General features: G+C 36.1%; 2 protein-coding genes across 2 annotated transcripts in view; both read right to left on the bottom strand.

Moving 5' to 3' along the window:
- LOC129260393 (protein unc-45 homolog B-like) overlaps positions 1-16,219 on the bottom strand; it is a 21,154-nt gene extending 4,935 nt beyond the window's left edge. Inside the window, exons 1-2 of the mRNA XM_064104047.1 lie at positions 16,139-16,219; positions 1,999-2,145 (exon numbers count right to left, since the gene is read on the bottom strand). Coding sequence (XP_063960117.1) covers positions 1,999-2,145; positions 16,139-16,219 — 228 coding nt within the window. The remainder of the gene's footprint in view (positions 1-1,998; positions 2,146-16,138) is intronic.
- Positions 16,220-36,627: 20,408 nt separating this feature from the next.
- LOC129260381 (protein unc-45 homolog B-like) lies at positions 36,628-66,373 on the bottom strand. Its single transcript, XM_054898371.2, has 16 exons — positions 66,173-66,373; positions 59,511-59,715; positions 58,722-58,897; positions 57,457-57,546; positions 56,128-56,295; positions 52,618-52,786; positions 49,243-49,404; positions 48,586-48,754; positions 48,046-48,208; positions 46,181-46,410; positions 45,530-45,671; positions 44,278-44,418; positions 43,227-43,342; positions 41,231-41,411; positions 39,310-39,425; positions 36,628-38,070 (listed from the first exon to the last, which is right to left on the bottom strand). The coding sequence occupies exons 1-16, from the start codon at positions 66,185-66,187 to the stop codon at positions 37,860-37,862; spliced, it is 2,454 nt and encodes an 817-aa protein (XP_054754346.2). The 5' UTR covers positions 66,188-66,373; the 3' UTR covers positions 36,628-37,859.
- Positions 66,374-72,089: the final 5,716 nt, after the last annotated feature.

Raw genomic sequence — 72,089 nt, 5'->3', positions numbered from 1 at the left:
CAAACAGGTGAATGAAAAAAACTCTTATGATTATACTTGAATGTTTAAGTCTGAAACTAAAACATTCATTTTGATGTTATTCAAGTTATCAATCTTTCACCAAGGCCTCCTATCACAAGCATGTATGATTGACCACACATTTCACTTTACAATCAATTTGAGGACTTTTTGTAACTTCTGTACTCCAACATGTACAGTAAAACTCAAAACATCTTATATCTCAGTTTCATACAAACCTGACTTAAAACTAGATTCACAAAAAAGCTTCTTTTTTGCAATCTATGCTTTCAGAAAATGTATATTTCCTTCTTGGGATAGTGTTTTAACAGTATTTGGGTTAATTGGCAACTACTATGTATGATTGTTTCATATTCTCCAAAAAATATCACACAAAATGGGTTCTCTATATTCCTTACATTTAAGTCTTTGAAGCCTGTAAAAGTTGAGCATAGACAGAACTTCCATTATATTTCCCTTAATCCCTTCCTTACTTCTCTTGTCCCTTTTGTAGCCATACTTACTTTCTTGTATGGTATATATTGTATTCTGTCAATGGCATTTTCCTGGCACAACTAATTGCTTTTAGGGAATTACACTTTCTTCTGTAAGCAAACATGTCATATAATTATATTCTTCTATGACAAATGAGTCTGTATGATTTATGTTGAAAAAATGATATTTTGGAAAATAGAATGTTTATTTGAATGAATACAATGTATGTGCATTTCAAAACATTCATTTTCACTTATATTTTTTTCAAAGCATTAATACACCCTTAGAAGCCCCAGAAAGGCGACTTAACAGTGAAAAGCACTTACACGTGACACTGCATGTTAAAAGATATAAATATCTTCCTAATTTCCGTCAATTAAATCTTTCATTGTCTCGTTCCAAGTGAAATGCTAGACACCACAAGCTCGTTTTCTGTAATGAAAATGGGATCGGTTTTCCCCCATTCCCAGACTCATAGGGTTTCTTGAAGAGGATGACAAAGTTTTGAGGTGATTGATGGTCCGACTGGCGAAACAAAATCACAATTCCATCAGTAATATGAGCATAATTCAAGGTGACATCGATACACCAAGAGTAAACACATGGAAGCCCAATATGATGATGTTGAGTATGTTCCTCCACTATGAACTTTGACAGGCTTATTGATGGCAATGACACATCCACTTTGTGTGATTTTGTGCCAAGATTTCAATTAATGTGCACACACAGTGACATTCATGATATCGCATTTTCCTTTCACACATAAATATTTGGACATAAAGCTAACGATGTGCCATTGCTGATGCTTCCTTGATAATTCACAATGATCTGCCAAGCAAGCAACAGACGTTTAGACCTGTATTCTGAAGTCTGCTTAACTTACATTATATGCCATGATCTAACTCTGCTATAATTATGGAAAGCCAAAATTGTCAAAATTGTTTTAACATTGTAACATGGCAAACATGGTTAACATGGGGATTACACTTATTCAGTTATTTAGTCCAAGACAGTTCTGAATGTTCTGAATAACAGGTGAGCTGATAAATTTGACCTGAAATGGCTATCCATACTAAAGTCACAACTTTACACCAGGGGGTGTTTCACAAAAATTTAAGTATGACATAAAGTCGCACTTACATGCTGACGCATACGTGAAATGCAATGCACAATCTTATTGATCAATACGCGCTAGTGCGCGTCCTCTTGGCATGACCTGACCAATGCAGTCATGCCTTTAATAACACATGCAACTAGGCATTTAAGTGCGACTTTAAGTCATACTTAACCTTTGTGAAACACCCCCTAAATCTTTGAATTAAACCCAAGTTCTTAATACAGGTCTTAGAGAACTAAGTTGCTTGGAAACGGTTGGGAACATACCGGTACATCTTTCACTTTTGATATTGTATGATATCAAATAATTCCATGCTGATTTGGGGTTCAAAATGTATTTTCCTTCAAAAGCTGTTGAATTCAAAATACATAAAAATGTGGCTAATTTACCTTAAATATCTTGTCACAGACTTCATTATGAGAGGACAGGATAGCGAGGGTTCCTGAGGCGGCTTTCACTAAACCTGGATCTTCTTCACCAGTATACAGTAACAGCAACTTCACACGATCATTGTCACCTAAATGAAGATTGAATGCCTGCAAAGAGAACGAATAATAACAAATGAATATTGATCATTTAATAACGATATTATAATTGGACAGTGCTTTGCTTCACTTTGCAACAAAGAGGATGTACTGTTGCTTCACAAAGTTGTAGTAAACTTACAACCATAGACACATAGACATGGGCCAATTTGCAATAACAGTTTAAAGCTACTACAGTCCTTCAAGATTGGTTAATAGTACATTTGTTACAGAAATTGTGTATTAGTTATCAATTACATGTACATAACAAGTCTTTATGAAACAGTACCCTAGGCTTGTTGCAGGCTCTATGAATGGTTAGAAATCACACCATTACATCAAACTTTCAATCATTTTCATCACATCAGCCTAAGTTGAAATGCGACCTAAAGGATAAATATTTACACTTCATTCTTAAAATGCCTTTTACTGCAGGATATGTTATGCTACATTTTAACTGGGGTAGACTTAATACTGCCTACAAAGGAAACAAAATAAAAATGTGAGCATCCCATTGTCATTTGACAAATTTTCAACTGAAACTTCAAAATATAGCACAAACAACAACCAATGCCTGAGGATTCCCTAAAAGAAAATATGATATCTCCTCATTTGTTGGAGTACACATTTATACAAACAAATTTGGCAGCATGTACGTGTCGTGTGTATGACAGGAATAAAATTATATGGGTGATATGTTGATGACATTCCATAGAAATAATTAAAACTATGTAATATTGTGATAGTAAACAACTAAAAATAAAATTTCCAATATGCATTGATTATTGGAGGCATGTCTTACAAAAAACATTTAATAAAGGACAAATTAAGCGGATCAGAGAACAAAAATCAGAATTATAACATGCGAGTGTCATTCCTAAAATGAGGAAACATACATGCAAGTATCTGAACTTCAAATTAGGGGAATAATTTTTCTCATAGAGTTTGATTAGCAATAATGATCATTTTAAGAAAAGCTCTCAACTAAAAAAGCTGTACAATCCTATGTAAAAAAAAAAATGTTACTCAAAAGAATGCTTGTGCCGCAGTCTTAAAAGATGTGGAGAAATGCAGAGAGCGATGCGATATCAGGAAAACTATTCCCTGAAATTTGTGATCATAAAAAAAATGTCTCCTTCTACATTCTAAAAAAAAGGTTTTGTTTGAGGTTGCATAAGGAAGGGAATGTCCATCCCACATATTCACCTGGATAGACACAAACAAGTATCTATTTAGTATGAACTTCCCCCATTAAAAGGCGGTTTAAAGGAGAATGAAACTCTTGGAGCAAGTTAGCTTTTGTGAAAGCAGAAAAATCAAAGAATAAGATAAACAAAAGTTTGAGTAAAATAGGACTAGAAATAGAAGAGTTATGAGCATTTGAATGTCGAGATCACTAATGCTATGGAGATCTTCCCATTGGCAATGCGACCAAGATCTATGATGTCACAGATGAACAACTCTCCCCTTTTGGACACTGAAAATATACCCCAAAACATCTCTTTCTGCTCATTCTAATCATATGACAAACGATTCATCAATGATATAATGTTGTGAAACCTCTGTACTTGTCCTCTCATAAAGAGAACACCTCACCTTGTGATAGACTCTATAAATGTGAGAATATAAGTGAAATAAGTACTAAAGTAATGAGGGAGTTGTACGTGTATGACATCACAGATCTTGGTCGCATTGCCAATTGGAGGATCTACATGGCATTAGTGATCTCGACATTCAAATGCTCATAACTTTCTTATAATTCATTCAATCTTCCTCAAACTTTCAACAATTTGTTTCTTTGATTTTTCTCTTTGATATGGATTCAGCTGGTTTCAAGGGTTTCATTCTCCTTTAACTTTTAAACTTTGGTTTAATATACAAAATTTCAGTGAAATAGAGAGGATTAATCATGAAATTGATGATATTTGATGGGCACATTTGTACCTAAAAGTGTAAATATGATGGCATTAGTGTGTGCAAATTTGCGAAACTGCAAAATGCAGCACTTAACAACTAATTGCGAACCCCTTCTGCAGAGTATACAGTGGCTGAAATGTATAATTTTTCCACCAAAATGACATATATGTAACTCAATTCTGACAAAACCAATATCTTTTATATCATACTTTTGAAAGTGCTTTAAATAAAAACCTAGTATTGTTTAATGTCTAAAATTAACCCCCAACCCCTTACAAAAATGATGTTACAGATAAAGCAATCTAACGATACATGTACATCTGAAATAAAACACTTGAAGCAACTATCTTGCATTTCATCTTCATTCTGAGAGGCAAAGTCTACCCCAGAAAAAAAAAGTTTATTTAGAAAATTCGAACAAGATTAATGCTACACCTTGAAGTTGAAACAGGCAAGAGCAAGCACTTCATTCTAATGAAAGCCCACTCATTTTTCTCTCTATTATCTTTTATCGCTTCGCAATTCATTCTCGGTCCTTGGTCAAACTACCATGGGGGCTGGGAGATTTGTCTTTAGGAGAATTTTCACTGGGAGAAATGTGTCCTCCGGCCACACCTGGGACCTATTGCACAAAACTTTTTTTTGACTTAGGATTGCAATCTCGAGATTAATCGTATGAACTAGCGCGATAATTGCCTCTCCATTACAAATTATCTCGTGATTGTTCAGATCGGGATAATTTGCCGGATCAGAAATAGCGTGCTAATTTGTAATAACTGTAATAACTGACCTAGCCCGTTAACATATTCAAGTCGCCCGTAAAGTCACGCTGAACTTTACGAGCAGCCTTCATGTACCTGCTCTTATCTAGGATAGCAGTACAGGTGGGTGTTTCATAAAGCTGTTCGTAAGTTACAAGCGACTTAATGAACGAACTGGCGATCCTTTCTCCAGAACTAAATCAACACCAATGATAATCCAGAGCATATCATTTACCACAAGAAAGGATCACCAGTCGTTCCTAAAGTTGCTTGTACCTTACAAACAGCTTTATGAAACACCAACCAGGACAGTTTTTGGATAGATGGGACTGGCAAGTATTCAGGTGAAATTGTCCATTGAGACTATTTTCTCTAGGAGTCTCAGGAATGTAAAATAATGCAGAAAATTTATTCCAGCGAAATTCTTACCAAGCAACGTGAACTTTGTTGAACTATACCTTTCGGTTGCAACAAGCTTCATATTTGATAAATCAATTCTTCAATTTAGTGATAATTGTTCAAGGACCAAAACATTGGCAATATGATTTCCAATAATCTTGCCTCTTAGAGAAGCCTATTGCATACTCATTAGCTGATACAAGGACTTAACCTCAACACACATTTTTTTGTCAGAGATTGTCTGATACATGTACATTGTAGGCCCCTACTCTGATATCGGCCCGTATTCTCAAGTCAGGTTTAACTTAGACCATGGTCTAACTCTGTGCTAAAATTATGTAAAGCCAAACATGTCAAAATTTTCCTTACATTGCATGTTTCTTATGCTTAATAATAATAAACAGTTCTTGTATAGCGCATATCACGATTATGAATAATGTCTCTATGCGCTTCCAAAGGACTTGGATATTATTACCCCAGCTGTAGCTTGGCAGCCGTAATTACTAAGATTACAGCGCACACGCATTTCAAGGAATAAATTCCTGCCAGGTACCCATTCACCTCACCTGGGTTGAGTGCAGCACAATGTGGATAAATTTCTTGCCGAAGGAAATTACGCCATGGCTGGGGTTCGAACCCACAACCCTCTGTTTCAAAGTCCGGAGACTAATCCACTGGGCCACAACGCTCCACACTGTGCTCTTTCCTAACTCGTGAATGGTGAAGAAAGTTATCTTATTTATCTTTCCGAAACAGTTAAGAATGATTTGAGCGAAAAATGAGCTGATACATTTATACTATATTGTTAGAGATTTATGCAACTACTGGCTGTCCATAGTTAAACCACAACTTTAAACCAGAGTTCAAATTAAACCTGACTTCAGAATACGGGCCATCGGGTTTAATTTAAACTCTAGTCTAGAGTTGTAATTGAACAATGGAAAGCCAATCGTGACACACATTTCTAACAGTACAAGTTCGATCTAAAAGCTCATCTCTTACTCGGGTCATTCATAACTGTCTGAGAATAATAACCGTATCAGTTTTTCTTCCCCATTGTCATTTGTGGCATGATGAAAGAGCTTAAAAAACATACAGTGTTAACAAAATTTTGAATTTTTTGGCTGGCAATAATTTCAGCACAGATTTAGACCGCGGCCTAAAAGTTGAACTGGATGGTTCAACATATAATTTGAAAACATTGTCTTATAAATCTTTTAATACATTTTTATGGAAGCATTTTACAATTCATTAGCGGTGAAACTTAACTAATCTATAGATGTAATGCTCTGCCCCAACCAAGCAACAAATAGACGTCAGTCACCAATTTCTACTTGAAAGCTTTCTACTTGAAGGAGGAGAAGGAAATGATTAAATCTACAACGAAGTGTTTGTTCATAAAAGGAAATCACAAAGCCCCTCGCAATGCCCTTGAACCAATCCATATATTGGGGAAAAACATTATGGATTGTTAAACATTGATAAATATCTGTGCGTGTACTGAATCAGAAGAGATTCAATGTTCGTTATTCTATTATATATATACCCCTAAACTGTCCCTAGACCTTGGATTTTCTTTTTCAGAATTAAAACAAATATATAAAAGCTGCTTCCAATTCTTTTTTTTTATTCAGTTCAATTCAATTTGGAAATTGCATTCGAGACATTGTAAAACAGTCCGGAGACTGACACATACAAAGATTACAGAATATAGAGGAAAATACATGAAATCATGAAATGCTACAGGTACTATTATGTCATGAACAAGCAAAAAAAAAATTACGGGAAGTTATAGTGATTAAACAGAAAAATCAGCAAAAATCATTGATGGAAGTTTGGCAAAGACTCATAAGAGAATAACAGTTGTGACAGAGCTGCCAAGTTGTATTTTGCATTTTCAGTATTCCTATCCCCCAAAATCAGTATTTTGACAAAAAAAATCAGTATTTTTCCGTGTGAGATAAATATGCAGACCTGCCAACCTCTGGGAATGAAAAACTGTATTCTGTGATAAAAAAACTGTATTTTTCCCCAAAAAGTGTATTTCATAATAAAATGCTTGGCGCACTTGCTCATCGCGGCGCTCAAGCTGCATGCAAGCTAAAATGCGCACTGCTCTTGCAGATGAAAAAAACAAACATTAAAACATGTGTATATCTTCACCCTGGTTTTAACAAAATGATTGAAAAAAAAAAGTTACCTGAAATTACATTGATCTAATAACCATATTTGTGTACGTTTTATGAAATAGAGACATATAGAGATTATTTTTCTCAATAAATTACGATTTAGTATTAAAAAAAAAAAAAAAATTCAAAGAAAAACGTACTGCCGTATTTTGGTTGCAAAAACGTACTAAATACGGCTAAAACGTACTGGTTGGCAGGTCTGTTGTGACGTATTACGAGTTTCATTTTTTTTTTAATATCATATGTGAGCAGCCCAATATGCCATGTTAAATGTGTCTGATAAACTAAGCAAGAAGTGATTGAACACCGTTTAGTTTTGATGTGTGATGCTTTGAATTGTCCTCAAATTCCAACTCTGTTAAGAGATTGCCAATTCATATCATGATTGGTACATTTGCCTTTTCCTAGATGTAATTACTGAATAATATTCTTTGTACAGTCTCATATTTTTTTTAAACTGACCCCGAAGTTGGTTAAAATCCAAACTAACCAAATAGTAGTTCAACTTTCTATTCATCCTGCCTGCAATTTTATTTTAACCAACAGTTGGTCAGTTCATATTTTAATCAACTTATAAGTTGGTTAAACATTTTCTGAAAATGGTTTCAGCCTTCTTTCTTGAGATCACACTAAGAGCTGTCTTGATGATTCATTTCATCCTAACTATTAACAATGCTAAGAATCCAATTACTCTTAACCTGAAATGAAAACTTAGACCTAAACCTTCCAGTTTGATAAAATTCACTATTACAAGATTCTATAATCATCATAATGATTTTACCAATAATATAATAATTTTTCTTAAGCTATGAATCATCTCATATATTCGAAGTGAACACCAATATACAATGTAGTTGAAAATCAGCATAATACAAACTACGTTGGCCCTATTGCATGTCTTACATGTAACTCAAAGGGGATATTCTGATTTTCAACGCTTTTTTCTTGGGGGAGGGAGTAAATTTCAATAATGTCAACTTGGAATGAGTTTTGCACTATTAAAGAATATACAAAAATCAAATAATTCTTGTATTATGAACTGAAATACAAAGAAAATTACATTAAGAATTGTATAATCAACATGGGTCCCATTGCCAAAAATGATATAAAAATCAAGAAAAAAAAAAACAATACACACCCGAATTTGAAGAAATCTAAGTTGCATTTGATTTTTTTAGTTTCCTTTGATTGCAACTTTCTCTGCAAGAGGCTCGTAGACTGAGTTCTAAATATAATTAATAATTGAAAAGTAATATGTACTTGATCAAAGCTTGACAACTTGAGGCTTAAGACAGATCTTTATTGACATCACATATAAAATCCAATGAATATTGTGTTGAAAATATCAATAATAAAGTTGAAAGAATGCATTTTAATAATCTGACAAAAACACACATCTTTATTCTCACATCTAGTTACATTTTAACAAACAATTTTACATTAATATTTCCCTGATGATAAAAAATTGAGATGAAAGTCATTTTAGAAAATTCATGCCATTGTTAACCTTTAAGGTATATCCTCAGATAAACCAGATTCTCCACTGGAGAAAACAAACTTTAAAAAAAAGAAGAGGATTAACTTAAACTATTTCAAGTTGGTTCAGAAAAAAAATTTCCTCTATTTGACAGACATAAAGTGCAGTAATCCACCCAAGAGAAACAAATTGTTGATGAAAATTCTTGTTGTAAATTCATCTTGTTCTTTTTGCTCTCACTGAAAATATTACACAATAACTAAATTTTCAACATTTGAACAAAAAGAAAACATTATACCTTATGATATTGGACCCTACATGTACTGTCAAAATTTAATAAAGAGAAGGCTATTGACCGATACTAATTTTTGCCCAGACTTGTTTAAACTGTTCACTGCCTTAAAATTGAAGATGAGGGTTTCAAGGGTCCTTGGTGCTCTTATCATTCATTTCAGAAATTGAAATAATAAAAAGAACATTGAAATAATGCTTCAAACACATAACAAGGGACGATTTTTAATAATTCAAACGAAAGAAGGCTGAATGTAGACACTTGACCTCAATTCAATAAATCAAACAGCCTGAAAGGTAGGAGAAACTGAAGTGTGGGCTTGATAAGGCAAGCCCCCCAAAAAATCATAAAAGGCTCTTAAACTGAAGAAAAATATGGAAAGATGTTAATTTCTCAAAGACACTTTATAAATAACCTGGAGTTCTGTAATTGAAAACTGAAAATAAAAGAGATTTCTTTCCCTGATAAAAACATTGGATAAAAACATTGCAAAACATTAAGGTGTGTAGGTGGCAATGTAAAATATAACAAAAAAATTTAAAAAATGATTTACAATGACAGTAAAACTGAGAAGATATACCAGTGAGAGAGAGAGAGAATGAAATGGCGTGGGAAGGTGCGAAGGAGTCATGGAGTAGATTGATGAAGAGAGAGAGAGAGATAAAGATCTGAATCGAAGAGTCAAGATTATGTCATATTTCAACTAGAATGATTAAGTCCTGTTATGTGTAGACTAATCTCAAATCAACAAGGTTATCAAAATACAATGCTTGAAACCCTTAATTTTTTTTTTTTCAACTGAAATACTGTCTATAATAATGCATTAAAATATGCTTGCCTTTTCATCCTAGTACAAACTAGCATACAAGTAGTGGTAATTTAATTATATCTGAAATCACAAATTGCTTGATATTATTTTTTTCACTGCTCATAAAAAAGAGATCATTAAAAGACCATTTGGTATGTAATGATATCTATTCTTTTTGTGGAGAAGTAAATTGATAACTGTAAGAAAATACACATTAAAAATCCTATTACAGCACATATTATTTTTGGACAATCTTCCCAACCAAATAAAGCAAAGATTGTGACCAAAATCATAACATATGTGGCCTTGTTGTGTTTTCTTAACTGACACTGTCATGTTTGTGATGCTATGAGAAGGAAAAGCAATCAAACAAACACATAAAAACATTATATGCAAACAAAATAGATGAAGTATCCTTTATATGTATGATATAACTTATACCCTTATCACTGATTTACTGTAAGCGGCAGTTTGTTTGTAAACCACAAAAATTCTCTAGAAATATTTTTTATCAATTTATTCAATTTGATTATTCATTGTAAATCAAATCAATTCAATAGGTTTTTCCATTTTCAAGAAGGCTGGAATGATTGTTTGTTCAAGGATTGATTAAAAAAAAAGTCACTTGGAAAATCTTAATCACATTTCTTTTTTTATTAAAAGTTCTTAACGTTTTAATAGATATTGTCATTTTCAGTACCTTCAATTCCTTGATATAAAGGAATCTTGACGTGCGAAGATGGATCCCATGATAATTGATATCATCATTCTATTTTATCTTAAGGCTATATTATTTTCATTCAACAAAGTTCCAATAATTAATTGAAAACATGGCATTAAGTACTTGCATATTCATTGATACCTATATCCTACACATTAAAAAATTAAACCTAAAACGGTTCAATGACTGTTTAAAACCTTAAAAACAAAGTAAATTTTTATTATTCAATTCTCAATAAATTAAACATCGTTGTTTAAAGTATTTAACAACAACTGTAAGGTTCATATAGTAAACACCAATTGTTACAAAAATTTTGAACAGCGTTTGCTGTTTTTACTGTGCAGAACTTTGTAATCATATTCTGGCTAATTGCACATACATGTATATGTAATGCATGCACACTCTCCACTCTACAAGGACTCCTGTATTAAAGGAGTATTTCAGGATTGACTATGATTTAAATACCAATGCTCGCACCTTACAAAATTTGTTCATACAAAATTTGGAATAATGTTTTTTAACTATTGATGAGAAAATTAAAATATGTTACAGTCTACGGTCCAAAATTCTGAATCATAAATGAAAATTAATCGCTTTTATTTTCTTTAAATAGGAATAAAAGCAATTTAAATTCAGAATGTAGTGATGCAGAAAAATTGCATGATTCACTACGAATTTTTAGCCAGTTTTGCAATAACAGCAAAGACTCACAATTATTTAGAATTTCAATATTGCATTCTAATAGCTATCATGAAACCTCTAATCTTATTCTATATTGTCGTGTTAAAAAATTGCATCTCAAAATTATTTTTAAAGGTAGCTCAGAAAAAGCTGTATTTCAGAAATAGTAGTGGCAACCTAGTACTGTCTTAAACTTGTCTCCTTAAAGTCCAGTAGAAAACCTTTTCAAGTAAAAATAAGGTCTCTACTTTAATACTTCATTACTCTAAAATCAAAGCATTCTCAAAGTTTTAAACAATTGAGATACATAATTTCAACTAGCCAGCAACGATATGGTATAAAATATTCAAAACACTGATAATTATGTTGCAGACCAGTCGCCTTATTAAAGTTAGTACATCATGATATACTGAACTAAGCATACTACTGGGTCAGTATACTAAGAAATGGTGTTTAAAATTGGATAGAATTAAAATGAGAGAAGGAGATGATGCAAGTTAGCATGCATTTTGTGTGGCAAGATGGCCCTTGTCTTTGTGCCGAGAGCAAATTAACTTTGCATTCAAAACATCAATATAGTTCCCGCTTCATTTATTCATCAATGCCAAGCTGGAATTCCTGTGTTGTAAAGCATGCAATACACACATAAGGAAATCAAATACTTTCATATAATTATGTCACCCGTTTCATTGATAGAACCTTGTTAGTAAATTCAGATATTTCAGAAGCCTGACAATGCAGTTAAGTCAAATTTAACCAAATATCATTAAAGATTTAAAGAGAAATGAAATTACAAATAGTTCTTTACTACAATCACTTTTCGAAAAAAATAAAATTGAAACTGACATAGTTTGAAACCTTGAGGCAATGGGGGTATACCGTACTAGAATCAAATAAACAACCAAATCTGACCTTCACCTACAAACTTTGGAATTAAGAAAGTCACAAATCAACATGATTTGTTGCACATCTGACAGCCATCTTCATCTATTATTACGTGTGGTGAAGCACGCGAGAAAAATCAGACAAATCAGCTTGGATTCACTTAATAGGCTTAAATGGTCCTAGACGGACACTTAGCAGGATTCCTGATCAAACGGGGGAAAGATGGTGCTTGAGTGCCCCCTCTTGTCCCACTGAGATGCTTTGGCTCCCGGGTTAATGGCTGTTGGAGAGGCTCTTTTACCAAGTCAATGAGTGTTAGATTGAACCTCGGGGACCGAGCCAGTGAAAGTTGAGCTATGCCACTATGAGGTTCGAATAGAGGGGGAACGATCAATCACACCAAATCAGAGATAATCATTTGTCTTGCATTTCTCTCTTTTAAAACAAAATCAAAAAGTCATATATCTTTTGGTGCTGTTGCACCGATTCTTCCAAACATTGCCCCCCCCCCCCCCACCTGGAGATTTATTTGTTGGTTTGGAGTTTAGGATTGGTGTGATGTTGGCCTCTTACTCTTGGTCTCACTTAAAAGATTTGCTAAACATTTTATCACTTCATGTAAGGCCAAAGGACCACTGCATCAGCTAAAATCCTAACTCAATCAGTCCCTGGATCCTCACTGCACCCAAAGTCCCAGAATTTACAACATTTTTCATCATGAAATCTTGAAGCGCTCCAAGTGCCTCACATGGTGAATGGCTGGAATACTCCAGAGGAAGTGGATGATGTGCATACATCTTTGTACATTGTGTGCAGAAATGACCAATGTAATCCGATAATGGGTGTACAAATAACCTGTAAGTGCTTAAAAACTTAGTGTCATTTTAAATGGCCGGATTATCATTTTTTTGCCTTAACTAAAGAAAACAAAATCCACTACTCTTTAAAACTCCGGCAACGTTATTTCATATAGTATATAAAAGCCCCATTTCATTAAGAGTCATTCATTGCAATCAATTTGCAACCCGACATGAATAACACATGGATATATGAGATGTGAAAATGTCGAATGTAAATTGTTTGTAATCAACCAGCACTCATCCATTGAAGCAACATGTACATGATCAGATTTCCAAGTATAAAGGAAGAATAATTACATCTTCTTTGGCGTAACCATTTCTTGAAACCTGAACTATAGCCGACATAAGATGTGTACCTAGTCTGCAAGCATTATTCCCTAATTCGACTCTCAATCGTGAATAAATTATTTTCAGTCACGCCTCACTATCCTTAAGCACAACCAGTGCAACAACATCAACACCTGAAATAGAAAACATTTATATACTTTCCAAAAAACATACCTGTTTCGAGGGGAGCACCAAGCTTCGACGGCAAGACAAGCTAAACTTATAGCTCCCCCTCTCAGTCAATCAAAGAACGGGTAAACAAGAAAATGAGTTACACGACGCAATCATTTCAATTTAACCAACTTTAAATGTATAATGATAATAATACATGTCTCATTCAACAATCTCATCGAACGCCTACAATCCATCTTTAACAAAGTTATACGTATAATCATACTAGGCTGAGGCTAATTTACCCGGTATAAAAATAATTCTAAAGCCCCAAATTCATAGAAATTGAAAGACAATCCTTCATATTGTCTTTAATATATCCATCCTTAGCAGTCTCCGACCTCCACCTACCATGTTTCTTAAACAACCTGTCTGGAACACCAAAGTTCGCTGCTGCTGTGGCTCCGCCACTTCGGAGGCTATGCATGCCAAAACTCTTTGGATTCAACCCTACTTTCGCCAACGCCTCTCTCAATAATTCTAAACATCTAGTATAAGACAACTGTCCACGTCTTAACTTGTAACTATTACTGGATTTACAGTAATTTAGAGGCCTAAAAAGAAATACTTCATCAGAGGCATCGTTAAGCCCCGCTGCAATCAAATATTTCCTCAAAGCTAATACGGGGCAGGTGGGGAATTTGTAGCACCTATAAGAACCCGTGCTCCTTGCCTGTAAATATCGGTTTTACTTTTCATGATGAAAGTATTCACATGAGACAAATACAAGTCTAAATCACATTTACGAATATGTATCATTTCATCAAATCGTAGAATGCCTGCGTAGGAAATCAAAATCATAGCACATAATCGAATATCTAATAGACTCGTTGAAGATCCATACTTCTCAACAACTGCTTTCAAAATGTCTGGGGTTATAACTTCTTTCTTAACGATCGGTTTGTTTAGTAATTTCTTTAAACATTGTAAAACAATATGTATGAACTTGCGATCACAGGGATTAACATTCATCCTTGGCTTGCAGTCAAAATGCCACTTAATGGCGTAAAAAGCCGATTCTATCCTCGAATAAGGAGCTTCTCTTTGATACAAATGAATAAGATAGCGACTAATATCTTCTGGTTCTGCTGTGTCAGAATTTACTTTATTTTGCTTACACTAATCTCTCCAGGTATTCAACGCTCTGTTGTATTTACTAATAGTGTTATCAGCTCTCGAAGCTGTCAAGACCTTGTTCAAAGTTATATCATATCCTTCATGAAGAGAATTTCTGGATTTAAGAAAAATTAAACAAAACTTATAAGCTGGTATATATTTATCTCAACACAATATATTCAAATTGTGATAAATTCTCAAGTTCAGTCATTCTTATCAAATTCTCAAAATTTAATCACTTCTAATACGTTTTACAGCCATGACAGCAAAATTAAACATTAACTATGCAGCTATCCTCAAACCAGGTGGTTTTATATTTTCACTAAAATTTCAGTATGAAATTCATTAGATCACAATTCCATATCATAATTCGTTTCAATCGTCTTGAAGGCTTAGCAAAACAATAGCTTTGGGATTCATTTCCTTTGCGAAAATATTTATTTTTGCCTTAAAACACTTGCAAAAAACTTTCTGAAACATTTCATTCACAAGAATTCTGTAATTTTGAGACTTTGAATGTTTTCAATCATCACCAATTTCTTCATTCTGAGCTCCGCCGCCAGTAAATTATAACTAATTTGAGAATGAAATCTCATATCAATTCCTTATCAACCTTTACGATGGTTATCCTTTTACATAATCATAACATTCTCCAATTTCCATCACCACTTCTTTGCTCTGCAGCATAAGTGGATCCTAGCTATGCAGCTATCTGCCATGCGGCCGTGTAAAAATTACATGTTGCATTCCAACAGTATAATTTTGAATTAACCTCCATCAAATGGATTGATTACATACCAGCATTCATGTCAGCCATCTCTCACAAACCGTTTTTTTTTTTTTTTTTTTTTATTATTATTTCTGCCTTGAACGAAAATTCCTTGAGGATTATCAATTTTGAAGTATTCAGAGAATAAGGAACGAAAATCACTTTGTTCAGAGAAAAGAATCGGCCAGAAGGGTGCAGACGGCAAGAAGGGAACAACCAAAGTCCCCCTAGCAGAACAAAACCTTCAGATGCTTAAGTACTTGCCCTATACATGCTATACATTCGATAGGTGGAACCAACCAATTATTCTCGCCCGACCAATCACATGAGAAGGGATCAACATGATCTATTAGGGGACACCAATATTTAGAATTGAACTTCTTAATTTTGAAATTAAAATCGTCCGCAAGTCTGTCCACAGTGTGAGGGCCCCAGATTTTGTCCAAAAATCCGACAAATTCATCTGACACACCCCAATCATCAAAATCTATCATGCGACTTAATGCATCTGCAAAACGGTTCTCCTCTCTGGGAGCCCAATGAACGTGAAGACTAATGTTGTTTCTTTTACACAACTCAAAGATGTGTAAACTCATCTCATGCAATTCTGCAATCATACTTCCTTTATTTACAATCGATCCTACTCCTTTATTATCACAGAGGACCTTGACAGTTTTATGTCTCATGTGAGATACAACTGTTTGCAGTGTCATACTTACTGACTTGAGTTCTCTCCAAGTGGAGTTTTTAACCATTTCAAACTCAAACCAATCTCATCCCATTTCATGCCTGCGCACTCAGAAACCCAGGCCCCGCAGCCTGATGGACTTGCATCAGAATAGATGAAAGTCTGTGGAACTGAATAAGCAGAAATAATGTTTACGTTAAGAATATGCAAATTCTTCTCCAGAAGAAGAACACGAATATTAATTCATCACTATTGATCACATTATGTCCTATCCCAATGTACCCTCCGGATGATTTCGTGATGCATAAATCTGGTTTTTAATTTGAGTAACTGTGCCAAACACTGGATACAATGTATCTTTCCAACTATAACTACGATCTTTCGTTCTGAAACCTCAGGCAATTCTGCTTGAAATGAATCTGAACATAACTCAAGATCCTTCATCCTTCTTTCAGTAATCTTTATATAAGCTACTCTGCTTTCCCGTGGTATTCCTAACCAATCCAAACACTGGACAGGAGTCCATTGAGATATTTCTCAACATTTGGTATCAAACCTGCTTCAAGTAAGTCATTTTTCACCGTCTTGACCATAGTATCATACGAATCAAAGGAAGCAGCACGACCCAATCATCTATATACAAAAAAAAATGAAAATACCATTTCTATACGCCAATGATTAACGATAGGCTTAAATCGTGTAATGAAAACAAAGGTAGCTGTTGCCAACCCAATGACAACACCTAAAAGGAGAAAAACCTTGTACCACTACCAAAATCCCAACTAAAGCCTACAATTTTTCATGCACTTGAAAAATGTAATAATGATGATAACCTTGCTTAAGTTCAAAGGAAAGCATAAAATCTCCCTGTTTTAAATAAGACATGACTACATTCCAGTCTTCAAGTATAATAGTGTTCTTCCACAAGTGTTAGTTGACATAACGTTAACCAAGAATCAGTCTCTTTTTATATCTGAACTCTGAATTGAATCTGAAAGGGGGTAACATCATGGGGTGTAGTGGTGGATTCAACAACCAAACCCTTTTTAATAATAATTCGTTAATGGCTTCAGAAACGAAATCGGGATCGATGTCAATGCTGACTTATCATCTTATTGTAAGGTAATTTGTAACCATGTTCATTGACATCTACAACAAATTGAGATGCATCAGTTGATTTCCAAATTGTAAGGAAGCATTCAATCTACCTTTAACCAAAGGTTCTGAATTTCATTGATCATACTCATAATTTCTCAAATAAAATTCTTCCTCCTACCCTGCACATCTTGTCGAATCAACACTAACGTTACTCGATGTTTCCCAACCGAAACAAATTCAACAATGCTCTGTTTCTATATTTCTTAATTTAGAAGGGCCCGCTGACGGACCAGGAGTAGTCAATATATTCCAGATTGTTTGATCTGTGTCATATCTATGTCTAGGTTCATTAGTAAGAGGTGGAATTCAACCAAAATAACACATCTTTTCTTAACATATAATTATGGACTAGGTAGAATCAAGAATAGATTCCTTTGCTACGCCCTTCTGATCATTCTACTCTTCAGTTCTCAAATACCACACTTCGTCAAATACAGAACAAAACTGACATTTACCTTGCTCAGTTTGACCATGATCAATGGATCATTTAACTCTGTTGAGCATTGTTATCTCTGAAGGATGAATCTTGCTGGGATCTTGCTTCCTGATACCTGGGCAACTTCTCCAGTGCCCATGTCTACCACAGGCAAAACGTTCGTCGGTGGTCTGAGGCAACTTGCATACCCGCGCCAACTATTTTGTACATATAAGTTGGCGACACTGCCAAGCGAATATCGATTTCTTGACCCAAAGGGTATACGAAATAAGTTGTCGGAAGTAGTAGAAGAACCTTGAAAATTTCCAACATTCTTGCCCAATATAACCTTTGTTTGTTGAACGAAATAACTTACGCTTTCTATTTACACAAGCCTGAGCTTGCCTCATTCTTTTCTCCCTCATCAGTATTCATCCAATGCGGACCAACCTAAAATATAAAAATGATCTCTATATATTTATTTGATTAATCTCCCATAATTAAGTCATAAAGTAATTCCGCTGAAAAACGAACAGCTTCCATTAACAACATAAGGCCATATCTATTATGTACAACCGTTCATAAATTTCAAAAGCAATAGCCTAGTTTGGAATTTTCATTCATCTTTATCTCACTAACCTGCGTTAGATTCATCTGCTTTTCTGATTTGTTTCTTCCTTTTAATTATATCTGCAATACCTTACTTCAGCAAAGCAAGGGCTGCGCCCGCTGCTTACCTTACTCTAATAAGGCAAATTTCTTATCCAACTCCTCCTGGCCTCTAGAATTATATTCATATTGAACCTTATTACCTTTCGAAAGACATCTCCGACGCCCTTTTTTAGTTGTAGAAGCTCCGCTGACCCGGGCAATGTATCGAGAATCAACATAATCAAACAGCCAGCCCAATCTTTAAACGAGCCAATGCTTCCTTTGTAGCATTGCTTACAAGAAGGCGAAGAGACTCCAGATTATTGAGTAAAATTTTCTGAAACTGCCTTTAATTTGTGGCATAACCCGAGGTTAATTTCTTAATTCGCCATTATTTTATATTTAACATCGAATCCAAACGTAGATCTATTACGATAAGGCCTATAGAGTTTAACACGTGGAAGAAGCGTTGAAAATAAGACGTCCGTACTGTGCTGTGTCGAACTCGGTCAGTGAATTCCGAATCGTTTAGGAATTCAGACACTCCTCACGCAAGCATTGTTATGCTAATCGGATACTTCTGCTAAGAAAAGAAAATGTATCAGACTCATAGAGGCCGTTCTCATTACGCTTTCTAAAACTAGTTTACTGGAAACTGATTCAAGAAACCAATTTGGAAGATCGCTTTGCTAGCGTTCCCGCTTGATCACACGAAAGTGGTTTTTTAAATCACTTCGCGTAAAGCGATCTTGTTGCTATGGAAACGCTCTCAATGGGGTGACATGTTTCGTGCGAAATTCAAAACTGCAGCGTAGGCATTCTACACCTGTCGTGTGGCGTAGCATGCTCAAAAAGTGCAAAGATTGCTTCCTGAAGAACGGTTGTGTCCTCACTTACGTTGAAACCAGTTTAAAGAGGCAAAGCGATTTTGAAAACTACAACGCGAGGTGGTTTTCTGAACCGGTTTGGAAGATCGCTTCGACCGTTCTCACTACACGTTAAACTGGTTTCCACTAAACTAGTTTTAGGAAGGTAGTGAGAACGTTGTCATATTTGTCACTTCAACTTATAACAGGTCTAGAGTGAAGACTAGACTCCAAAGAATGTCAAATAATTTTGGTAGAGCCAGCCATACTACAGTGAATATAGTCTCACTTATTCAGACTCTGCATTATGCACTAAGCGAATTGCGAAAACCAAGGGTCTGTGCCGGCAGACTAATGTGTACCATTGTAATGTATTGAAAGTTATGGATGCTTCTTTCCAAGGTGTGAGCCTGGGGCACTGCCGCAAAGAGGGGGCAGGGGACAATCATCCACCCCCCTCCAATGATTTTTTTTTTCAAGTATTGAAAAATGAGAAAAATTATAGAAAAAAGGGAGAGGAGGAAAAAATATTCTTCAAAAAGAGAGGCCGACGCCTGTAACACTTTAATATTCCTCTAAATGAATTGAGAGAAAAATTTTGTCACCTTTTGGTCGTCTTGTCACCCCCCCCCCCGTAACATATTCTGGCACTGCCCATGATGTGAGCCGAAGAAACGCTTATTAAAGCCTATAACAGCCTGATATAGAATATACAACACAACTTTTACAATGATGGTTTTCTTGATGTAAACATATTTGTTGACTAATATTTAATGTTTATAACATGAAAATTTGCTCCTGTTCACTTTTCTACTCAAAAACACCAATGTTTTTTCCCAAAAAACATCAATTGATCGAATCATCCATCAGTGTTCCAGAACCATTCTTGCAAAAAAGCTCAATATCGACAAAAAAAATAAAACCCTGATTCACTGAATTGCACTGCTATCTTTCATGGAAATGAATGTTATCTCAGATTAATTTCAATTAACCAGAATTTCCAGAAAAAAAAAAAAAACATTTTGTATTTTTAGTGATACCCGAGCTGCTTACAATTCAATACATTCATGTCGTTTCCTTTTAGACAACTGTGCCTGGGGGCGTCGGGGGACCAGAGGCAGAAAGAAAATGTACATGTATAATCATGTAATCCAATTCAAAGGAAACTGTTTTTGCTGTGCTGGAGAGGGCATTGAAATTCAGCAGGGGTTTGCCAAGTATTCCTTGGATAACAAGCTAATGGATTAGGGGGATTCCATTTCAAATAACCTATTCTCTTCCCTCATACATGTTGATTGCAATGCAATGCATCCTGTATGCACATAAATAACAGTTCTTCTGACACAACAATCAAGTTTAGCGCAGAGGGGCAGGATGGGTTCGGTTTCCATTCCGAATGCTTCTCATGCCCCTAGAAGTCTGTCGTACCCTCCTCTAGTCTCGTTTTATTTTCAATATTTTTAGTACATCTTTTGGTATTAATCTTCTTGTGGTCCTCAATATATTTTTATCTGATGAACATGAAAACACAATGACAAGAGACAATAGCACCTTGAGGTTGCGAGTGGGATCATCTCAGCAGCATCAGGTGTTTAATGAAAGTCAAGGGACATCATTTTCTTTTCTCTCATTTCCTTTTCCTAAGTTATATATCCAAGGTTTACTTCATTTTGTCTATTTCCTACATGTTCATTTCCTTTATGCAGGCTTTTAGTTTTTTGTTCAAATGTTTTTAGCCCAAAGACATGGGATTTTTCTATCTTATAACATATATGGCAAGGGCACCAAAAGTATGTCAGGACAATGAGAGGGGCAGTCATCACAGCCCTGGGCCCAGTTGCATAAAAGTTGCCATTATGGTAACTTGCATGGAATCCTCGATTCTGATTGGCTGTTGATCATCATTCCCATGGTCGCTACCTGTACCATTGGATGACAAAGTTACCATGATATTAAACATTTTGGCAAAGAGGGCCCTAAATTGCCACTTAATTCTAAGATCCTCACCAAATCAGAGAATTGATTTGCTACTTGAAAATTATTCTAAAATATTTACCTAAAGTTCTAATTTAAATTCATGGAAGATTAAAGCAACTTAAAATATTCCTTGATTTGAACAAACAAACATAAAACACAAGAAACATTAAGTTTGTAGCTCAAAACAATTAAAGTTAATAAGACAAAGTATAGAAATAATTTTTATAAAATTTTGCAATGCATCATTTCATCTTTCACGAAATGGAAGTATTCTGTCCATTGCCCAATTAAAAAAAAAATCATTATTTGTTTTACATGACACCCCCCCCATAGATCGTTGTCATTTGAAATGTCTGAATTTGAATGCAATAAGTGAATGGTGCTATGCGTGTGGTTCTCACCCTACTTTTTCTTATGTTATTACATGAAATCATAAATACTTTGAATTGTCATAGATCAATAATATGTCTCCCCTGTAACAAAAGTTGCAGCAATGATTGCTTTGCAAATAAATTCAGTACACTTGGAGTCGATCAATTTTTTTTTCTATTCTTGGAGGACAAAATTTGCATTAATGAAATTTCAAATTGGGATATGACATCATTAACTTGCTCATTGCATATTCATGAAGACATGGATAGGATAGATCTGTTTCACCGAAATAACCAAATTTTAAAATGTCATAATATTGTTATTCCTTGTCCGAATTCAAAGATATTTTCATTGTTTGCTTGTGTTATTTTACTTTTATTTCAAATCATATCTATTCTCAGCATGAAGTACCCCTTTCCGTTAATAGTTAAATTCTACTTCAATTCATTCTACATGCAGACTCTTTGTCACGAGTAAAACATTTGAGATTTAAATGTTAATGAAATTCAAATAAATCTGAGGTTTTCTTTCTTGTGGGTATATATACTCAAGACAGGTATGTGTATAAAGACAAAGTTAAAGAACGCACAGCTATATGATCCATCATTGCTGGGCTACAAAGTACAAAGGTAAGAGTTTTGGGATCTGCAGAACGACACAGTATCCATCATTCTTTCACCTAAAACACCTGTTGAGAAACAGGCCAAGATATCACCAACACAATAATCAACCACATAAAATGTATCTTTTTGTAAAAAAAAACCAACAATTGTAATTCTGTAAATCACATGTTTTTTGTGTTGCATGAGCATTCTACTTTTTGCATGAAGAAAGTGTCCTCGCCATCATTTGATGGGGTTGTTCATCGGGACAGAGCCTACTTAAAGCTGAAACAAAAATAGTAAAATAAGGTTTACTTGAATATCTCCCCCCCCCTCTAAAAACTTATAGAATCGACATGTCCGATTTACTTTTAGGGTTCTTAAAAACTCAGAAATCAGGACTGTCTGGGAAAATCAGGACAGTTGGCAGGCCTGAGAAAGGTGTGAGTGGTTGGTCTAGTGAATTCTTCATGCAAAAGATCCCTATATCAAAAGCAATTAATTTATCTAATAATGGGTACTTTTAGAGGATTTTTTTTGTTACTTAAACAAACAATGAGGCTATTGAATTTTTTTCTTTTCTCTTTAAAATGAATTACATGCTCAATAATCCGCGTTAAACAAGAAATGCATTTTAGCATTGTTTCATTGCTTTTAGATCACAACTTCAAATAAACGGAGTCCAAAAATTATAGTCACAACCTACTATATTGAAAAATCGAATTTGTGAATTTTTTCAACAAATTTATTGAATGTGTAATATCAAATTTTCTTTTATGTTCGCAAGACTTACATTACATTTTCTAAATGATTGTGTGAACATTTAGCAATGGCAAGGCAAAAATGCAGTCAAATGTGCATGTTAAGATATCATTTGAAATTAAGAAACCATCACTCTTCTAACTCTTCAAGGAAAATTTGGTAGGTTTTTTTTTTAATTCGAATTTGTTTTGTGTAAAAAGGGCCTGGTAAATAATGTTAACCGGGTGGGTGCTTCATAAAGCTGTTTCTAAGTTATGAGTGACTTCATGAAAGACTGGTGATCCTTTCATGAGCTTAATCAACACCAATGACATTTTGGAACACATGATAAGCAATCCCAAGATCGGATCACCAGTCGTTCGTAAAGTCTCTCGTAACTTACAAACAGCTTTATGAAACACCCACCTGGAATGGGGGAAGGACTATGAGTCAAGACAAGGTCAAACATTTAGTCTCCCCTTCAAGCGCCCTCGTTGTTAGATATGAGCACACCTTAGAGACAAAGAGCTAATTCATCTCTGGGATTTCATTAAATATTTACTGCAGGGGGAAATCACTCCTCTTTGGAATGATTCTTCTCCCATGAATCCAATCACCCTGAGGCTGTGTTTTCTACCGAGGCATATACATCGTAAAGACAGTATGAAGATGAGAGGCAAGGGATCTGGGCGTCCAATACCAATTAAAAGACCTTCCGGTTTTTATCTATCGGGGTTAAGTGATGTTCCGCAAGAGGATAATGATTGCTTTGCTGAGGATATATGCTTTCATATTCCCTAGATAAACACTGTTTACAGCTTCAATTCAAGGACAGTGGAAAACAAGCTAAGTTTCTAAAATGAAATACAATGAAATGTATTTGACTTGTATCAATGAAAATACCCAAGGCATGGGTGACCATAACTTGTCTACCCTATGTCTCGGGGGGGGGGGGGGGGGGGCACTCACATATATTGGTGATACGGGACGTGCCGCTTTGATGACCCCCTTTTCAGACCTAATTTTCAGTTCTCTAGATACACTGAATGACAAAGGTTCAGTTCAGAAGCCCCCCAGGTCCGCTCGCAAGACCCCCGTTACGAGACATCTAAGACCCCTGTTACATCTGAGAGATTCCCTACCTCGGGCCGGCCCGGGGCCTACCTCGGGTCGGAAAGAAATCAGATGTAAACATCCTAAACCTACCTCGGGCCACCTTTTAGCGAACCTACCCGAGACCACATCCAGAGGTAGTCTCGGGTAGGTATCGGGCCGGCCCCGGTCCACCGATTTGTAGATGTAAACGCACACAAGCTTTCGAACCTATCTCGGTCCGTTCGCCAGCTGTCAAATTACGTCATAGCGCGCGCTATCCCCTCCCCAGCCCCGTCGTTCTTCGAATGTTTTGCGGCATGCGACATGTGAATTGTGATTGATAAAGTCTTTGATTTGAGTGGAAGGAAGGTAGCATTTTAAACGTATTCTTTTCAAGTCGATCATATCTTCAACGACTGCTGGGATCATCAGCATTCTTCCAGAATAATGAAATGTAAACAACTTCAATTAGCTCACGCAATTTTTTTTTTTTTTAAGATGTTTTATTGATTTTCTCTCAAATCAAATTTCATACAATGCAGTTTACAAAGTAACAATTGTAAATAATAATTCAAATAAATTTCTTAAACTCGTATACATTATGCATATCATGAAATAATGTTCTAAGACTGCATCGTACCACTACCAGATGAGTTTAACAAACAAATATCAGAGAAAAAGTAAGCACGCAAATTATTCAGAGCCTAGATCGAGAGCGCCCTTTGGTGTCAGCAATCGGATACCGCTCGAAACTGTACCGATAGGGGAGGGAATTAATGCTGTAATGTAAACAGACCACATTTCGGACTCGGTCCTTTCGGGAAGCTAATCCACCAATAATCCAGTCAAGGTTGCAAGTGGACTCGGTCGGGTCTCGGGTAGGAAACTTTCAGATGTAACAGGGGCCTAAGTTCCTCAGCCCTGCCAACATTGTCCAGCGCTAGCGCCACATGCGAGAGATGCACGCACGGCTTCGCAACTCCCTCCATATAACTACACTCACATATATTGGTGATACGGGACGTGCCGCTTTGATGACCCTCTTTTCAGACCTAATTTTCAGTTCTCTAGATACACTGAATGACAAAGGTTCAGTTCAGAAGCCCCCCAGGTCCGCACGCAAGACCCCCGTTACGAGACATCTAAGTTCCTCAGCCCTGCCAACATTGTCCAGCGCTAGCGCCACATGCGAGAGATGCACGCACGGCTTCGCAACTCCCTCCATATAACTACATGTATTACCCGCTCCTTGCATGGCTAGCGCATGCACAGCGCTAGCGTGCACCGTACATACAGTGCCACGATCCCGTTCTGAAGACCGTTTTTCACACCACGCGGTAGGGATTTAGTTCCCAAGACCCCGTATTTTACGCTTGTAGTCAGTTCCTTAGAACCCCATTTCGGAGTTTCGTGAGGCAAACCCCCATCAAAAAATAATTTGAGTGTCCCCCCCCCCCCCCACTGGGCTATGTCTGCACACGTTTAATTACCGGTACACTGTAGACCATGAGTAAAATTTCTATAAAATTGTATTACAGCTTTGTTTGGTGTATTGCTTTTTAGATTTTTGAAGAGTAAGTGAGCCCAAAATAAAGAGCTACCTGTTAAGGTATGAAATTTTCAACAACAAAAAAACACAGCCTGCTATTTTTAAGAATAAAATTCATTTCACATCCACTTTGTGGGTTTTGATGATAAAGGCTGCATATTGAGTGCTCTGCAAAGAGTTCCTGAAACTTAAAAATTTTCAAAATTTTCCGAAGATTTTTTAAATATCTGTCTCTGTCTTGTACATTGTAGGTGAAAATAAATGCAGAAATGGGGAACCAAGCAGATAGGGGCACCATGCCATATACACCAAAGTTATTGAAAATTAGAAAATTCCAAGAGAACCAGATCTTGATGTGATCATAGAGACTTCTGTATTGGGGGGGTTGATCAATGAATGCAATGAAAAAGGAACAACAAATTCTTTGAAATTATCCAATATTTGATAGGGAGCCATTACATCTTTTTTTTAATGTTTATATGACAGGGTTTGTTTGAAAGGATGACAACAAGCTGCATCATTTTGAACTTCAAAGAAACAAAGATAGAACTAGAATTTGGATGCTACTGTGTTCCACATCTTTACTTCTAAGTCTCATGAGCACTGGGCAAAAAATGAGGTAGTAGTTTGCTACAAATATTTTTTTTAGTACGTACGGGAGCCAGCGGCATTTGGTTAGCTGGGAAGGTTACCAATTTTTATCTTAATAGCAATATAGTATGTATACCCCTTAGTAGGGAAATGCACGTCTGGCTGGTTTTTAATGGCGGGTGTGGTCAGGAGGGCGTTAAAAAGGACCCCCAAAATTAGGCTAGCCTAGCTGAAAAAGAAACCTCATCAAATTGGTGGGACATTGTCTTACTTATTATCAGTATCATGGAAAAAATAATGCCAGACATTTTTGGTTGTGGATAGTAGCTGCCAGCCGCAACAAAAGACTTTATAAATCCCAAGGGGTCTGACCTGTACACTAGCCTAATGCAAAAGTAGAATAGCAATGTATTATCTCTTTGTGTTTATTCTCACACATCAGACCCTTGATATTTTGTCTGTGCTGAAACCCTGATGCAGCCAATCTTCTGCAAGCAGATGCAGATGCAGAAAGGGGCTAATGGTTGGTGGTTGGGTGGGACAAGGGTGGGGGTGTCGGAGAGGTGGTTGAGGGGGAAGGGTCAGGGGGGAAGAGCACAAAGGAAATGGTATATTTAGCTTGGGGGAAAAAGGGGGGTCCTAAAAATAACACAAGGCATAAGCGATTTTGTGTCTCGCCCACTTATAAAAATAACCAGAAATTTCATGATTTGCGAAGGCACGCAACAGAATTGTATTGAAACTTCATTGTGAAATGACTGAGATGGAATAACACTTGCCATAAGAGTCTTTAACGTAAACTTTAATGTTGACCCCAATATGAACTTTGACCATACCATGTGACCTCCGAACACAATAACATGCAGGTTTCTTAAGTACACCTACAACCCAAGTTTGGTATAAAAATGACTTACAGTTGCAGAGTTATGTGTCATATCATTGACCTCAAAATGGCCTTTGACCTTACCATGTGACCTCTCATTGCACCATGATATGCAGGTCTCCTCATTACATCTAAAACCCAAGTTTGGGACTTGGGGGACCTGCATGTTATGTTAGTCATAAGAGAGTCTTGCATGTAAACTTTAAGCCTTGACCTGAAAATGGCCTTTGACCTTACCATGTGACCTCCGACTGCAGCATAACATGCAGGTCCCCCAAGTGCATCTACCATCCAAGTTTGGTTGAAAAGTGACTTACGGTTGCGGAGTTATGTGTCATAAGGTTTGTGACGGACGGACGACATTTGGATCCCTAAGTCTCGCCTTCACCTCTGGTGGGCGAGACAAAAAGTAAAACCAAAAACAAGAGAGAAACAGCTGAAAGATTGTCACCATTAGGAAATTAACCCCCTAAAAACTGCAAAGCCCTAAGCGTGGTTCTAGACTACTAGTATAACTTTTATGTGGAAGGGGGGGGGGGGGGTTCTGCCAGGAGCTTGAGAATTTCCAATGTCATTTCAAAAAATTAACCTTTGGTTAAGATTTGATGTTGACGCCGCCGCCACCGTCAGTAAAGCAGCGCCTTTGGTCTCACTCTGCTATGCAGGTGAGACAAAAATGACCTCTGTGACCTTCGACCTCACGACCCCAAAATTTGTCTGGTTTAATATTGCCACTTCCATGTGCATACTTGGATAAAGTTTGATATTGATCCGTCATCAAATGATTCTTTAGTCACTGCAAGAAATAAAATGAAATAAAAATCTGTGTTGAACTCTGCTGGGAATGAAAAGGTTGATTGAGGGAATTTCCACTTCCAGTACCTGAATTATGAATTATTAATATTGAATTCTATCCATGTACCGGAAGTATCCAGTGTTATATGAGTATTTGACATTTCACTATTTTCAATCGGTGAAAATCATTTGAACATCCTTTTTATAAATTAGATTGATAAAGTTGTAAATAGCCATGAAATGAAGACAAAGGAATTATAACAAACCTTGCCTACAGGAAAAGGATGTTTAAAAACATCTTTTGAATGAATGCAATTAACTCAAAATATTTGCAGGAAATGAGAAAATAGATGAAAGAGTGTATAACACAGATTAGGTTCCGTGGGAGAGCAGCATTTCATGAGGATTGAAACCTAGTAAAACATCTACGGTACGTCAATCAAGTCACTGGTTGCTTTTGGATTTCATCTCTTCAAGATATTTTTGTCTTCATCAATAATCTATCAGCAGGACAAGTTACTTTAATCTGTCTAGAATTGACGCCAAAGTTTGAGATCTTTGAACATTTTAAACTTTCTTACTTTCCATGGAACAAAAACACAACTCCATGATAATGTTTTGCAATGCATACGCCCTCAACTTCCTCAATGGTCTTGTGCAATCGGAATATCGGATGATGTAAGATTGGTCAACCAAACTTTTTGGTAACCAAAGTGATAAAGTTCTGAGATCTCACATATAGTTCTCCTAATTAATCCTCATTTTCCCCTTTGCTTGGGATTCATCATTCTGAAGTTGATTTTAATTTCCTTTCTGGCAGCTCACGCTTCATGTATCTTGTATGTCTTTGGAAAAATCAGTCAATCCACATGCCTCTCATGATAATGAATGTTACAGTCATGTAGTTGCACCTGTATTATGAAACACATGGATTGGTCATTCATCAGTTTATTTATGCCCTTGACTGTAAAAGTGATTAGGCCTGGGACGAATACTGTTTTTGCTATTTGATTATTTGTCATGTGGTAAACAATTGAATGGTTCAAATTGAGATTCCTGGATTATCAGAGATCACCAAAAAAAGTTGACCTAATTACATGACCTACTGCTGGTCACACATAATGAGCAAGCTGACTTGCACATCCACGAAGCTGAATGATGCATGGTCATAGACGCAACTGTCATTGTCGTGTCTTGAAAAGAGTTTAAATGTTTGCAATTGATTAAATTTTAGCATAAATTTCATTTGCTACCTTGCACTTTGTCTTGATAATCGAATGTCTCAAATCAGTAATCAACATCTTTCTGGCGAACATTTGATTATACTGTACAAACTGAAAGTAGTATTCTGTTGCCAATTGTTGGTAAACTGATTGAAACCTTCGATGGTTCAGGTTTTACTCCAAGGCCTAAAAATAATCACAAGGTAATCCTTGGGAGATATCAGTCATACAATCAATTGCAAACAAAGCTTTGTGTCAAATTATGGAGACCTTGGGGGGAAGACATTCAAAGAAAGGAAACATCCAACTCAAAGTGTGGGAAGAACACACATTAAACACTGATAAAAAAACTGATACTTAATTTGTTCTGCTTGTTCAAAACAGGAAATAACTTAAGTTCAGGAAATCATTCATCCTCCCACTTTTTTTGAAAAGTGGATCAACAAAGACCCCGGAAATAAGTATACTGTCAATACATGAATGTTATTTAAGGTAGGTTTAAGGGCTACTTTTCTACATTAGGGTGATTGCTGAATTTTTAGGGCTATTTTTTTATTTTGAAAGGCCACATCTATAACAACCAGCAATTATGCAATGCAAAATATTATATATGTAAAATGTTGTTTTTCTGAATATTCTGGACTATTTTTTGCTGCAAATCTTGGGGCAACTCTAAAAAAGATGGTCACCACCAATTATTACATTTGAGGAAATTTAAGGGGCAATTTGGGCCCTCATGAGGACAAAATTGCCTGCTGCCCTCAGATTTGTAAGGCCTTTTTTAACAGATCACAGGTACAATAAAAGCATGCAAGAACTGTGTCGTACAGTTCTCCAACCTTGAAGAAAACAAGTACATCAGCGTAAAGATGATCCCTCATCAAATCTTTTATTGCAATGTTGTATAAAAGCAAAAAAAAAATTGCTACATTATTGTCATTGAGACAAATTTTTGCCATTATCAGAAAATCAATTATCCTCAGATTACATTTTGACACATTATAATTTTATCGTTATGAAGGCACCAATACTTAAATAGATAAAATGAAGTATTATAGATAGAATGGCCGATATCATTTTTTAAGGAAGCACATTTTGATACAATAAATTACCAAAATTTACCAAAATGTGTCAGTGGCCTATGCCTGATGGGATCTACATTACCAAAACTGTGCATTAAAAAAAGGGGACTTGAAATTCAAGGAATACTACATGTGGAGATAAGGTGATATGTTCTTGAATAAAGACAAACAGGGAATAATTATCATAGGAGAACAACATTGCCATGGTAACTGCATATTAATATCAATGAATAAGGGGAGTATTGAAGAATGAACTATACTTCCTGTTGTGGCCAACGCTCACAAATCTTGGCACACATCCTGGAATGAAGACAAACATGATACATTTTTCAAACATGTCAGGTACGGCGTTGTCATGGTATACAAAATAATTCAGGGAAATGTTTATCTCTTAGTCAGTAATTTACATAAAGTCACTGCTAAATAGCTAGTTGGTAAGTCTGAAGCCCCAATAAGTGTTGGGGGTGTAATTGATCATTTGGGGGCCAATAAGCCACTCCTGGGATAAATATTCTCCAGTTTCTTTTCAAGCTGTGGGTGTGTTGGAAATTGACCGTTCTAGTTGGTCTATGGACCATTTTAGTCTAAACTCTATTTAGTCAAAAGATATGTTGTACATGAATCTATAAACCCAACCATTTGGTATGATGACCAATTTATGTAATCTACATGTAATCTAATTTTCATGAATAAGCCTAATTTCGTGTGGTGCTTATCCATAAAATACATGTAGATAAATGCGCAATCAATGTTATATTGTAGATCAGGTGAAGAGCATTTTTTTGTTTATTAGACCAATTGAGGATAAGACGTCATGTCTCTTAAAAGCAACAGCATCATAGTAACAAAGTGTGCAGAGCTTTAAAGTTAAGGCACGAATAACAGCAGTAAAAGGGTTCGTTAATCCGAACATTTGTGGCGTTATTCCGAAGGTTCGTTATTCCGAAGGTTTGATAATCCGAAAAAAAGAAAAAAGGTTCGATGTTCCGAAGGTTCGTTAATCCGAAAACAAAATAAGGTTCGTTGTTCCGAAGGTTTGTTAATCCGAAAACGAAATAAGGTTCGTTGTTCCGAAGGTTCGTTAGTCCGAAAACGAAATAAGGTTCGTTAATCATTTCGTTTTCGGACTAACGAACCTTTGGAATTACGAACCTCGTTTCGTTTTCGGACTAACGAACCTTCGGAATTATGAACCTCACTTCGTTTTCGGACTAACGAACCTTCGGAATTACGAACCTCATTTCGTTTTCGGACTAACGAACCTTCGGAATTATGAACCTTCGGAAATACGAACCTTCGGAATAACGAAGCTTCGGAATTACGAATGTATGCGATTCATGAGTTTGAAGGATCGGGGAATTTCCCACATAGAAAACCACAATGATCATGCCTAGCGGAGCAATCTTCCCCATTATTATTATTTGTTTGGCGTCACCTGTGCCTGGGAGGCGAAAAGCGAACTGAATCACTATGACCCGCAGGTCTCTCCTCCCGATATAACTGATTGGGGGGAATGCAGGTGGACCACTACACCGGGGTTTTCCCCTACTCTTATACGAATAGTGCAATGGGTTCTTAACGTGCAAAGGTGGTGACTCTCCTCTACACGGGGCGTGTAGAGTGTTTTCCATTGTAACATAGCCTGCATCTATGAAACATGGGAGAGACGTTTACACACAACGCACTGACTTCAGTCATCCGCCGGGGTGGACTCGAACCCACGATCTTTGGTTCGACGGGCAGACGCGTTACCGACTGAGCCGACACCACTCTCATGTTGAAAAGAACTGAAGTAAGCAACAATTTCATGTCATTGCCTCATTCCAAGTGTCAAAATAAAATGCACTGAAGTTCCCCCCCCCCCTTAATAAATTATTTACTGCTTTACCCGGAGCTTTTTGATTTCTCCTTTAATAATTACCAGGCAAGTTTTCGAATGCATCAAATATCTGTTCTTTTATAAGAGCACCGCCGTTAATAGGCAATTGTTTTGTTACTGTATAAGCGCAAATTTCTTTTAATTCCACTCAATCAAATTTTTCCATTTCTTCGTTGCTATGTGAGGGTAATTGAGTGAGAACGAACGAGAAGTGGTCATGTGGTTTGATGACGGGAACGTGATTTGTTGAATTTGTTATTGGTGGCGCGCTTTTATGTGTGGTGGAAAGGAGAGAAAGCGATTGTGGGCAGAAGCAATTCTCGCCGCTTTTGGAGAAAGTCCTGTTTGGCCAACCCAAGGGAAAGGAGTCTGACTGCTTATGAGAGGGAAACTGGATGTGCGTTTTAGCGTATATTTTCCCCCATTATTTCTTGCCAACCTTCTAGCTGTTTTGGAGCTCGATTGGGCAGTTTCGGCGGTCGACGCGATCCTTTCAGGAGGCAGCAGGCAACGGGATCTCCGATAACCAGAAATAACTGTAAGTTTGTAGCCGAACGTTATTTGTATCTTTGATTTAAATCAACCCTGGAATATCATAACTTTGTATTATTTATCCACTTTTGGAATTAAAGAATTCACGTTTATATATCATTGTATTTTAAAAAGGACGTACACTGTATTTTCTTGCTTTACATTTAAAAAAGAGTGGTTTTAGGGAATTACGTTTAGATAGAAAACGCCCTCTCTTGACAAAGTTAGGGGGATGGTTATTTACTTTTTGTAAATAAAATTTTTTTGTAAGTAAAAAAAATAAATATGAAGAGCGATAAAAATGCAACAACAATTGCCATTATTAACTGTCGCAGTGTAAGGGGAAAAACTGCAATGCTTACCTCGCTTATTGAAACTGTAAATCCTGATGTAATTATTGGTACCGAATCCTGGCTAGATCCAACTGTTAAATCCGCTGAAATCTTCCCAGCTCATTTCCAGATTTTTAGAAAGGATAGGAATTCGCATGGTGGAGGTGTCTTCATTTGTGTTAACAGCTCCATCCCTTGCTTTCAACGAACTGATTTAGATACTGAATCCGAGCAAATATGGTGTCAGGCTACCCTACAAGGTCAGACTCTGCATATAGGAAGCTTTTACCGACCACCTGATGCTAAAACTTCCCCTCTTCTAGACTTAGATTTGGCCATCTCTAAAATAAATTCTTCCTCACACTCCCCCCATATTGTAGTGGGTGGCGATTTTAATGTACCAGGGATAGATTGGACAGATGGGACTCAGAGTGAACCTAAAGGTGCACTTCAGGAAGCTCTTGCAAATCTTATCTTCAATAATCATCTGTCCCAGAAAGTTACCTTTCCTACTAGACGCGATGAGTCTAGCGGTACCGAAAACACTTTGGACTTATTGTTAACTTCACATCCAGACTTAGTTTCAAAGGTCAACTCCCGTGTCGGAATAAGTGCTCATCTTGTTATTGTAGCAGAGCTTCTTACCAAGACCAAGGTTCCTTCGAAACCACCCCGTAAAATTCCTCTCTGGAATAAGGTAGATAAAGAAGAACTTAAGAACAAGATAAGGCAACTTGGAAAGGATTTCTTCGATTTAACACCAGAAAATAGATCTGTAGAAGAAAATTGGACTTGGTTTAAAGATTCACTTAATGATATTGTAAATGAGGATGTTCCCCATAAGACTGTTAAAGGTCATATGCGTCCCCCATGGTTCTCAGGGAAATTAAAACGACTCTGTAATAAAAAAGAGAAGTTTTATATTCGTGCAAAGCGGAGTGGCACACAACAGGACTGGGACAAATTCACTACAGTAAGGAAACACGTTGATCGCACCATCAGGAGCGCCCACAGACATCACGTTTCTTCAATCCTTGAAGATAAGAATCCTAAGGCCTTCTGGAGGTACATAAAATCTAGGCGGACAGATAACACTGGTGTACAGATGCTTAAAGTAGAAAACCAGCTCATTTCTGGGGACATTGAGAAAGCTAGAACTCTTGCCAACCAATTCCAAAGTATCTTTACTAGGGAAGAAACAACACCTTCATCGTTCCCTGTTCTACCACCAAGTCCGTATGCAGATATGCCACCTATCCAAGTTGATGTTGAAGGGGTCAAGAAATTACTACTTCATATAAACACGTCCAAAGCGATTGGTCCCGATCAAATAAAAAATCAAATTCTTAAGATAGCAGCAGAAGAACTGGCCCCGATGCTGAAGTTCATTTTTCAACAATCACTTAATTCTGGCGATCTTCCCCTTGACTGGAGAAAAGCAAATATTACTCCCCTGTTCAAGAAGGGTTCCACTACAGATCCAGCGAATTATCGTCCCATTTCACTCACAAGTACATGCTGCAAATTGTTAGAACATATAATTGATAGTAACCTTATGAGTCATATTAGCAAGAATAACATTCTTGCCGACAACCAACATGCCTTTAGGAGATATAGATCATGTGAATCTCAGCTCATTTTAACAATAAATGATTTGGCAAAGAATCTCGATCAGAACATTGCAACAGATTTGATAACACTTGATTTCTCGAAAGCTTTTGATGTCATTCCCCACCAAAAGCTGCTCTATAAATTGGACTTTTATGGAATCCGCTCAAATACTAAAAGATGGATAACAAACTTTCTTACACAACGACTCCAACGTGTATGTGTAAATGGAAAACACTCTGATTGGCAGCCGGTACTTAGTGGAACGCCGCAGGGTACTGTACTCGGCCCACATCTGTTTTTGCTCTATATAAACGATATTCACGATAAAGTTAGGAGTACTACTAAATTATTTGCTGATGACTGTTTGCTGTATCGCCCAATTAAATCAACAAGTGACCCAGATATCCTTCAGAAGGACATTGATGAAATGGTTAAATGGTCACAAACCTGGGGAATGAATTTCAACCCCCAGAAATGTGAATCAATGCGTGTTACAAGAAAGAAGAAACCAGGTAAAGCTTCATATGATATCCTCGGTGTCACCTTGGACGAATGCAAGCAGACCAAATACCTCGGAGTTGTAATTCAAAATGATCTCCGATGGAACAGCCAAACTCACCTTGCAACAACAAAAGCAATAGGAGTCCTGAGCTTCCTTAGACGAAATTTCCATCATTGCTCAACTTCTGTCAAAGAGAGACTCTATCTTACCCTTGTTCGACCACACCTGGATTATGCAGTTGCTGCCTGGGACCCTTACACATCCAAAAATATATCTTCCCTTGAACGAGTCCAGAGACAAGCAGCCCGATTTGTAACAAATACATATGAAAGAGAATCAAGTGTTACCCAACTTCTAAACTCACTCAAATGGAATTCTCTCCAAGAGAGACGCGAAGCACATCGTTTAAGCTGTTTCTTCAAAATGTTACATGGCAAACTTGATATAGACGCCCGAGCGAACACTAAACCTAAACCAAATAGGAACAGACGGGGACATTCCTTCCAATTTGAAGTACCATCTTCCAGGCTCAATGTGTACAAGAACTCCTTCTTTCCCCGCACAATTGCATCGTGGAATGATCTCCACCCTACTCTGGTATGTCAAACTGACTCAGATAAATTTAAAGCTGCGATTCTAAAAACTCCCTAAATCCACCCTCAACCACCACAACCTCCAGTTAAAATTCCATCAGGAGTATTTTGGAGGAACCACAACCAAGTACCAAGTACCAAGTACCAAGCCATTTTATATTACACTTTATAATGGCTGACATTTTGTATTTTGGAACCAAGTATGTCATTTCTTTTTCTTCACATTATTTTGTAAACAAATTTTCTTGCTATCGAAATTGTATAAGAAGGTTTAGGTCTGAAGATTAGTTATTTTCAAAACAGCTTTAATTATAAGTCTGGTATTAAAGCGATTTTTTGCCGACATTGGATTTATAGTTATTGTTGCTATTATATTTGACCTGTATAAGGAAGGAATTATTCAAACTCGTATTGCTGAATTTTATTATACCGTGCTTGTATAAATACTATACTTGACCAGGCTTTAGAAATGGAAATATTGTTTTTAATGACTGGCATTGGAAATTGTAATCATTGATACCCTTGCTTATTATTGCCCTGTAATTATTTTGCAGCCGTATATGCATAGGCTGGCTTTTAAGAAATATTGGTTGTGATCAAACGGCACTGGATACAAGGACTTCATCATCGGACACAAAGTCTACCATCTACGAGGACCAGCTACGTCTCAGATGACGAATTTTATTCGCGGTTTTCGAGAACATATGAACTGGTCTGTTATCTTTTACTTTAATTAAGTTAAGATCATCACTACAGATTTTTTTTAATACAAATTTAATACTCTGCTATGGAGTGAAGACCCTCAGAAGCACATAATCAATTAAGCTCTCTAATTATTTCATATTTTCAGACTCATTTGTTGTCAACCTATATATTATTATATTTGTTTTATATTGTGTGATTTATATTGGTTTGAATTAACAAGTTTAGACGATTTGTCTTCTTGAATTAAAACTCGATCTAACTTGTAACTTTTTTTTTATTTGTGTATAGCCATATAAAATACTCTCACCTACATACATGTATCTGTGACACCAAGGCGGTTATGAAGACAAATCTTGCATGTGTACATGTATGTGCAGTCAAAATGCTGCCCACTAGCCTCGTATAAATAGTGTCGTTCGCTGCTACTTTCACAAAAAAAAAATAAATGAATATGGAACACATAATTGGGAAGCAGCAGGTCTTGCGTTCTACTGCTACTTTTGTACCTACATCAGAAGCACATATTTGGGAAAGCAGCAAATCTTTCACTCTACTGCTGCTGACAAGCCTTATTTTGTTGCTACTTTCGTACCTGCATAGAACAAAGTAAACTAATATATAATACATATTTGGAAGCAGAAGGGCATTTGAGCACAGTCAGCCATCTCATGGCCCCCCAAAAAGTACTTAATGAAAATTCAAGTTTGATTTCTATTGCTATTTTTTTTTTATAATTCCTCTATCATTGCCATGATTTCAGTCTTGTTGACATGAATAAAAAATGAAATACAGAAGCTTGAATCACACTATGATTAAACTTACATGGTTCCAAGAATTGGTATTTCACTTTAAAAAGAATGAGTTTTTGAAAGAATATTTATAACAAAGCTTTGAAATTTGCTCCTGTAACACACTAGTTTGACTGTATGTGCGTAGTATCTCTGTCTTTGCATATACAATAACGGTAGGATTAGGACATGTGTACATGTAGTTGGGACCGTGTATCATTTTTTTCAGTTTGATTGCATACCCATTCATGCAAAACATGTGATCACGCGAAATCAAGAAATACATCAATTGAAACATCTTTTAATTTCATATCATCCACACTGTAACATTGTCAGAACATACTGTATACATTCATACAAGATAAAACTCAAAAGAGGCTCTCACACAAATTAATAATATACGATTTATCAATTTTTTAGTTGAAGCTCACATGCATGAATAACAACCCTCACTGGACCAATGCAAACATACTTAAAGGAATATTTTAAACACACAAGTAATCTACAGTATTGCAGCAGCCAAGCTATTTAAAGCTTTTTACAAGACTGCCATCATTATCAAGCTTAATCCCTCATGATGGCGGTCTTCTGCTTCCTTTAACTTGCCAACCTGTTTTGATGAAAAATACATTTTGTTGATATTTTTTACATTCATTTTGAATGCTTTATATTACAACTATATATTCCCTTGGTACATGTATGTTATCTTGTATATGTCTGTATGTTATGCATGTGAATGCAGAAATAAAAACACACAACCAAACAAAATAAAAGCAGATAGTTTGATAAGCAATGGGATAAAAAAAAAATGACTTACAGCTTCATTGAGGACGAGGTTGCACATGCACTCCGTAGCTGCCTTCTTGATCATATCATGTTCTTCTAACATGTAATTCTCAATCTGGGAGAAACCAGTTTCCTTGATTATTCTGGTCCTGTGTTAAGAAAACCATATAAGACGGTGATAAACATGCATGGGTCAACACTTGAAATATGAAAGAATTTGACCTGGCTTATTCAATCAATTATATATTAAGCCAGGGGAGTGTTAGGGTTAGGGTGAGGATCAACATTTGTCATGTAACAAGTTGACAATCTGTCAACTTTCTAACAGTCAAAATTTTCTTACTGTTACTGTGGTAATTGTCTGATAAAACAGACTTTGTTGGATGAAACATCTGACAAATCCTTTCATGATATGCTCCCCGGTATTAGAATGCCATACACTAGTTTGGGGGTCAATTTAACTCCCCCCCCCCCCCCACTTGATTATGGGTTACATATTCTTCATTTTTTAAAAGGGGAATTAGAGTCCTTGTGTAGCAAAATACTCTGAAAGAGCAATGTCAAGTAATATTTTGAAATACTGTTCCATGGACCTTACTTTGTCGGGGAGGGGGGGGGGGGGTTGTAGAGAGGCTATTTTTATCATGAATGCAAAGAAAAATTATATGCATTTTGATTGTGCTGTGTATATTTATCTCAGATATAATTTTTGTGACCCAAGCTACGTTCCCAGGGCCTTCACAATTACATTTCTCAAATGGCAGCATTTATTCTTTTAGCAAGTATGGAACAGGCCTTGTTACTACACAGCTGCATAGCACCTTTTGACCAAAGATGAACGCTTTTTTATGCATTTTAGCTAGCCGCTGTAAACACATGTATTTTACTTGACACGGCACACACCTTTTCTCAAACAAAAACAGGTAAAAGGTTTCATAATGGCTTTGCATTTGTCTCTCATGCGATAATGTTTTTTGGACTAAAAATCAACATATCTTGAGTTTATCATCTGCAAAGTCCCACAAGATGCTCTATGCAATCTTAACAGGTTGGCTCAGTTGGTAGAGTGTCTGTCTCACAACCAGGAGGTCGGGCATTGAGACCCCGGCCGCATCTGACCAAAAGACGTTAAAGATAGGAGTTGCTGCTACCCTGTTTGGCATTCAATATTTAAGGGATATTGCTTTCTTGATCTGGCGCTGCACAGTGGCTGCCGGGTCACGATCAATTGGGCAAAAATAATATTCTGAGTATTCTTATTTCAGATTTGTATTTCAAACAATAAAATATGGATTTTCATCTTTTTTTTATTCTACCTATTAAAAGCAAAGATGATCAATGGACCCTTAAATAAATGATAGCCAACCAAACCAAAGCTCTATATTTACCTGACTGAATCATTCATAGAAGATAGATTGGTGAGAGCCATGAGTGCTTCAAAGTTCTGTAAGCCTGTATTCTCTACATCAAGCAATTGGACAAGTGGACGAACTACCTCCAGATGCTGAAAGGCAGAAAATTATCAATACAAAAATTATTTTTAAGAATCTTAGGCGGATAAAGAAGGTAAAAAAAATGGCAATCAGATAACAATTACCACCGACACCTCCTCAGACTTATCCATTAACCTTATTCACTTGTTCAATTTACACATGAAACACATAAATCATACACAACACTGGAATTTGTGGCCTAGCCTAGCTGGGGTAATACAAGAGCATGTTGAGCACCCATCAAGTTAGATATGTACGCTATACAAATACCCTATATTATCATCAATATTTTCATTATCATTCTCATCATGATCATCATTGTTCGGATCAGCAAGCTTGTCAAAGGATGATCGTTATTTAATGAAAATACATTATTCGTATGGTGCAAAGCATACACATTTGAAGAAGACACAAAAATGCACATTATCATTGACTCCAACCTTAGCTTTGGCGAGGTTTGAAGCCTTACCATAACCTTAACTTAATTTTTATCTTCGTAAGTAAAAGACACCTTTACGCTTACCCTTATTCTTAAACTTACCATTTATATGATAATTCCCCTAATCCTCATCAGTATAAATAATCTCTTTTATCTTACCATCAACTTAAATCTTTGAACTTGACTTTAACTGTATCCACAAATCCTAATTATTAGCTTTACTTTTACCAGTTTATTCATATTCATACATATTAAATTATAATCAACGTATGAATAAACCATTAAACATGCATATAATGCATTTTAGGTACCCCATCACAGGTCCGTGCAACATCTTTTAGCATAAATCCTGCTACATATAAGGTCGATATGCATTTATTCATTGCAGCTTTCCTGCAATTTCCCATTGTTTTGCATATGAATAATATGAAAATCATAATGAAAGGCCGCTTGTAGGGACAGAGATTTTCCGTGATCGCGGAAAACGGACGGAATTCACGGAAAGGGCCTTTTGAAACGGAAAGTGGCATTTCAAACGGAAAACATATTCTTCCTCAAAATACACAGAACAGCAACAGAAATTACTCCAAATCTCAACAAAATATGAATATTAAATGGCCACAAAACCCCAGAAAACATGTTCTCACTTCGCTACAATCATGACAATTTACACATCGTGACTGCACTTGACTTCATCACACTCGATTGTACCGAACCCCTGCGCCCGTACGTACTCGTACCCGGCCGCGCCGGGATGGGCTAATCGAAAAACAAAATTCACATCCAAACATCGTTTGAACAACACGGTCGTGTGTTGCTGCCCTCTACATTCGAAGATAATTAGCACAATATCGAGGTTTTGAAATCCAAAATGGCGGATAGGCGAAAATCATTGACTGCTGAAAACGATGTCCAAAAACCCCCAAAATTATCAATGAAATTTCATTCAACCGTAAAATAATGCTAATAATGTGAAAGGTGAGGATGTATTCATGTTAAATGTGTTTGTCAAAATATTTTGTGTAACCGTATAGATCCGATTAGAATGGATTCTTTTGCGTTGTTGGTACAGTGGCAGATACAAATTTTGACCAGCGCAAGTGTTGTGATATTGCTATTCAATGGGCAACACAATTGTCACTTTTTCATGTACACAAAGTCTATGGGGAAGCGGAATTTCCGTTTTCTGCCATGCCAAGACAGAATTTAAGATTTTCTGAAACGGAAAAGGCTATTTTTTTAAACAGAAATTCACTGTCCCTACGCTTGCACAATTCATGCTCAAAAGATGCAGCTCTTTAAACCCCCCCCCCCCCTCCCTCCCTACCCGAATAAGTGCTTCTGGAACCTCTTGGGGTGAAGGCATACAGAACCTACCCTTTGTCCTGGGAAAGCAACTTCTGGGTTCATGGTGATGCCGATCTTTGCAAGGGCCTGAGCAGCCCTTGTTTTCCCTTCAAGTGTACCTTCAATGGCCAATGGGACCAGTGCCTTGGCACCACCCTGCTGAACGACAAGACCCCGGTGGTCCACATCCTCCACCAAGGCCAGGTACACTCTGTACAAAGACAATATACAAGGTATAAATGTTGAACAAATAATTGTTTGGTCGGCAAAACTGGAAATAGCATTAATAATGGACATACTGAAGCTTTCCAACGTGACATGAATGAACTGAACGCTCGAAGCAGCAATCATCTAACTGACCCCATTCTGTGCTGCCAGAAGGGGTTTGTAAGATTTATTGCGTTACTTTAGTTGCTAGTGCTTTAATAAATGGCTATTTAACAAGCCTATTAATATGTTTACCTTGGCAGCCAATCACAGCTCCTCATCCACATTCTTTTACAGACCCATTATATATTGTGTCGTTCTAGTGTTCTATTCATTCATGCAATTTTACTCTGATAACAGCATGTTGGAAAGCATCAGTATGTCCATTTTAATCCTCTTTTCCAAGAATATTACAAGGTTACAAAGGTAAATCCTATACAATGCAAATCTATATGTATGAAACTGTCAACCTTTTAGCATCTTGCTGTTTCATAGCTATTTCATAGCCATTTTCTCTCCCTTTATTATAGCCAGTTGGTAGGCCTTATGAAAAACAGCTAGAAACAGCAAATTTTGTCCATTTAGATTTCTCCATTGGGTTTAGTGCATGAAATGGATACACAACAACAAATTGTGTCCATTTTGCCCAGCTTTATCTCACTGTGCCTTGATATTCATCTATTCTAACCTCAGTTCATGGACCGTATAAAATCATCTTCCATAGATGCCTGTACATGTACATGGTCTGGTACACATTAGTGTTTGTTTCTCTAAAGTAACAAGTGCGAGTAAGAAAGTAGATTTAAGGACGTTCCGCAGTTAAAGTGAAATCCATGTCATTTTCACCAAACTTTGCACATAGATACTTTAGAACCTTAATATTCGAAATATGCAAAAATTAACATAGGTCCATGTGCTTGATTTTTTGCTATAGAGCTTCAAAGTTCACCCAAATTGATGTTCTTAAGAATTGCGCATTCAAAAGAATTTGGCATTTTTAGACCGCCCAAGATTACTACAATGAGTTTAAACCTCCATTACTCATTTAAAATACATGAAAAAGTCATCAAATTTCGCAAGAGAGTTACTAATTGTATCGTTAGAATGGAGAATCTATTAATAGTGCTATTTGTTTACAATTTTAAGTTTAACAGCACTGTCAGTTCTTAAAAATGGCGTAAAAGATAACAAAATCCCAATCTAAAAAATGTAAAATTTCAGTAACAAACTACAAACGTACAATAAATGCTGCACTTTATTCAAAATCCATGTCATTTTCACCAAAATTTGCAGAGTTGTAGAGGAAGGTAAACATAAGAGGTACAAACATTAAAAAATAGGGGTTCATGTGCTTGTTTTTAAACTATCAGCATTTTCATTAGAGCGAATGTGCTTTTTAAAACACCAAAAATGGGCCGAATGCTTAGTATCTATGTGAAGAAAAAATCAAAACCACTCTACCATTTATTCAAACTCGGGGTAATATTCATGACTCTTGGCAGCACTGCAGAGTAAAGTATTTTGAAATTGTAGAGAATATTTTTTTGAATGGTCCATGGAATAATTCAATTTTTTAGCTTCATGAAATAATGCATTTGATCTGCAGTTAAAGTGCAGAAGATGAGAAAAATCAGCCCTTACCCGCAGCTAATTATCACCTGTTCATCCATTGTGACGTCAGCGCGCAGAGTGTAAACTATGCGCAGATCATAATGCGCACAAATATAACTGTGGAACGTCCTTAATGCACTTACTAAATAAACAATTCATATATGTACATTGGCAATGAGTGATAAGTAAACATATCTGTATTCTTTACCTGCTAAGGAGCTCTCGGCTATTTTCGCTCTCTGTCTTGGACAGCGCAACCAGTGCTGGTACAATGCCAGCTTTAAGAAGCTTCTTCACTCTTTGAACTATGTAGTCAGTAGCATCCTGGAGAAGAGGTTGGGAATATATAAAAATATATTACTTGGATATTCGGATTTGTAGTTGCGAATATGAGCATGAAAGAAAGAATTGTTTTTAATACATTGGGAATAAAGGGCAGTTTGCCCCCCCCCCCAACCAGTCACAAACAGCTATTGCAAGTTGTCAAAGAGAAATATGAGCTCACTTTATACAGAATGTTGTAGACCAACAAAAATTTTGTTTGGGAACTCGAAAGAAGTAGAAAATACCCCATGAAGGGATTGCACTAAGGCTTGATAAAATAAAAAAATCTGAAAATCATCTAGAATGACCCCTTTCCTGTATGGAAAAGGTGTTTTCTATGGTGGAAATAAGCTGAAAAGATCTGAATTCAGACTTTAATCTGATAAGTGACTTCCTTCCCATGTACAAAAGGGATTTGTTCCCCCCTCCCCGCCCACTTGAATGATTAATAAACCTATCAATACTGAATTGATAAAGTGGTTGAGCATTGTAATGAAAATTGATTGATGAAAGAGCTTAATAGTTTACACAAATGGGTTTGTAAGAGCTGTTCTTCCAACAGTGTCAAGGATATAAGGGCCCGGTCACGCAAAGCGGAACTGATGAATGTAGGAGCGATCTTCACGATTGATTATAGTGTTCATCATGTGAAAGCAAATGCACACATCAACTACACAACCAATTTGGTGGATTCACAATACAGTGCACCACCTATTCTTTTTGCTCATTATATCCAATCGCAACCATAAATGGATAATGCGCATAGTGGTGTGCAAACATTTTAGACCATATACAGTACACTGATTTGACTACAGACTGACATGTGGATAATCTGTCTTTGAAAAATTAAATACATGTTTGAATATCTTAACAATGATATAACAAAAGGATTCAAATGCAGCTCTACAATGTGAATATAAACTTTGACCTCTGACCTTTGGATGTTCTTCAGGAATGTGCTGTTTAGCATAACGAGCCAACTCAACCAGCTGGGGCTCAGGCTTCTGGACATCGTAGGAATTTGTCAGATTCACAAATGTTGATACCACTCCATATAATACTGTCTTATCGGATGTCTGAAACAAGAGACAGGTGATTTATTATTGATAACGATGGTTTTATTAATTATAAATTATCTATAATGATGATGATGGTGGTGATGATGATGATGATGGTGATGATGGTGATGATGATGACAATGATGATGGTAGAGGTGATGGTGATGATGATAAATGATGATGGGGACAATGAAGATGATGATGCTGCTGCTGCTAATGATGGTGGTGATAATGATGATGATTATGATGATAATGATGACGATTGATGATGAGGGTGATAATAATTATAACGATGATGATGATGATGATGATGATGATGATGATGAGGGTGATAATAATTACATAATTACAACGATGATGATGATGATGATGATGATGAGGGTGATGATGATGATGGTGGTGATGATGATGATGGTGGAGGTGGTGTTGGTGGTGATGATGATGATGATGATGATGGTGATGACGATGATGATAATAATTACATTATTACAACGATGATGATGATGGTGATGATAAAGATGGTGGTGATGATGATGGTGATGATGGCAATGATTGTGATGATGATGGTGGTGATGACAGATGATGATGATGCTGATGATGTTTAACAAAAGTTTAGTATTGGGACATTATTATTTTTTATGTATATAGACCCCTAAAATAGATTTCTTTATTCATATTGAAAATGTCACAAGATGATCAATTCCAAAACTGAATAGAACTGTGGAAATGAGATTATCGTGCATAATTTCTCAATTCTCTTTGATTTATCAGCACATAACAACATTGCAATTACAAGTTCACACAGTGACAAGAATCTGGGCAAAAAAAAATTATAAACAGATAATTTACAATACTGATTATACAAACTAGAATGATAAATAAATTACTGCTATTCTTGATAGAATTCATACCACAACATTTGCTAAGGCATCAAATGACCATCTTATTTCTTTTGCTTTTGACATTAACCAAATGACTACTGAATTCTGCAAATCCCATTTTTGGTACAGGAACAACCGGTTCCAGTAGGCAATGGGTTAACCAATTAGACAGCACTATTTCAGTAGCTTTTAACAGTAGTTTATATTCATTGATAACAAGTTCCATGCAACGGCAAAGATTCTATTACCTTTGAGAGGTCCATCAAAGCTTGCAATGTTTCAGAATCTTCAACGATGGATTCTTTGACGTCGGCATCTAGTGACAGGTATGCCAGGGCCTCTGCTGCCCATTTCTTCAGGTCATGGTCTTTCTGGGAATTCACCAAAAATCTGAACAAAAAAAATTTATGTTACGATCAACTGGCGTTTTTTATTAAGAGCATCAACTATGATAACTTTGCTATAATTGTAACTTACATAGAATCCTTAGTTTTTTGTATTGGTTGCTGAGCCCTGTTACCGTTGTAGTTACCATATTTGCAAAGTTAAACTCTTTCTTAAATGGGCCAAAGAATATTCAACTACAATCCATATTACATGGAAATCATGATTTTCCTCTCACAAGCATATTTTACAACCATTGGTGAAGTCAATTTAAAGGGTTCACCACTTAATTGAAATAGGGACAAAATGGACAATTCAAAATAGGTTGAAATCATGACATGTTTTTGGTTTTTGTTTGGCAACATGACTATATTAGAACTCTAGGTACATAATTTCCTGCTATTTAAATAATGAAATAAAATCATTTCCATATCAATTGGGTACCCTTGGTAAGAGAATTCCACAGCCAACAACATTGACTCCTCTCAGAAAATGCATGACATGATAACACTCACTTTCTGACTTGCTGCGTGAGTTTGATGATGGATCCACCGGCGAGAGGCTTGAGGCTGAAGTCGGTCCCACCTGCGGATCCCAGCTTGCAGAGTCCCACCAGGGCCCTCACTTTGATGTGGTCATTAGGGGATTTAAAGAGGTCTTTCATGATGGTAACCCCGTTCTGGAGAACCCCTGTACAGTGTTCCTTCTTCCCTGCAGCATTGATGATGGCTTCCAGAGCAACTCTCTGTCAAGGAAACAGAGAAAAGGAATTTGGAAGGCTTGAACAGCGGTCTCTTAGGTCATTCCCTCCCTTATACAGATTCAATTTGTAATCATTATGGCAATACACCTATATCCGTTCATCGCAATTATCTCTTCTAACTCTGCATCATCATGCAAACAAGTATGCAGTATTCAAAACAGATTTTAAAAAAATATTGTATGGGGGTTCAACAAACTGATATATGACCAACAACTGACACTGATCTTCATAACTCCCTTTTCACTTGTTGGGAGTGTAACCCCACCATAATAGGTCCTCTTCAGCCTTAAGAAATTTTCCTCCTCTTTGCTAGGATTCAAATGTTACTGTTATAAGAAGCTTTTACTACTGAATTAAAATGTGTGATCTCATGTACATGTAATTGTATAGTGTTGTCAGCAAGTGTTACTCTTCATGTCCTTCATTTCTCCATCTCTCTCTCCTTCCTTCTCATGCCCTCTCCTCCCTCTCTCTTTCTCTCATCTTCATTTACTACATCTTCCCTCTGCCATCTTTTTCTACCCCTACCCATCTTCATTGTCTCTGTACTATATTCTTCCATCTCCTTTCTCATCTCCTCTTTTCTCATTCCTTTTCCTTCTTTTCTTCTTCATCTCTCTTGCAGTAAACACAACACTTGAGAAATTTGATTATGAAGTAGAGTTATGCATGGTAGAATTGATATTTGAATGCTTTATGTACATGTACATACACATCCAGTATTAAGTGCAGTCACATAGAAGTAAAACTGGTAAGAAGTACGAGTTGCAATTTTATCTCCCACATTTTTAAAGGTTTTTGACTCGTCCTACTTGTTATATGTAAAATTGAATATTGTTGGCATTGAATCTAGCTTTACTTTCTCTTTCCTATTGTCTTTTTCTTTCTTTCAATTTTCTGTCCTTCCATTCTCCCTATCTCTTTTTCTTCTATTAGGTCATGTCCGCTCCAGCTGCAAATTGATATGAATGGATAGAGGAGGAACGGCTAGAATGTTCAGTGTTATGCTTGTTTCGGTTCTCTTTCCGTTCGGGGTCAGCTTGTTGCTGGGGAGGACTTGTACTTTTGTTACAAAATCGTGATTACGTGTAGAATGTACAATTTAAATTTTCAATGGCCCAATACTCAATATTATGGTCCAGAGCTCCATTCGACTTTGTTTACTGCCTTTTTATTCTTATACATCGATTAATCGTTCTCTTTATAATTCAATAATCCACAATGCTACTCAATGATTATGCCCATTGTTACACATTTCTTTTCCCCTGTTGTTCTTACTATCTCTGTGCTACGTGTGTTAAATACTTATTGATGTCTTATGCTGATTGATCAACCTAATTCCATATTGCCACTCTCATTTTTTTTTTACCTCTTCAAGGTCGAAAGGAGAACACTCTTTCCTTTGTATTGACTAGCTATTTCATATGTATTTTTTAATCCATATATATCTTGTTTGTTTGCACTTTTGTCACTTTTATATGTCAATATTTTTACCTTGTACAAGCATTTGCACTTCAGCCTTTGGCTGCTACGAATGTTTTATGATGTATCAATAAAGACCATTATCATTAACAAAACAAAGTAATGATTAGGAATAGATGCAAACTCAATTTCTACCTGGTGAATGACATCGTTGCTGGCTGCCATGGCAATCATGACTTGTAAGACGCCCTCACGGCCCAAGAGTTTCTGGCCTACCTCTGTGGGTCCTTGCAACAGAGACGAGATTGCCGTCAGTACCTCCATGTTTGTCTCCATGCTATTTATATTGAATTTCTCACTGCAAGGAAAATAAAATGTCAATAAGATGGCTATCAATAGGGTGAAGGTCATAATCCATATGAATGCATGGTCAACATGTGCTGCAATTTCATGATGATTTTATTTCTGTCATTACAGGGTAGGATGGAGTGATCCTCTCCCAAAGGGTGCTGTAAAAATCTCAAATTTGTTTGGGGCAAAATGAAAACAACAAATTTACATTTGTTTCAATAAAAATTATCATTGATTTTCTGATACCAGTATTCCAAACCACTTAGCCAAATAATATATTGATATCCTCAGCAAATTTTCAGCCAATGTAATGGCAAAAATCCAGACAGGCATTTCTCAAAGAAAACACATGGTATATTCAAATGAGAAAAACAGTCTACAAACCTAACAAATTTATCAGCCAAGTCTTGGTAGTATGCCCTTTGTTTGTCACTACGCATCTCATCATAGAGCTTATTGAGGGCCACAGAGGCATGCATGCGTGTGTTAGGTGAGACTGGAAGGCGTTTCAACTCAGGAATCTGACCAGATACAGTCAACAGTTTGTGTAAGCCTGGATAAACAGAGAGACAGAAATATCGGCAGAGGTAAAGATTTATACCTAAAGATTTACATGAGGTTAATATTGATTCAATATTGATTCAAAATTTTATCTCACAAATTAATCATATGCTAATAAATTACTATGTAATCAGGCTAGTGAATGTTGTAAACCATATATAAAATGTCTCTTTGGCTAATGCAGCAAGCCTTTATGAAATTAAAAAAGAATATTGTACAAAGATGATGAATAAACACATAGTGCATAAACATAGCGCTTAATAAAGCAATTTTCTAAGAGACCATAAACCTTTAAAGTCATATTAATATACAAATTTTGCAAGTGTTAATTTTCATAGGCCTGGCTGGGCAAGTCCTAATTAATCATTTTGGAAGTTAGCATAGATTGTTTTCGGAATGCTTTGCTTCTTTCATCACCCATGTTAAAACAAAAAGGGAAAAAAATTGAAGATAGGACACTGTCTTCACTTTATTACTAACCTCCATTTGTAAGAAAAGCCATTGCTCGGCCTGCACCTTCTTTCCTTGGGATGAACTTGATGATCATGTCAATGACTGCATCCCTTCCATATCCAGATACAGACTGGTCAGTTAGAAGACCCAAGAAGAAGAGCAACAAGGCTTTGAACTCATTAGTGTAGTCTATGGAGAAGAAAAACAAAAACACTTAAAAGTAATTCATCCATTCATTTTTCAATTATTTATTGTACTGTGCTTTTCCCTGAACCCAAAGCCTTTACAGCAAAAAATAATTAAAAAATGTCAAAGCATAAAATGAAATTTAGCAGTCCTAAAATTCTGGGAAAGGAAAGAAATGTCTGAAATCCCTTTTTCAAATAGAATAATAATTAAGCCTGAGTCATATCGATTATTTTGAAAACCGGTGTTCGACAGCTTTAATTCGATCGAACATCGATGCATCGAATTTTGAAGGTGGGGAAAATCAAGTCAATTTTTGTGGCTCCGGTCGTCGGTGCTCGCACTGCGACGGTTTGCGCTGGGAGGGTAAGCGTTGCACTAAGCAGATGACAGAGCAAAAGTTTTTTTGTATTTTCTATGTTCACAAACACAAGAAAGGGACTAGATCTAATGCAGAATTCTTCCCAAAATATCATAAACAATAATATTTGCAGATGACAACATATAAGTTTAAAATGAAACAATATTAAAGACATGAATCACGCAGAGTCGATCCGAATGATTTTTGGTCAACTAGCATTCGCAGTTCGGACTCCCACGCAGTACAGCCCCGTACGCAGCCCCGTACACTCACTCTCCCGAAACGACAGGCGTGCTTGCCAGCAAAACAGTGTTCTACCAGTGGATAGCACTGTAACTCGCCTGAGATGTAGTTGGATCCAAAATTAGCTCCTAATTGATACTGTAAGAATAAAATATCATACTTATTTTCTCTGGATGGTCATTTGAATTGGTATTCAAAGCTGATATAACGATTGTGAGGAAAGATTGTGGAATATGAGTTATGACGATGTTCGAAAATTAATCCTGATAATCCATTTTTTATTTTTGACACAAGTGAAGAGCATGCGGGGATCAAAATAAATATGAATGTATCGGATCGAGCTCTAAATTTATATAAATTATTATTGGATGTTAAATACATGTAATTACGATTTTATAGGATCTTATGGCCATACTAAAAATATTGACAATGTTAGCAAAGTATGTTATGTTTATATGGAAGTATAAATACTGTCATTTTTACTTTTATTCCATCTCTGGACTTCTCCGAGAAAAGAAGCACAATGCGCATGCGCGTTCATTGACGTATGACATATTTTCCATTCATGGATTCAGAGCCCAAAGTTGGGCACAAAAGAACTTCAAAATGATGGGAAAAAATATCAAATGTAATTTTCTCTGTTTTGTCATGTAAAATGTTATTATATGGTGATATTACGATCGTGAGAAGAGTTTATGCATATTGACAAGGTTCGAGAATCAATCCTGACGTGATAATTTTTTTTTTAGACAAGTGCACTCACTCACGTCGATCATGATGTGATGTCCGTCATTAAAAATTTTAATTCATATTAATGATTATCACATGCAAGTTTTTGTTAAAATATTACGATTAAATAATGTTCTATGGTCATGATATTAATATTGTTCCTAAAAGCAAGGTTTATTTTACGTTGATCGCGTCATTTTTCTGGTTTGATTAAAGCACATTACAGCGCATGCGCGATTGATGCCGATGACTCAGATCAGCTCCATTCATAAATTCATCGTGCATAAATTATCTCAGCACGAGCAGACGAGTAAGACTTCAAATTAATGGTGAATAGGCATAATTACACAATCAGTTTCATTTAGGGGGGGAATATAAATCAAGTAAGTAGAAGTTGAGTTAGACATTACTGTTTATTTTGATGATTGTGTGAACCAAACGAAACAGCCGGCCGACGTTTGATCTATTTTTTTTTTTTTTTTTGATGCACCGATTTTGCTAAATCTGCACCGGCGCTCAATGACATCGATTGAACACCGATTTTAAAATCGATTTACCTCAGGCTCAATAATAATAATGTAATGTAGTGATTGTATAAATCACTACATACATATAGCCTAGACATCATAATGTAAAATACCCCTTCTCAGAACCATCCCTTTTTATGTCCATACCCCCTTCTCAGAACCCTTATTCATTTATTTAATCCACGCCAATAAAAACCATTATTGTTAATAGTTCAAACAACCCCTAATCATAGAACAAAGAACTGCCTTCCCCTTCCCAATAATCAAACCCCCCTTTTGTCCTATACCCAAACACTTGGATTATAATTTATGTAGAAGCTTGAATATATATTGAGTGTACACCCAAGGGTGGAGGTTAGATAAGTTGAGGTTATCACAGAGTGAAGATCTGACATATGCTTTTCAACTCTACCTGTAATATTCCTGGAGATGGATGATTAATAAAGTTTCTTGATTGAATTGTACATCGAACATTCCTGTGTGGTCATTGGTGCTCCCAACTAAGATATGAACGATCCCAACACAACAATAATAATATCCATGATCCATATTTTATTGTTCAGAATAGAAATCAGAATAACAATAATAAGCAGTTCTTGTATAGCACATATTATTACATTATGATTATGTTTCCATGCGGTTCCAAAGGACTTGGATATTATCACCCCGGCTTTAGCCTGGCAGTCGTAATAACTTACAGCACACATGCATCTCAAGGAATTGATTCCTACCAGGTACCCGTTTACCTCACCTGGGTCAAGTGCAGAACAAGGAGGATGAATTTCTTGCTGAAAGAAACTACGCCATGGCTGGTATTTGAACCCTCGACCCTGTTTCAAAGTCCGTAGACTAATCCACAGTGACTGGGCCACAACACTCCAAACATCAGTGATAGTTATCCTCCACAAACTAATTTTGCCTTATTGATCTAGGCCCCGGCAGCCACTGATCAGTGCCAAATCGACCATGCTCTATCCCATAAATTGTTTAATGCCAACCAGGTAAGCATCAATTTCAAACTTTACATGAGACAGATAGTAATCTTTGAAAAGGTAACCTATCAAAATATACCATACAGATTCAAAGAATTCTTCTATAAAAAAACATGTTTTCTATTCTTATTTTTATTTCTCATGACAATAAATAAACATACACCAAATCACCACTAGGTTTTGTGTCAAAAGGTTTCATTGATAACTTGTCTGACACCATCCCATCGCCTGGCTGCAGTGATGCTGTTACCATAGACACCCTATATTCATTTTTTTTTAAAGTAAATCCAGCAGTTACCTTACAACATTGATAATCACAGGACTATAGAGTATCATAAGTTGGGGAGCAGTAATGTGAACTCACCAGGTACTACGGCTTCATCACTGTTCTTCAGCTCTTGTTTATCTTTGCTGATCATCGCTTGGATGGCAGTGAGGAGGATGCCAGCAGCAGCATTAGCAATGACTTCAGTATTCATGGCAAAGTACTTGGCAAGAGTTTTCAAAGTGAGTTGTGTGATAACTGCAGTTGCCTGTAATTAGGGAGAGTGAAAGCTACATGTGTTAGCACAGGATTAGAGAGGAAAGCAGATCATATTGTGATAGCATCTGATTTTAAAGTGAGGGATCAGCTTATTTCAAACATTAGTAAGAGACTTATAGCAATAGAGATAGCTCTTATATAATATGATTGAATATTAACATAATTTCACTCAACCTCTACATTCTAGAGTGTTGATGTTTGCGATACCCATTCTGGCTTGCCATATACCCATCCTTGTAAAGTCGTGGTTATATCAACTTAAACATGTCAGTTGCCGTAATGATCTAAAATGAGTTTTTAAGGGGAATCCAACCCAAACAAGTGGAATGCCTCTGGCCGTCTCACCTGCATCACGCGATTCAATATAGCAGCAGTGCTGATTTTGAAAACTACTATAACTCGCACAAGATGTTCAGTGATACTTGGTTACTCTTATTTCCACGTTTTATGAACTAGACCAATACACTTATAGAGATATGATGGCAATTCAACAAATACCCCCAACGTGGCCAAAGTTCTTTGACCTTACATGACCTTTGACCTTGATCATGTGACCTGAAACTCGCACAGGATGTTCAGTGATACTTGATTACTATTATGTCCAAGTTTTATGAACTAGACCAACACACTTTCAAATTTATGGCTGTAATTCAACAAATACCCCAATTTGGCCAAAGTTCATTGACCCTAAATGACCTTTGACCTTGATCATGTGACCTGAAACTTGCACAGGATGTTCAGTAATACTTGATTACTATTATGTCCAAGTTTCATGAATCAGATCCATAAACTTTCAAAGTTATGATGGTAATTCAACAGATACCCCCAATTCGGCCAAAGTTCATTGACCCTAAATGACCTTTGACCTTGGTCATGTGACGTGAAACTCATGCAGGATGTTCAGTGACACTTGATTAACCTTATGTATAAGTTTCATGAACTAGGTCCATATATTTTCTAAGTTATGATGACATTTCAAAAACTTAACCTTAGGTTAAGATTTTGATGTTGATTCCCCCAACATGGTCTAAGTTCATTGACCCTAAATGACCTTTGACCTTGGTCATGTGACATGAAACTCAGGCAGGATGTTCAGTAATACTTGATTAACCTTATGGCCAAGTTTCATGAACTAGGTCCATATACTTTCTAAGTTATGCTGTCATTTCAAAAACTTAACCTCAGGTTAAGATTTGGTGTTGACGCCGCCGTCGCCGCCGCCGCCGTCGCCGCCGCCGTCGGAAAAGCGGCGCCTATAGTCTCACTCTGCTATGCAGGTGAGACAATAAAAACTTGTTTTTAGAGGAAAATGAAAAATCAGACAAGTTGATAGGTGAAAGTTTGAACAATATCGGACAAACAATACGAAAGTTGTGAATTTTCAAAAGTTGTAAACATTGGTAATCACTATACCCATGGAGACTACAAATTGGCCGCATATGGGATGTCATAGTGATGTAAGGCAAGGACTACTCTTCCATGTACTCCAGTACATAAAATGGCTAAAATGTCTTTTTTTTCAAAAGTTTTACTTCAAATCATATTTTTATTTCATGAGGACATGAAACAAAATACTACCAGGGTTATATTTAGATTACTGCCCCAGGGGAATGGGTACCTAGGAGAAAACAAATCCCTGATAATTAAGTACATGGCCTATGGGAAAGTTGTCCTTGCCCCTTGTCATAAGTTACTTACCCAGTTGCCAATGTGAAATCTTCATAGTCTTAGGGATCGCAATTTTAAAGGAGCCATAGCTTTCTTATTGCTTGTCCGATTTCTTTCAAACTTTCACAAATCTGTTTTATTTAATTTTCTGCTTTCCATCACAACATTTTACGACCGAGGCTGGATTCCCCTTTAACAGAATCCAACAAAATTACCACCAAAGGGTGTAAGAGTAGACAACATATATGCCAAATGATCCTTGTAGAAAATGTGCAATTTACAAAACACACCAAAAAAAAAAACAAGCATGGCATTCCAGCCAAACATCAGGATTTTTTCAAAGCAAAAATAATAATACACTGTCCCACGTGGGCTTATCTGTGTTGGTGACCTTCATTGTGGACAATTTCAGCTTCATAGCTTTCACAATTTCACAGAGTTACTTACATGTAAATAAAGCAGATATACCGTATATGTAGATCTACTATCATATGGTGACAACTGACCTTGATTTAAAATAATTTCTCATGAAATTATTGTTTGTTGCAACTACAGGTTTGACAACCATCTTGTATTAAATATTAATTAAAGTAGTCGCACTAAACACCGATTTTGTGTGAAAGTCTGTAAAACCATGACTTTTTGTTACTACATCATTGTAGATCTCGATCGAATACAGTAACCTTAACTGAACTTTGTGAATTCATGAAAGCTGATAAACAATCACTATGAAGATCATAAACACAGATAAATACATGTGGGACAGTGTATTGTTATTGTTTGGAAAAAGACCCAACAATTTCATGCTTACTTTGCTAATTTATCAGCAATTGCACAATGTCCTCCAGAATCCTTTGGCATTTATTTTTTTTATTTATAAAGACAGACACTGGGGTGGTCATTTGGTTGGATTCTGTATAAATTCATTTCAATATTTTTATCAAAAGTGATATTTATCTTTAAACACCCACCCTCTGTTTCCTTTAGTTGAAGGACAAGTCCACCCCAACAAAAACTTGATTTGAATAATAAGAGAAAAATTCAACAAGCATAACACTGAAAATTTCATCAAAATCGGATGTAAAATAAGAAAGTAATGACTTTTAAAGTTTCGCTTCATTTCACAAAACAGTTATATGCACATCTCGGATGGTATGCAAATGAGGGAACTGATGACATCACTCACTCACTATTTCTTTTGTATTTTATTATATGAAATATGAAATATTTTGGTTTTCTCGTCATTGTCATGTGAAATGAAGTTTCATTCCTCCCTGAAGACGTGGAATTCCAATATTTTAACATTTCGTGCTTCAGGCAAGGAGGTCCTAATCATCAAATTCGTAAAAATTGAAATATTGAGTAATACAAACAATAAAAAACAAAAGAAATAGTGAGTGAGTGACATCATCGACTCTCTCATTTGGATGTAACTGGCTCGTTCATATAACTATTTTGTTAAAAATAAGCGAAACTTTGAAATGTCATAACTTTCTTATTTTACATCCAATTTTGATGAAATTTTCAGCATTGTGCTTGTCTGATTTTTCTCTATTGATTCAAATCAACATTTTTCTGAGGTGGACTTGGCCTTTAAGGGATCAAGCAATATTCAATGGAACCAAATTTTTGTTGTTCTGTCTATTTCCTTCACGCACTCACCCTTGATCTGTGACCACGGCAAAGGCAAGAGATTACTCTAAGAGCTGCTACTACTAATTCAGTATCCTCCGACATCATGATCTTCTTCATCCGTTCGACACCGTTCTCACCGAATATCCTCTCTGCCCCCGCCGGCTCTCTGGCAAGGACAATTAGATTATTGGCTGCCTGAAATAAGACAATAACAATAGAAAGTTTTATTGCGATTCATTAAATATAATCTCAACTATAAAGGAAAGCCAGTGATACCGTATCATAATTGGAAAATACATGTAGCACTGAAAACGGACATATTTAAGCTTGTCAACATGCACTCATCAGAGTTACCGTAAAATAGCAATGAATGGAATGCTAGAACCAAACGATATACATATATATATATATATATATATATATATATATAAAAGAACAGAGAAAGACTGTAGATGCTGAATTGTAAGCTGCGATTCTTCATCTCATGTAGATGGCACACACATTTTTCCTTTGTAAGCAAAGATACATGAACAAACACACATCTACAGAACATTATCCATGGACTACCATTATTCTACACGATGAATAATGTGGTTAAAGGCTTTCAATTATCAAGAATCGATTTGAAATTACCAGATTCCTTAAAGAAACCCGGATGAACGAAAATGAGTGTCATAGCACATTCATTAAAAAAGGACAGGGTCATTATTATATCAAGGTCTGTTTCAGAGCAAGGGCCTGTTTTGTTAAATTTGTTACAATAACAAACTTACAAGAACAGTTTTAAAGCTGCTGAAAGCATTCCATTTGATTGTCTGATCATAAACTGGTTATACATGTAGATACTGTGCATGTGATATTATTACAGAAAATCTTGATGAAAAAAACCACAGTGCCCCCCCCCCCCCCCGCCCTAAAAAAATGAATAAAGTAAATAATTATGAACAAATACATGAATAAATCATGCAAAATAATCTTTTTTTTAAATGATCATGGTAAAATTTCAAGCAACTTGCGCAAAGACACTTCATAAAACAAATTTATTCCATTACATTGAACACATAGGGTGTCATAGATTTGGAAAAAAAAAACATGTGATCTAAACTGATTCACACATCTCTGGCCAAGTAAAACAAGTTGTTGAGTATTCCATATTGCCTTTATCTCTATCTCTGATTGGTTAATGGGACTTTTTCATTAAAATTTGTATTATTGATATTGTCCAACAGATGTTATAAGCTACTAGAAATCCTGGCATCTGATTGGCTAAGAGCAGATTGGTTAATAGTGAAATCACTGACAAAATTCTGCATGAAATTCTCCCCTTTGTCTGTGGTGACCTTGATAACAACTTACCTCTCTCCTCTTATCGAGGCTTGCCGATTCATCAGCGACAATTGTGAACATCTGGTCTACTTTGCTGTTGGTTGAAGTCATTGATTTCACCTGGTGATTGAAATGAAGATAATCAATCATTGTATCGTTAGGCCAGTGAGTAGGTCTAAAGGCCACTGCACACCTTACGATTGCTCTGCAGCCCGACTTTGAATTTAATGCTAATAATAAACCATGGAATATCTTATGTGTTATGTTCTAAATTATTGTACGAATACCTATATTCAAAACTGTGAAAATGCTAGAATAAAAGCTTATTTCATCTAGTCAAAATGACGTCATAGCAATCATACGATTGGCTATGATTTGAAAATAATTTGGTCTTTACTCCAAAATAAAGGCTTGCAATCATCCAAAATTGTAATATTAGTATTCTTTCAGTTATTTCGAACCTCAAATAAAAAGATACTTTTCATTCACATTTTCAGAAAATGAGCAAAATATGATTTGTTTTAAAATCGGATCATTGACCAGTTTGTATAAAGGTGTGCGGTGGCCTTACAAGATTTGTTAGGGAAAAGTGAGATGTCCAACATTCCATCTGTCCTAGGGCTGCACCTTTAGCAAGTGTAAGCAACCCTCTGCTAGCTCCCACCCCAAGTATGTCCTTGATATTCCCTCCCATCAATTAATTGGTGTACTGATGTTCCCAGGGCAAACTTGTCAAGCTCTGGTTTATAAATAATACATGTATAACTCAGGCTTTTTTGAAGAGTAATATATCTACAAATCAGAGGGAACAGAATATGAGCCTTGACTCAGATTAAAAGAACAACCCAGATGTTCATATAATCATCTGTCATGTCTACATCTCTTAGGGAAAAGGATAAGATCCAAGATCTTGCCATCTGATCACCTCTTCTAAAGGATGTAGACATGACCAGATCCAAGATCTTGCCATCTGATCAATTCTTCTAAAAGATGTAAACATGACGAGATCCAGTATCTTGTCATCTGATCATCTCTCTCACAGGATGTAGACATGAAGAGATCTAAGATCTTGTCATCTGATCATCTCTCCATGGGATGTAGACATGACGAGATCTGAGATCTCGTCATCTTATCCTTTTCCCTAAGAGATGTAGACATGACGAGATGATTATATGAACATCTGGTTGGCACTTTTAAGCTTCCATAGATTACAATGAAAACATGTTATCAATGTTGGCTCAGAAGACAGTGAAATGATTTTGATGCATTTTCAAAAATACAATAAATAAACTTACCTTTTCTTTGATGAGGACATTCATTCTTGCTAGCATGGCTTTGACAGATTTGTTGTTTGGATCCATATGATTGAGTTGCATGGCTGATTTGAAGGCCTCCTCTATCTGACCGAGAGCTTCCAAGGCTTGACACTTTCTGAACATGGCTTTGAAGTCTCCAGGAGTGAGGTCTAATGCTGAATCAATGAAATGTTCAAATCAATGTTGGAGTGCTGCCCCAAAGCCAGTACTGTATTGATATGTCCCTCCCATTTTCAGAACATGTACATTCTACTTCAAACCACTCTAGAGGGCATTGGGACCTCAATAGACAATGAGGTGGGAAAAAAGCTGCCAGAGTAGTCAGAATCAATCAATTCAATCAATATTTTTGTGATATCTAAACTGCAATAAACAATAACTAATTTCACTCAAACAAGTTCATACCGGTAATTAAAAGATAAAATCACTATAGACTATTCACCCCACCGACAAGCCTCGACATCACCATTGTGTGAATTGTGTATTGCCGCGGGTGCCGACACTCTACAAAAGCACCACCCTGTATATGCACTGACATTGTCGCCTACGAGGTCAATACTGATATGTCTTGACCTCACTGGTACTAGGAGTGCTTCACACTAGGGGGAGAGAGCAGCAAATATAGATTAATGTATTGCAAAAAGACATCGGTGCCATGGTGATAGTTTCCCTCACGAATGCCATTCACCATCAAGAAGCCTAATCATCCACATGTCCATAGTACTGGCTACCAAAATAGATGTGAAATATAGAATGAGAAATAGATACCTGCTTGTGCATCTTGGGCAGCTTGTTCAAAGTTCTCTAGCTTGAGATGGCATGCTGCTCTGTTCTTAAAGAAGACTGCTTGGTCTGTCTTTGGTAAATCAATGCCGACACTGAGGGCCTTGGTGTAGGAAACTATGGCTTCATCATACTTCTCATCCTTGTAGAACTTGTTCCCTTCTTCCTTGAACTGAACAGCTTCTGAATTCTGTACCATCAATTGAATAAAATGACAACAATCAATGTCAGTTTTGAACTGCTATAGCAACCGGAGTACATACAAGGGGGCAACAGCCATCCCCCACCCCCATACAATACAATTACCATGAACAAAAAAATAAACAATGAAAAAAAAAATTGAATTGAAGATCTGTCACAAAATGTTCATTTCAAAAGGGTATGTTTTGCTTACTATTAGAAATTTCCCCAACTATACCCCATTTGGACAACCAACCGTTTATACATGTTGACTTGTATAACCATCACGAAGCAGGAAATCATACATGTCCATTACAACCTTTGTAGCAAGGCCATACATAGGAATTTGTCAGCCCAACATATATGTTCACATGCTGGGGTAAATCCATAAAGAGATTCATCTCATTGGTAATGTTGTAATAAATTAGATTTTCTTATTTTTACCTGATTCACCTTCTGGTTTTTGCAGGGTTCTTCAGACTAGCGCTGACTCACTGTACATTGGGTGGATTGAGTAGATCGAGTACCGGTAGTGCAACAGCCCAAGAGAATGGGAATCTTCACAGGAGATGATTAGTTTTGTCCAGCTTCTCCGTTCATTCTCTCGGACTGTCGCACTGCCGATACTAAATCTACACCCATCTACGGCGTGTGAGCGCTAGTTTGAAGAAGCCGGCAGAAACCAGTATATGAAAGCTAACGAGGTAAAGTCCAAATCGATTGTGGAAAGATAAAATCTATTCAATATTTCCCCAGTTGAGATTGTATTGAGAATGAACCAGTGAAAAAGTGCTGGCGCCTTGGGGCCGTTCCATAAAGCTGTTCCTAAACTTTAACTTTTTAAAAGCGACTTTAAGAACGACTGGTGATCCTTTCTTGTGGTAAATGGTATAAACTTTGTTACACCAAAATGTTCATTGGCTGGTTTAGCGCATAAGAAAGGTTCACCAGTCGTTATTTAAATCGCTCTTCACTTTATACGAAAAGCTTTATGAAACATCCCCCCCCCCCCCCTCGGTGTGGAGAGAAAGCTCATTATTGAGAGAATATTAAAGGCAAATGACTTTGTAGGACATACATGTATAAAGCACGGTCTTTAAAATTTAATACTGATGGTGAAGATGACAAAAAGGAGGGGGGGGGGGGAAGGAAGGACAATGATGACTTGGATGACCAGTTTGAATGCATGGATCACAGAGAGAGATGTGGATCAGTAGGAGGTGGAACTGAGTCAAACAGTTAGGAACAAAAATTTGTGGTACAACATGATCTCCTACGTCTCCAGATAGGAGCGGAGTGATTTTAAACAGTATTTAAACTTGGATTCACATTCGAACAATAATACAGCTTATTTAGATGGCTAATAAAGTTATTTCTTCACTCAAAAGTTTGGTCAAGGAAGGGGGGGTTGAATTTTAACTGACCATCTCCCTCTCTCTGAAAAATTGGAAAGGAAAATATATCCAAAATCACCCAGGATTTTTGCCAGTGTCTGAAATCCCTTCTTGGTGAAACAAATTCAAGCGAAAGATTTTCTTATTATTTTATGATTTATCAGATCCCACACAGTTCACTTGCAAAACTAAGTAGACCTCTCATACTCATTATCATGCAAAAATAGAGGACACTTTTCACAATCAACTGCCTAAATCTGCAAAATTTGATAAGCTTTATTAAACACTGCAGTAAATGGGGAATGAGGGGGGGGGGGCTCTTTTTTATGGCCAGGTGTCATGAGGTCACCCACCAAAAAGGGCGGTGCTGTTAATACATATTTTGGTTGATTTGTAGAGTCATTCCTATTTTCAAAAGCAAAGCAACTATACCAACGAATTTGGTCTAATTTTCAAGCTGAATTCATAGGCTGTAATAACGTAGAAAGTTTCATTGCTCGAGGATAAATGGAACTTGAGTTACACGTCTTTAAAGACAGAGCAGTTAGGGGTGGTGCTGGAAGTGGTGTTGCCTGTACAGAGTAACTGGGGATTCTCAATATTTTGTGATGCTCACTATTTGGGGTAAAACATTTATATTTTTTGTGAAGACTTGACTTCCAATTACAATTTGGTATAAAATCAAAGCTGGGACATTCTTCATCAGTGTTGAATTATTGAAAAATAAGTTTGGCAAAGAAGAAGAAAAAAAATGGAAAAAGTTTTTTCACAATTCTTCAATATTGACACATACATGTATTTTCTTCAGTTATTCTTATTTTTTAATGTACTGCAGCTTTTGTGTAAAAAACAGAAAATGTGATTTCTACTATTCTGTAGAATGAAAGCACTGGTTTTGTTACAGATCTTATAGGTCAATGACACATGTCAGAGACATTCAGACCGATATGAGGAATCTTAGAAATATCATTTAGTCTTTATTATCATCATTTCTTTTAAATTGTTTAATACCTTAAATCAGAATTAGAAACACCCACCATGTAATTTTATTTCAGGCAATAATAGCATACACAATATATAAATTTCTTTATTTTTCAAAAACAAATTGCAAAGTTCTGGGGCGGTATTCTGAGGTCATTTTATCTTTAAAATATTTTATTTTATCTCTTAAAATGAAATTGGTATTCTGAGATGACATTTTATCTCTCAGATAAAATTTGAAATTTTATCTTGCAAATAATGTTTATCTTGCGTATCTATGACGATACGCAATACAGAGCAGTGAGTGGCTGCGTAGACGTACCCATCGCGTAACTGGGTATTGCAACGCGGATGATGTGCTTGCGCCCAAGTTACTTTGAAGAAAAAATAAAAATAAACTTAAAAGAGGGTGGGGCTATTTTATCTCCGCGACGTTGATTTCACCAATATTTCTAGGTGAATTAACCCCAAATATTGACATGAAAATGAAGAAAAATTAAATATTTATTGAGAATACCACCTAAACGTTATTCCTGTACAATCAGAAAGTATTTCATAAGGCTTGTCTTGACTAATATTGTCTTTGAAATGATGCTTGAAAAGATGCAATATAGACTTTGAAAAAGGATGAGAGTATTGTCCTCTTTGTTAAAAAGAAATCTCTATAAAGATGCGCAAGCGTATAGTGCAAGCGTATTTGAAGTCAATAAATTGACGCAATCTCACTCCTTTGCCACACCTCCTGGCGGAATGGATTTCAATTGGTTGAGTGACACAAGAGAGCTATAAAAGCGCGTTTCTAATTGGATATTGATTAAAAAGTAGGTGTGTCTTACAGAGATAAAATGAAGATAAAATTGTTCTCAGAATACCAATTCGGAGAGATTTTGTATTTTATCTCACTGATTTTAACGGAGATAAAATATTTTATTTTATCTGAGATAAAATGGATCTCAGAATACCACCCCAGGTTTATAATTTTAAAGTTCTTTCTTTACCTTAAACCCAATAAAATTATACATTGTTAGAAAGGTCTGACTATAATAGATGTACTATACAGAAATATTATATTATAGGGGGATATGTAAATTATTCTGATCACAAATATAAGATTTAAATAATTGTTAATATCTTTATATTCAAGGCTCGACATTAACGGTGGCCCGGGGCCACCAGAAATTCACCTCGGGCAACCATTATTGAAAAAATATTAAGTTTTGGTGGCCCGAATCGGGCAACCAATAATTTTCAGAATAGCGCAATTTTTCTCCCCATTTTGCACGCATTTATCAACTTTCTACAGTTCAAATTGCAAGCCAGTTCGTCATGCGCCCTTTTTGGTGATCTACACACAAACACACACACAAAGTTGGCCTACCGCTATAGCATTAAGTAGCTTTTATCCAGCCGGCCGCGCTGGCCGGCTGGCGTGAGCTTTGCATGCTTGAAGCAGCTGTGCGTTAGCAGCCTATTCAGACTCAGGGAGCTGCAATACGAAATGTTGCTGCCAAGAAATCTTCCACAGAACTGTGAAAATCCAAGTCAAAGTCACATTTTACACCAATGAAATCCCCTTCTACAGACCTTTTTGCTAAAATCTGGTGTATCCTGATTATTTGCAAGCATTAAAAAGAGGAATCATGACCTCTCTTTTGACTAAAAAAGACCGATTTCCAAATGAAAATAATACACATAAAAACACATAGGTGAGTACATCACAGTCCCACGTGTGCATTTGTATGAATGTTGTTACTTGGTTTCTTTCGAAGCTGTGTCTTTTCCGGTCTTTTCTAGCCAAAAATAAACAAACAGTTACTTTCTTTCTTGTTCATAAATGACTTCTTAAACAACTCTTGAGAAAGTAAATACTTTGGGAAGGCATTTCATTAATATGAAATGTGAATTTTTCCAACATTTTGGCAAATAGAGGGAAGGAATTTTCTCACACTTTTTTTGCCGTTTTTTTACTTTCTTTCATTTTTTTTTACTGTGGTTAAACCATTTATACCCATTTATTCATTTTTAATGTTTTTCTTTATTTTTTTCGGGCCACCAAACTTTAATATCGGGCCACCAAAAACAATTATTTATAGGTTTTGGTGGCCCGAACGGGCCACCACCAAAAAAAGTTAATGTGGAGCCTTGTTATATTCAACACAATATAACTGCCTTACATCTTATGTTATTTCTGAGTGCATATATGGGTTCACTGACCAATTTCCTTTCAGAAAATATATAGTTTTACTATCATAGGGTGTAAATAAGGACTTTTGAATTTAAAAAGGCAATGTAAAACTAAAAGCAAATATCACCATGTAATGCAGAATTAATAGATACATACAAAGAACTTTACATAAACTAAGATAATTTTAAAATCAAACAAGAAAATAATACAGGGTTCGATCCCTGGCCCCGACACCTGTGCCCATGAGCAAGGCATTTAATCTACAATGCTCTTTTATCCTGCTTTCAAATAAATGGAAATGCTACATGCATTATTGGTAACTAGGTGTGCACTTGTTTAAAAAAAAAAAAAAAAAAAAAGTAATCCTTACATTCAGGTTATCTCATTCATCAACATATTATTATTACTTATTATTTGTACTGCGCTTTTCCCATTAGGCCCAAAGAAAGCGCTTACAATGAATTAATTAATTGTAGTTTTAAAAACTACAAAGTACGAAAGAGATGAGTTTTTAAAGACTTTTTGAAAATTGCTAATGTTGGAGACTGTCTAATTATTAGTGGCAGGTCGTTCCAGGATTTTGAAGCCGACAACATATTAACAAGTTAAAAATGATTAATAATTAACATTGCACTATAGCTATATGATCACAGCATTTATTTTACAAAATAATAAGCACATTCTGAGTACTGACATGTCACAATCCTTATAGGCCTAAAAAATAAATAACTATAGAGCCTATGAAAAATTAGGGGAAAAGTAGGTTTTCAGGGTCCCGACTGTTTCATGTTTTCCAGTCAATCTGCCAAATTGTCAGATCTGATACAATGCTCCTTGAATTAAATTGGCTGTGAAGCGCAGTTCTGGCTAGCTATGCACGCTGATGTTGCAATTTTGCACATTCATACAATTAAATTCAACAATCGTAATAATTAGTTTTCTCCACTTACTTCATATTGGAGAAGATAATAAATGGCAAAAGTTCTTGGACAACATCTATATAATATAATAATTATTTGTATCATTTGTGCAATATGAAAATCTTGATTCAAAGAAAATAACATGAAAACAATTGTCATTATTATTCCCCAAAAATTAATTCAGCGTGCAAAGAAAAAAAAAGTTTTTGTGTGAGAATTTTTGAATGACAAAAGACATTGGAAACTGCATATATCTAGAGGTCTATATGGCTCATCACACTCGCACATTGTGCAAAATACGATGCAAGTGATATTAATGCATATTTAAAGTTTGATGATAAAAAAGTTGACTGGTCTATAATATCATTTAAAGACATCAAGTACTGAAGTAGATTATTCACTTAACACAATGATGAATAATATATGCATTCATAACAGTACCATCACATGTACACATGTTGTTTACATAGGGTATCAAGATAGCCCAGCCCATCCCAATGACCCAATCCCAACAACACACAACCAGCATGTGTGTATGGTATGCCAAGAATGTCATTGTGCTTCTGCAGCTGCAGTGCAGTTTACCAGTTTCCAGAATGTTCATCCTCATTTGACTTTTGAGATTTGTCATCTTCACAGCAATCAACATAGAAATGAAACAAATCACAAATATCAATACAATGCATGTCCAGTAAATTTCATATACGTTTCACACTAACATTGAAGGTGTTTACAAAGAACATAATATGCAACGAATCATTTTCATGCGTGTATTTCGGAAACCCAGTGCAGCAGTGCGGTGGAGATTATATCAGCGGATCAACAAGAGACGCTACACGGGAAACTTCAGGCGTAGATCTACTACCGTATCTAGTAGGAGAACGACCTTGCCATTCCTCGGTAACAAAACGGAATCACAATCACATTCAATTGACAATGGTTATTGAAACACACATATTCTGAATAAAAAAGAAGTTCTGATCTTACCATATCATCTGACATGATTTGAGTTGACTAGGACCCTTATTCACGTTATCACGTAGATTTCAAACTTTCCTCATCAGTATTGACTGACTGCTCCGTACGTTCAGTACCACGGTAAATGCATGTGCAAGCATACTATGATAATGACAACCTCGCTTCCAGCACTACGCCTATGCCTCGACATGCTCCCCATTATTTGTTTCCAAAATCTGTACACAAATAGTATTTTGTTGTACGGTGCCCAGTGCCGTAAATCCGGTCTGTCGAGGGGGGGGGGGGGGGGGCGGGGGTGGTGGCCGGGCAGATGATACCATTGGCCTAGCTACTGGTGATGAATTTCCATTTCTTTCAGAGAGTTAGAGCTAGTTCTACGGGGGTAATGAAATACGTGCATGTAAACTTTGCTGATGACAAATGACGCTATTACGAAATTTGTCGAATTGATGGCGGGATGTTATTATTTTCGTTTTTTGTTGTTCTTTTGTGACATGCATTTCCCTGGGGCCTGGGAAGCAGCGATACTGCGTCTATAGGAAGCACCCCCGGGAATTCTTGTATATAGGTGACAAAATGGAGAAATGTAACCAAATCGACCTACATTTTGTAAAGAAACCCCTTTTTTTTTGCTTGTCAAATTTCTCGGGACCAAATTGACTTTCGTTTTATATTTCTCTGGACCAAAACGACCCCCCCCCCCGTTTTTTTGTTGTTTTTTTTTGCTCGGTAATGAAACCTTCTTTTTTTTCTCGTCATTTTTGTTGTAGTAAAACTAGTTTTTTGCTTGCGTGCATGTCAAATTTACATCAACATCCCCTGTGTAAAAAAATCGTTCCCAGGGCTCTGCTACTTTGCTTGACTGCCTTTTATATGACCTTGACCTACACTTTATTGGACATAACACAACACTTTCGGATATGTACTGACTTCTTAGCATAAACAATACACCCCAGTTTCCATTTGCATCATTGGAAAATGATGACCTCTTTTGCGAGTTGAGACCTCAGGATACTGTACTTAGAAACCCAATGAATCCTTCATTTTATGATAATTTTGTTACTAATAATATAAATTTAGCTTCGGAAGAATTAGATCTTGATTTTGAACAGGATCATAATATATTGCAAAATCCTTCTTCTGAGTATATTACGCAACATCAGGTAAATAATCTTACAAACAATTTTAATGACGATACATTTTGCATAATGCATGCCAATATAAGAAGTTTAAATAAACATTTTGATGAACTTCAGTTACTTTTGAATAACACTTCAAATTCTAAAAAAATGCCCCTTTTCTTTAATTGGCCTCACTGAGACATGGATATCGTGTGATTCTAATCATCCATTTTCACTAAGCGGATATGATTTCGTAATGAATAACCGAGAAGACAGACCTGGGGGTGGGGTAGCGTTCTATATTTCACATGACTATGAGTATACGGTTTGTGATTATCTCAACTCTATGAACCCCACGGTAGAATCTCTATTTATTGAAATTAATATTCCTGGTAGCAAAAATATGATCATTGGTGTAGTTTATAGACCCCCAAACTCAAATACGAATGACTTTCTAACTTACCTTTCCGAAACAACAAATAATCCAGCTCTCGTTAATAAGGATGTAGTATTTATTGGTGATTTTAACATTGATTTATTGAAACACAACAATATATCTCAAGATTTTCTTGAAACTTTTTTTTCGGCCTCCTTCTTGCCACTGATTTCTAAACCTACTCGTGTAGTTAATGAAACTGCTACACTTATTGACAATATTTTCTGCAACATTCTTCCTCCTCCCGATTCTTCTATAATACTTTCTGACATATAGGACCATTTCCCGATTCTAACTCATTTTTCATTAAGACGACCAACTAGACCGATGCACTCCCAACAACGAAGACGTAGACCTACGCACGAAAATACAGCCAGTTTGGGTGCTTCTTTGGACAATGTCGACTGGTCAGTTGTATACAATTCTGTAGATGTTAATGCGTCCTTTAACCTTTTTATGAATATAATTAATGAGAAATTAGACCTGCATATACCGTTAAAAAAAGATAAGCGTAATACATACAAAACGATATCTAAGTCACCATGGATATCGCCATCTATCTTACGTTCGATTAATAGAAAAAATAACTTATTTTATAAATTCAAAATGAAAGGTACAGAACAATCAAAAATAAAATACACATCTTATAAGAATACACTTACTAAAATATTACGCATTGAAAAGAAAAATTACTTTGCGAGACAGTTGGCTCTATATAAAAACGACATGCAAAACACGTGGAAAGTTCTAAAACAGACCATGAATTTATCCAATAATAAATCAAGTATTTCCAAAAATAGATTTAATAATGTTATTGTTGATGATGGTGACAACCTTTCAAATATTTTTAATAACCATTTTTCTTTCATTGGCGCAAATCTGGCTAAAGATATTCCTCCCGCGACGAAAAGTTTTTCGGACTATCTCGGCCCGCCTAACACAAATTCAATATTTTTTGCCCCAACATATATTCAAGAAGTTATTGATATCGTATCTGGTTTGAAAAATAAAAAAAGCCCTGACTTTGATGAAATTAATAATTTTATTTTAAAATCCGTAATAAATTCTATTGTTTCCCCACTGGTGCACATATTCAACCTTTCCTTAGAAAATGGTACAGTTCCAAATCAAATGAAGATAGCCAAGGTAATCCCTTTATTTAAAAAAGGTGATAAGTTGGATGCCGGTAATTACCGACCTATCTCTCTTTTGTCCACATTCTCTAAGATCCTTGAAAGAATAGTATACGTTAGAACCGAAATTTTTTTGTCAATGCATAATATTTTATCTGATGTTCAATTTGGGTTTCGCGAAAAGCACAACACCACTCATGCCCTGATGAATTTTGTCAACAAAGTAGTTAATGCTCTAGATAAATCTAGTCACCTTGTGGATATTTTCCTGGACTACTCCAAGGCCTTCGATACCATCAATCATGAAATCCTACTTAAAAAAATGTCTCACTATGGTGTGCGAGGGAAGGCCTTGGAGTGGTTCAGGAGCTACTTATTCAACAGACAACAATACGTGTTTGTTAAAGATCATAACTCCAATTTAAAATATGTTAACTGTGGAGTCCCTCAGGGGAGCTTATTAGGCCCACTTCTTTTCAGAATTTATATAAATGATTTCTGTAGATCATCCAAAATATTGTCCCTTATCTTGTTTGCAGATGATTCGACCTTATTTTTTTCTCATCAGAATCCACAAACTTTAGTTGATGTTATCAATTCTGAACTTATTAATGTTACTGAATGGATAAGAGCCAATCGATTATCTTTGAACCTTAACAAAAAAAAATGCATGTTATTTAGTAATTCCATAGACAAGTTACCGATGAACATTATGTTTGATAATACCCCATTACAAATGGTACCTTACACCAAATTTCTTGGTATAACAGTTGACAGTAAACTTTCTTGGAAAAATCATATTGAAAATATATCCAAAATAATTTCACGAAATATAGGTATTATTAATAGGCTAAAATTTTGCATTCCCTCCACATCACTAATCATGCTCTACTCATCCTTAATCTTGCCTTATTTAAACTACGGGATTCTTATTTGGGGTGATACCCATCAATACTTATTAGACAAATTGTTGCTTTTGCAAAAGAAAGCACTTCGTATTATTTATAGTACATGTTTCCGTTCTCATACGGACCCACTTTTTCTAGAAAGTAAACTGTTGAAAGTCAAAGACCTGTATTTACTACAGTTAGTGCACTTCATGTATAGTTATAATAATAATGCACTTCCCCATATTTTTGATGCCATGTTCCCTAAAAATCAATTTTATCATAACTACCCCACGAGACACTCTGACGAACTTCACATTCCACTTTACAGAACTTTACTGGCCAAAAATACATTCCTTTTCAACGGTCCTAAATTCTGGAACTCACTAGCTAATAATATTAAAGACAGTGTCTCCTTAAATTCATTCAAACATAAACTCAAACTTATCCTGCTTAATTCCTATAATTCTTCGCAACGGAACTAACACTTCATTATCTTGATTTTAATCATTACATTTTTCACTTTTATTGTTTTATCTTTTTTCATCTGATATTGTCCAGTTATATCATCTTTTGTCATTTCACCAGATCAAGCTGGTTCGTGGTCAGCCCTTTCCCATTCTTAGTTTTCCTCCTTTTATAAAGTAGTTATCCTGTCTTGTACTGTCCTGTCTTTTGTTTTGTCTTGTCTTCTATGTCTTGTCATCCCCTCTCTCTCTTTCTGTTTTTTCCCCTTTCCTTTCTTCTGTCTTGCGCAACACATCCTTTACTACGAAGACCTCTTTGTGTGAAAAGCTTTGCATTAGTTTAGTAATTATATTTGCATCCGTATGATTTCTTTTGTTCTCTTTTTCTTTCCTGTAATACATATATGTACGCATATCAGAATAAGTCTACTATACTATTTTCATTTCCAAGGGGGATCCACACTTTACAAGCTTTGCTTTTTAGTGGATCCCCCTCATTTCCATTTATGCTCTATATTATACTGTTTTTCTGTTTTGTTTTTTACGAAGTAAGAATGCCCTTCTGTAAAATTGTACTTGATTTGTATTACTTTATATTACTTTGTATTATGTTTTTTGAATGGAAATGAAATAAAAAGAATTGAATTGAAGAATTGACATAAACTACTACAAGAGGGTTTGGTAACCAATTCATATCAATGTGAAAGAGACCGAAGCGAGGGAGCAAATCTGGAGACAGTGCTTGGACAATTGCATGTGTCCAAAAAATATCTTATAAGGGGTTTGAATATTGGGTAAAACTTAAACCAGCACGAGGGTAAGTATGTGTCAAACCGATTTGGGGCAGTATTTTCCAGTCAGTAAGGTTAAAAAAATAAGCAGTAATTACTTTAGAATGGGCAAATCACACTATATGAATTAAAATGAAACGCTCAATGTTGGTTGGACACATAATTACCCCCACGGAGCATTTTACCCCAATCTTTTTTAGAGTGCATGAGGCAATGAAAAGGCCGTAATTCAAAGGTCACAAAATCTATATGCCATAGAATATTGGATAGGATTAATGAGCAGAAAATAAAGGGAAATAATATTTCTTAAATGTGATAAATTTTGATAGTATAAGTTTCTTTATCAGTTTTGGTTTTGATAAATGTTATCAGTAACTAGCTTTGCTTCCACCCCTCCCCCGAAGCATTTTTAAAAGTCAAATCCACACCAGAAAACTGTTGATTGGAATCATTAGAGAAAAATCAAACAATCAAAACTCAAAATTGGATGTAAAATTAGAAAGTTAATCAATCCTGGAAATCCTGTCAGGTGAATAGGCCCTTATCAAATATTTTCAATACTTTGCATTTACATTAATTGTTTAGTTATAAATATGCATCCTGTTTAAGATTTCAAATAAGGTGCTAGAACTGAAAAATGCACCGTTTTTTAGGTCTAAATCGCCGAAAAATTCAGTTCGCGCTCGCACAAATGGTGCATCCATATCCACTTTATAATTTCCCTAAACGTATTAACAGTGCTTAACATATTCATTTTGAATCAATTTATAAATGTTTTTCAGGCTTCCACTCCACGCTCGCCTTATGAAACACAGCTTGTTCTTGATTTCAAAGCGTGCTAGTGTCCAGTTTTCCGATCGGAAAATGTCCAAGTACATAGATTTTTTTTTCAAAGTTCATTTTAAAAGACTGCATACACTGACATTTTCATGCTTACAAAAAGTTCTTGAGATTTCAAGTTTTCAGGTCGGTTTATTTCAAAAGACTGCCTACACTGACATGTTCGTGCTTACAAAAAGTTCTTGAGATTTCAAGTTTTCAGGTCGGTTTATTTCAAAAGACTGCCTACACTGACATGTTCATGCTTACAA

This window comes from Lytechinus pictus, chromosome 1, assembly GCF_037042905.1.
Source record: "Lytechinus pictus isolate F3 Inbred chromosome 1, Lp3.0, whole genome shotgun sequence".
NCBI lineage: Eukaryota > Metazoa > Echinodermata > Echinoidea > Temnopleuroida > Toxopneustidae > Lytechinus > Lytechinus pictus.
Note: the sequence above shows the minus strand (reverse complement) of the source record. Positions and strands in the feature narration are given on the sequence as shown.

Coding starts and splice junctions, on each gene's coding strand:
- LOC129260381 (XM_054898371.2), bottom strand. Junction 49,405..52,617: donor TGATGAAGCCGTAGTACCTG/GTGAGTTCACAT, acceptor TCTTCTCCATAG/ACTACACTAATGAGTTCAAA. Junction 41,412..43,226: donor AGCCGAGAGCTCCTTAGCAG/GTAAAGAATACA, acceptor GTCTTTGTACAG/AGTGTACCTGGCCTTGGTGG.